Source organism: Echiichthys vipera, assembly GCF_963691815.1.
Source record: "Echiichthys vipera genome assembly, chromosome: 23".
In the NCBI taxonomy this organism is placed as follows: Eukaryota; Metazoa; Chordata; class Actinopteri; order Perciformes; family Trachinidae; genus Echiichthys; species Echiichthys vipera.
The window spans coordinates 11,080,019-11,151,695 of NC_139848.1; the positions used below are offsets into that span (position 1 = coordinate 11,080,019).

The following is a 71,677-nucleotide window of genomic DNA, read 5'->3' on the forward strand; positions in this document are numbered from 1 at the left end:
TTAAATTTAATCCATTGCAGACACCGGTAGCTGTGTCCGCCACGGTAGAAGCAACAGTGCAGAGGGACCAGACCAGGGACTGATCTGATCCTGGGGAAAAACAACATGTGACGCTGCTGCCGCTGCTGCTGCTCTAAAAACAGAATAAAACACAGAGTCATAGGGGGGCGGGGCGTCCTGCAGGGGCCGTGCCTGTCAATCACCCGTCCCTGACGCCGCCCATTGGCTGACTAAATAATTCAAGGCAGCAAACCCCGCCCCTGCTCCTTCCCACAGCTCTCTCACGTAGAAAGAGAAACGATCGGAAGCCCTTTGAATAACACCAGTTCCTGTAAAGCCTACTGTAAAATGGAAGTGTATGCAAAACACACACACACACACACAATACTCCTTTGTGTACCTTATGTGTCTGTTTTACTGCAGCACCTCCATTCATATATGTAATTCTTATTATTTGACAGTGGGATTGACACTGTGGCTTCATGAGGATTTGAATTGTGTAACATAATGCTGGAGTGTAACCATCCATTTATGAGGGATTCACAGTGTAAACACTCACACTTGTTATATAAGGAGTGTTGTGGCTTATGTTTAAAACTGTCCTCTCCTGGCACCTCATGTTTTATATCCCAATACCATTCATTCTCCCATCTACAATAACACTTTTGCAGTTTGTACATTTGGTACTAATATACGCTCATTATATGTTGCTTTTTCTCGCTTTTGCTGTGTAAAAACAGCTGAATGCAGGGAAACTTGTTCTTTCCTCCCCCCGGTGATTTGATACCCTTTCATGCTTGTGCATCACTTTGCTGCATATTTACAAAATGTTCACGCTGAATGAAAAACAGCCATCTCACAGAGAAGGGATGACTAAAGCAAATGCGTCAGAGGCTGACGCAGGAGATGCTGCCATCGTCTGGCGGCTCAGAGCCACGTCTCTGCACACAACGCATGATTTAATGAAAAGAATCAACTTTTCTCCTCAGTGCAGATCCAAATCAGAGAGAAACAGTATAGGCACCAGAGGTAGTGCTGAATAACAAACGCTTGGAGGGGACTGCGTTAGGCTGTGAAGGGAGGAAGCTCACAGACATCTGTTCATCAGATCATCTCGGTAATTATGTTAGTAATTCTCCCTGTGATCTTCATGATCATTAGACATGTCCGTGAGGGGCAGACCCCCCTGCCCAAACACACACACTCGGATTGCTTTTTGTAATCTCCCAACAAGCAGATTACACCTCTGTCAGCGAGGTGTCAGTGTGAGTTAGATGCTGTATCTGATGGGAGGGTATCCTGCCTTCTTAATGAGCATATCTGCCCCCTAAAACAAACACATACCACCGATTAAGGGTAATCCCTGCCTTCTCTAATCACTATTGTTCTCATTAATGTTATTGTTGATGTGAGTGATCCCGGTGACATAAGGCCGTTGCCTATTTTTCTGTTTTTAACGCACAAGTGTTAAATTATCAGGGTTAAGCCGGGCCACCGTGTGTTTTCAGCATTAGCCGTCACCTATAATCTGAGATATGAGCAAAAACATAAACACCTCCACCAGGATTTAGTAACACATAGCAGATATACACAGCCTATGGCAAAAACAAAGGAACAAAGAGATTATTGTTGACACTTAACTGGAAAAGACGTATGTGAACTTGGCATCAAATCTGAGGGAATATTGCTGAATGCTGAATATTGTTGTTTTGCTACTCTATGTTTTGCAGGCAGTTCATGGGAGGGGGTGTATTGATACTTTCAACACTAATCTGGGTGTTTTCTGTCCTCTCCTAACCTGGACCCATGAATCTTTTATCTGTGCTAATGTCCAGGTGTGCAACAACCTTCTTCTGAAAAAAAAAAAAAAAAAGCATGTGGCATGATTAGGATTTTGTTGTCCTATTTGCCCTACACACACACGTCTTGACTCTTGCCATTTTTGTTTTCTTAAATGTGTTTAAAGGTTCCATATTGTAAAAAGTGAGATGTCTTTTTTTGATTATAACACAGTTTGATGCGCTAAAAATAGGCTTCTGTGAAAGTATCAAAACGCTCAATCCACAGAGGAAAATCACACAGCCCGTATTAAGAAACGGTGCCTTGAAACGAGCCGTCAGGACTTCTGTACGGTTGTGATGTCACAACTATACTGTATATAGGTATAAAAGTGCTGCCACAGGAGCGTTACAGGCAGAGGGTGAAGACAGCTATATTCAGACAGGTAGTATGAGAAAATGAATGCGGTTTTTGAACATTAAAGCAGGTTAACATGCTCTAGTAGAAATACTTGTTCATATTTTAACTCCATGAGACTGTCATGTTACTAACCCAATGTTTTTTTTATCCCTGTAGTACTTAAAACCAGCAAAAAAACTAACAAGAAGTAGAAATAGCTGTAGTTGCTCCATTATTACAAGTGACACAAGCCGACAGTGGAAGTAGTAAAAGTGGTAGTGGGAGTAGGAGTAATAGTATAAGTAGCATATAGTAACAGCTACAGTATATTAGCAATATCAGTATGGTAGCAGGCTAGTAGATATAGCACTAGTACAGGGATGGGCGATTCCAGTCCTGGAGAGCCACTGTCCTGCATGTTTTAGGTTTCTCTCTGCTCCAACACAACTGATTCTAATGATGTGCTCGTTATAAAGCAGCTCGTCACAGTTTGATCATTGTTAGACTCAGGTGTGTTAGTGTAGGGAGGAACCTAAAAGATGAAGGACAGTGGCTCTCTAGGACCGGCATTGCCCACCCCTGAACTAGTAGAACAATGCAGTTAAGTATTTGGCAGCTGTACGTGAAGTGAGTGTTAGGTGGCTACTGTGTTGTGTCTTTGCGCCGAGACAGTCAAAGTGAAACCAAACTTAAACTAAAAAATCTTGTCATAATAATGTATTAAGCTCTTTAACTGTTTAGAATGATATTGCAGGACAAAATATCTGGTCTACGTTCTCCTACTACATTACCTTGGATGGCCAGATGGCTTTTACATTGGGCGTTAAAACAACGTTAATGTCATGTAAAGCTGTGCTAAATGCTATACGATACTATACCAACATGCTCACAATGCCAACATGCTAAGCAGGTATGCTCATCATTATGCATTTATGGCACAGGGTAACCTCTCATTAAGCATCTGGACAGAGAAAATTAAAGTGTTGATGCGGTGACATTAGCGAAGAGGAAAATGCACCAAAACCCCTTGGGGAAGCCATGTTCCCTAAGGGTTTATTCAGTCTTTTTGTTTGGAGAACCCATTAAGGCATGGGAAAATACATGTTTACTATGTAATCACAGTGTAGTTAAATACTTGTGATGAAAAACAAGTAGACTGAGCTGCTTTTAACCGTGTAAACACACACAGATCAGCATACCAGAGGGTCATGCGAGAAGAAGCAAGGGGTTTTCACAGTAATCCTTTCAAACATCAAAGCCTCCACACATGCAGCTTTAACTTTTCACACCTGCACGATTGTCGCTCACTTAAAACAAATGTGCAAACCAAATATGGATTAAAGGTCTCAATGGTTAACACCCGCATGCCTGCATATACTTAAACACACACAGACTAAACCCCAGACTCACACGTTCATAGACCAGTCACTTGAGGATTGCAGCTTTAATGGACTATGTGCATAATATCAACTGACATTAGAGCTGCAAGTGCTGGTTATTTTAACTGTCTGTGAATCTGTCGATATTTCCCCTGATCTGATTGTTGGGAACACTCTGATTGTTGGGTCTATTAAAGCTAAGGCTCCAGTAACAGCTTGTACTCATAGTTGCACAGGCTAGTAGCAGTAGCTCAGTCCATAGGTGACTTGGCTGGAGAGGTGCCAGTTCATGTCCTGGACGCTGCCGAGGTGCTGTTGAGCAAAGCACCGAACCCCCAACTGCTCGGGGCGCCGGTCACTGGCAGCCCCCTCGCTCTAACATCTCTCCATTAATTGCTTATATAGGTCCTGCCTGTGGATGTGTGTGTATTTTGGGCCTGTGTGTGTGTAACATGATTAATAATAATAATAGAGTGAAAATCGAGTTTCCCCGTAGCGGGCCAAATAAAGGAATTCTTCTTCTTCTTCTTCTTCTTCTTCTTCTTCTTCTAATTATTGTCAGTGACAGATACTAACAGCTGCACAGTAATCAGTCTCATTGCAAATACTTTGTCTGAAAACAGAAGAGGATACTTGTTTGCAGACGATGCAACACTGTTCTCTAGTGGTAGGAAACAAAAACTACAAGCCTCAGAGTCAAACTGATAAGATTCAAAGAAAAAAAAGAATGGTAATAATTTGACTTACCATCTCAGAATGTAGACTCAAGAGGTAAATAGCTCTATTAAGCCAATGGTCATGGACACTTTGAGCTTGTAATAAAGGCTAACTGAAAAATATATATATATATTTAATCTTCAACAATTTCCCTTGGGATAAATAAAGCCTTTTGAATCTTGAATCTTTTATCTCATAACGTTGAGAATTGAAAGAAAATTGAAGAAAATAATTTCTAGTGTAGGATACTTCGCCATACTTGTTCTTTTTTTCTTTTTTTAAAACTTTATTTGCATGTTTTCACAAATACCATACAAACATTTGTAGAACAAATTGGCATCGTACTTGGCAAAGACAAAAAGTATATATAAGGCAGTCATTTCTGCTTTTAATGAACATTACATCCTTAATAATTATAATGACATAACATAAGAAAACTTAGGAAGAGAGAGGGCTTTGATGCACAGTCAAATAAAAGGGCAGAAATTAAAATAATAAAACAATCATAAATACATACATACAAAGAAATTAAATTTAAAAACTGGGCGATATTATCACAATTCCTTTAAAAAATTGGAATATATCAACGGAGTAAGTACATTTATAAATAATTATAATTTGGAAAGACTCAAAGGGAACGAAGGGATTCAAATGTGGCAGAGATTTGGAGAATTTAATTTTATGGATATGAAATTTTCCCCGTTCAATTAGTAAGTTGATGATCAGCTGTGTTGTTTTGTTATTGTTTTCATAGCAGTTAGTGGCGTCTTTTGCTTCCAGTTTAATTAAGTGATTGTACTTACAAAATTTACATTTTTTGTCCACATCTGCAAACCTTGAAACAGATGTATTAGTGGGGTAAATATTGTGCAAGACTTTATAATGTAATTCTTTAAATTTATTGAGGATATCAAATGTATACAGTAGGAGCTATGATTTTTACAACTGAATACTAGAAAAATAAGACTTCCAGACAAATGTTCCCCTTGGATTTTTTTGCTGTAGAAGTAATTCCTTATATTTTTATTGTTACATTTATGACTTTTAAAATGTATTCCATTAATAAAAAGGGCATCTTTTTTTATTTAAATATTCAATTCATACAGAAAGTGTCAAACACTAACATACAACACAACACATGAGAGCTTTTTCACTTAAAAAAAAAAACAATGAATAGAAAAAATAAATACAGCAAGGAACTCATATAAAATTAAAACAAATCAATTCCTTTTTTTAAAGACTTTATTTCACAATTGTAAAGTACAGAGCATCAGTGTTCAAACAATCAGACTGTTCGTGGAAACAGAAACAAACGGATAGTATATATAAATTAAATAGAGTAAAAATAATAATTAAAATTATAATTGTTGTAAATTATAAATAATTACTAATTATAATTAATTATTAAAATCATTAAAAATATTAAATTAACAAATATATACATATATCAAAATAAATATATAGATAAGGCACTTATTATTCTTTGGTAATAAATCAATAAATAAATAAGTACGCACACGGATTGGACGTTACGTCACATCCGTTTCCTTTTTCTGCACCAAGTCAGCTACAATACGCAGCCTGTTAATTTCAAAATAAAATGCGTACTAGCCTTTTTTCAGAAATAAAAAGGGCAAATGTGGGAGATAATTAAGTATATACTTTAAAAGTAATGACATAGATACACCACCTTTTTTTGAACGCTAATGTGCCCTCAGACTTGTACGTTATATATAAATATATATACGCGCTACATTTTATGCTTTAACTTCCGCTTCCGGCTGAGCTAACCGTCGTTGACTTGATGCACTTCAGGCACCAGAAACCGACAGCTACGTTAGCTACCAGCGGCACATCCCTCCGGACCGGCGGTACAGACGGAACCATGGTTACCCCTGCGCTGCTCTTACTTTTAACGGCCTGTTCCGTCTGCGGAGAAGCCGCTGCAGCGGAGAGGAAACTAGTTTACGTGACGGTGGTGAGTAATATTAATGTTTACCACAGTGCTACGGAAGCCGTTTTGAACTGGCTCGATGTTTACGGAACTACGTTCAAAATAGAGGAGGTTTTGTGTTTCCTTTGCTTTTCTGTAAACGCATATATTTGTATGCACACTTTTTAAGTCTTAGCGATATATTTGGGGTCTTTTACTGAATTCGGCTTATTAAAAACCCACCTAGCAGCAACACAGAAACCGTGTTTGGGTCACACCACTCGTTAGTGAAGCTTACAGGCAAAAGTGAGCATTTTATGTATTGAGATCAAAGATATTCAGCAGTAATTAGTATATTTGAATTGGAAAAAGCACAAAGGGTATGAGTTTGTTATATTTATTTTACGGTCAGACTCTCATCCTGTCATGTGACTAGCCAGCTGTAACTTAATTACAATACAAACAACCACACCACACGTGTAACATCAAAATAAAGATGTGTTTTGGGTCTTATCTGACTCTGAAACAGTGCTGCTCGGATTGGTAACGATCTGGGTCACATAAGAACCTCAGTTGCACCTGATTGGATGTTTCTCTGATTCTGAGCAAAGTGGCACATATTAAGAAAACACCTGTGAAAGAATTTGCAGATGACCTGCCCTGAACCTGTTTTTCATCTCACCAGGAAGACCGATTTGCCACAAGGAAGGAATGCTGCAGTGTAGTTAAGGACACCAGATGTATTGTTTTGACAGAGCAACAATGGGCTACACATTAACCCCAATGCAACATGATGGAGTCATTCAGAAAGGACACAAGTAAACACAATTAAAACTGTCATGAGAACAAAACTCCCCTCTACGGACTTAATCTCAGTTCTCTATTTATATGACGTCAATGTGCTGTCACAGCTTTTCTTTAACAACATAATTAATCATTTATCCTGATGGCGTTATTACAAATATTCTGTTTAGATAGTTATCTATGGTTCTACGGTTGGTCATTATCCATATACAGTAAACCCCCTGAAGAACACACAAGTGTATGTTTGCACGTCCTCCTTTTATTGCATTGATCTAACTGTTAAATGAGGACCAGTGGGGATTTATCTGTCTGCTAATTTCCCAGGCAAACTACGGAGACACATGCAATATGGTGTTATTGTAATAATGCACTCTCCAGAGAGCACTTAGTGCCACGTTGTGAACACAAACATTGTGACTGCTTCAGGGTATAACAGGTAAAACGTTTTTGTAATGACACAGCTGTAACACTACGCAGCCTGTACATTTTGAAGGCAAAGAATCTTAAAAAAATAATAAATTCTTATTTATCTAAATCTTATTTGACTTGAGGACGAGGAGGTTCCTTTTCCCACCCTCTCTTCTGTTTTTTCTTCTGTGGCGTTACAGAGATGGTATCTGTCACGGATGTGAGAATTGAAATAGCATTGGACACACTCGTGTTTCCCATGTTAAACGCCGTGACATCAAGCATCTTGCATGTCACCGTGTTAAAATATTACGCTGAAAGGGAAGGTCAGGTCAGAGAGAGATTATCTCATGTCACAGTTCTTCTTATTGCACTGGTTCTTAGCAACTGTTCCCTTATTCGCCTTAAAGATAGCTGTTAATGGGTCGTGTAGCGGATAAGATTAGGAGTTCTGAAGGGATAATCCACCCTTCAAATAGAGTTCACACACTTTTTTTCAGCTATTTTGGACTGATCTGTCATGCATGCTCTCTGCACACTAGAGAACAAGGAAACCACACTTTTTTGAAATGGGGGTATCCAGTAACACGACCTGCATCTTTGACTTTTTTGTATTTATTATCAAAGCTCCCAGGTCCGTGTACCCACTCATTTAACCACTTCTTATCGTCCCTGACTTCCTTCTTTTGTTTCTGTACATGCTCATTGAGGCCCATTTTGTCTGGATGAAGTATAAAATGGCATTACAGTCTCTGAAACACACTTTCACTTTAATTTTTTAACAGTGACATGGATAAAACCTGGCTGAAGCGTTTGTTTCCGAGGAGCTGGGTGGTGTTTACAAATGTAATAAGGCGGATTTAAAGGCCCTGCCAATTCACAAGTAGTATCAAATACAAATATCTACTCATGAATAGGAAAACTGGGCCTCCAAAGCCCTCTAGGCTTGTCAAACACAAGTCACATGATGACAGAGTGAAGGTTTTTTGTGCCTGTCAATAAATCTGCCGTCGTGGCCGCTTCAGCATGTTTCACGGCCACTTCGACTGCAAGTTATCTTCATTCTGACTCGCATGAAATAAACAGATAATACTCAAAGATACCCCATGTCACATTTTCTTTCGTCATAGTGGAATCTTTTAGTTTGCGGTTGCTCTGTAAAGGGGAACCGCTGTGTTGTTAGTTGGGTGTTGCCTCACATTTCTCTCCCCCGCAGTTGTTTCGGCATGGAGACAGGTCACCGGTCAAAGCCTACCCTACCGACCCGCACCAGGAGAGCGACTGGCCACAGGGCTTCGGACAGCTGTCGCAGGTATCATGAATGTTTTCTTTACAGAGCGAGTGCAGTGCTTCAGCGCTTATGTTGTCTGGAATAACTCTTGGTATCTTTCTTTTGTCTTTATATAGAGATAGGTGCAACATTTTATAAAGTATCCTGCATTTTTCATAACATTGTGTTTAAAAAGCTATCTAGCGTTTGGACAACATGACTTTTTATTATATATTTATACTTTTTTATATGGTTGCCATCAATGTCGTTTATATTTCAGGCATTATATGAGTAATTTTTGGTTTTATACTGCATAAAAGTGTATGGATGCCAATTAAATCCCATTGTATTAAGAACACAGCAATAGAAGGACCTGTACGGTTTATGAGTTATAAACTTTAATCAGTTAAAGGTTCAAAAAGTATACTAAAGTACAGTTGTGACATCACAGCCGCACAGAAGTCCCGACGGCTCGTTTAAAGACACAGTTCTGAAGAATTCTCTGAAGAATTACTTTATTAATCCCGCAACAGGAAATTTGATTTTTTCACTCTATTATTATTCATGTTACACACACACACAGGCCCGAAATACACACACACACATGCACAAACAGGACCTATATACATGCAATTAATGGAGAGATGTCAGAGCGAATACAGCTGTGTGCATTTCTCTGTGGGTTGACTGTTTTGATACTTTCACAGGGTTTATAAAGCACCTCCACCTGCTTTATAACCAAAAAATACTCACATCTCACTTTTTACAATACGGGACCTTTAAAGGCTAATACTGTAATGTCCCTTCACTCCCTTTGCGTGCGTAACTCAGCCGATACATTCAGGTCAATGAGTTTCACGTGATTATAAAGTCATCAGGCCGTTTAGTATCAGGGCCCGTCCACACGGAGACGCCTTTTCCTGTAACCGCACAACTTTAGTATTGTTTTTGCCGACCATCCACACGCAGCCGGCGTTATCAGAGCCTGAAAACGGGATCTTTTGTAACCGGGTCCCAGAGTGGGAAGATTTGAAAACGCGTTGTCATCGCCCCACCTCTGACCTCTAACCCCGCAGCGTCCCATAACAACAACAGTGCTGCTGTGTGAGAGGAGAGTGACGGACCCATAGAATGTTTACTGAACTGGACTCTGAGCCAAATGCATGGGAATGAATTAGGCCGATCACAGATATCTCCCTTTCCCCTGATGCTCTGAATAAGGAGCTAAATTGGACGCTATTTCCTGTTTGTAAGTTGCTAAGAAGGTGTGAAAAGTCTCTAAATGTAGTGAGAAATTGCCCGTCTGTGAGTGCTTTGGGACGGGAACGGGGCTCCCAGCAGCCCCCTCTGCTCGTTGAGGACACTAACTGCAGAGTGATCGGTGCATCAGAGTCCAAAACAGCACAAAAGTCTCCACTAACAGCAGAAACAGGGACACATTTGTCTCTAGGATGGAGGAGGATTTGGAGAGAAACTCTCCGGTGTTTGTATTCCCCACAGCGTCTCTCCCTGTGTGTAATCCCGTGGCAGTTACAGCGCCACACACAGGCCCAGCTTGTGTGCTACAGCGTTAAAAGCCTGTTTCACTGGTTCCGTGTGGATATTTCTTGGATGGAAAACATATTAAGAGCGAGGGAGAAAGAAAAGGTTGTTTTCTATGTTTGGACGAGCCCTCAGTGTGCACACTCTAACCTGCTCTTTTGATGTTTCTGTCCTGCTCAGATTTTCTCTTCTGCATGGAAAATAAAAATGTTAAAACAGCCTTTTTAACCAGGGACATCATCAGGCGTGTAATGCCAATTCCTCTCGATGTGTGTGTTTTTTTTTTTTTTTTTCAGGAAGGGATGAGGCAGCACTTTGATCTGGGCCAGTTTCTGAGGAAGCGATACGAAGGGTTCCTCAACGAATCCTACGAGAGACACGAGGTAACCCCTCCGCTTTCACATCACACGACGCGTCACCTGAACGCTTACAGACAAACGATGATTCATGAGAATATCTAGGACGGGGGGGGGGCGCCCCTTGCCGTGTTGATGTTAGAAATGGTTCCCACTGGTGCGAGAATTCCTGGAGCATGATGCGGGTGTTTTTCAAGAGGAGGCCTCTGTGTTTTTCTGTTTATCATGACACATGACTGTGATGCTCCAGCCACTAAATCATTTCCACCCCTCACCTCCAACTCCTTCGTCCCCCAGATCTCCGTCCGCAGCACGGACTACGATCGCACCCTGATGAGCGCCGAGGCCAACCTCGCAGGTGTGAACATCTTCCAACTCCTCCTCTTCTCTTCTAGTACCTTTCCTCCTCACGTTAACAGTCTCTCGCTGTCACCCAGGTCTCTACCCCCCCACCGGTCGGCAGGTCTTCACACCAGACTTGCGTTGGCAACCAATACCTGTGCACACGGTGCCACAAAGTGAAGAGAGGGTATGTACAGTATGTCATGTAAGTAGTTTTTTTGAGCGCTCAAGTCCCCGAACCTTGTCCAAACTTTGCGTCTCGGTCTCTTTTCCGCAGCTTCTCTCGTATCCTTTGAGTGACTGTCCTCGCTACAAACAGCTCATGAATGAAACCGAACACACGGAAGGCTTTATTAACGTCACCACTACGTACCAGGTACGGGAATTTGGAGGGTTATCGGGTATTTTCAAGGCTAAATATCTGAAGTGTTCGAAAACATTTTATTCTGATATTATATTCTTGATTTTTTTGTGGAGCTTATTGTGTTCTTCTCTTCAGGACATTATAGAGCTGGTGAGGAATAAAACAGGACTGAACAAGACTAATGTGGAATCAGTGTGGAGCGTGTACGACACACTGTTCTGTGAGGTGAGAACACGCGCACGCACACACACACACACACACACGCACACGCACACTCACACTCACACTCACACTCACACACACACACACACACACACACACAAAGAAGAAGAAGTTCAGAGCAGAATTTAAAACTAAGTTATTAATAAATATTTTAGAGAAATAAAACTTTCATTAAAACAATCCATCATGCAATTTGTCAGTTACCGTCTTGAATATCCACGTTTTCTTTTATTTATTTACTTATTTCTTTTCTATTAATATACATATATTTCTTTTTATTGTTAATATATTTATCTATTTATTTTATTTTGGCGGGGGAGGGGGGGATAAGAAAAAGGATGTATGTTGAATATCTGTGACCAATCCTCATTTTCACAAATAAAAACGTGTTAAAAAATTAATTCTTATTAAATTGGAGTAAGTAAATAAACATTGGTAAATTATTACTGTAATATTTCTGTCCATGAATCTACATCATGAGAGATTATGGCAGGGTTTCGTGTCATTGTTGGAACACTTTTCAGTTAAGATACTTTTCAGTATGAAGAACTCAAGTAGAAAAAAGTCGATTTGCCTTAATTTCAAAATAAGAGCATCCCGTTAATTAATACAAGATTCATAGGCTGTTTGAATTTCAGCAGACTCAAGTTGAACATCTGGTGTGTGAGACTGAAACTAGTTCACAAGGATCACTGTTTGCATTTCAGCATGCTACCAATCAATATTATGAATCACTGTCAACACATATACTGACACAAGTATCAATATTTAGAATTTTCTGATGTGATGTCCACATTGTCATGAGTCAGACGCACGCAAAATATCGTGAGACCGCTGACAAAGTGTTTTCAAGAGCAAAACCCAGCTTTTTTAGGTGGTTTTTCATAATTCCCACTGTGTTTCTGCGTGAATTCAGTCCCGTCACAACATGTCCGCTCCCGACTGGGTGACTCCGGAGGTTATGGCGAAGCTCCGAGTGCTCAAAGACTTTGGATTTCAGGTAAAATCAGCAGCAATATCTATGGTTTCCTGTGTCGCGTGATGGTCGAAACGCTACCCTTTGAGTTAAAAGCGTTTGAATGTAACTCGACTGTTTTGACCTCCAATTTTCCCCAGGTCATATTCGGGTTCCATAAACAACAGGAAAAGAGCCGGCTGCAGGGAGGTAAGTGTGTTTGTAGTTCAGTGACGTTTGACTGCAGGACATTACGGTGTTGTCTTTTTATGGGGTTTATTAAAAACAGGAAAGCTATAGAAGTTCTTTTTATTAAAGGACTAAATAGGGTTTGTTATTTTAGGTATCTTATTGGGCGAGATAGTGAAGAATCTTTCCAAGATGGCCGTCCCAGACCCGAAACAAACACTGAAAATGATGATGCTGTCAGCGGTAAGTGGTAGCTTTTGGGCACATTTTCTTCAAAAATATCGAACTAGTCCTTTAATGCGTTTCTGTTTCCGCAGCACGACACCACCGTAGCCGCTCTTCAGGCCAGTTTAGATGTGTTCAACGGAAGACAGCCCCCGTATGCCTCCTGTCAAATATTTGAGCTGTACAGGGACGATACCGGGTAAAACACACACACCCACACACACACACACACACACACACACACACACACACACACACACACACACACACACACACACACACACACACCGTAGACTCGCAAACACAATAGTGATACACACACGCTCCATGCCGTACTGAGGAGCTGATACCAAAAAATGATGTTACAAAAAGTGGAATAAATACTCTTATTTTGAAATTTGACAGCCAAATTAAACTTGTATTGTGTAGAAACTCCGAACTATGCCTTTAAACATCTTAACATGTGACATTAGACAATCATACTGTAAAACTATCTCTCTTTCTCTCCGTCTGTCCATCCAGCAATGCCTCTGTGTCCATGTTTTACCGGAATGACAGCAAAGTGGAGCCGTACCCTCTGCAGCTACCAGGCTGCTCCCTCAGCTGCCCCCTAGACGAGTTTGTGAGAATTACGAAGCTCTCTATTTCAGACGACCGGGACAAAGAGTGTCAGCTGCCTTCAGAGGGGAGAGATAAAGGTGAACACACACACTAAAAACTCAAGACCGCCAAAATAAAGCGATGTACCGCGCCGCCATTGACTCTCTTCTGTTCTTTCTCGGCCTTCAGAAGTGATCATCAGCCTGGCGGTGTCCGGCTGCCTGCTCTTCCTCCTCATCGTCATCCTCCTCGGCGTTATTTGTTGGCAGAAGGAGCCCATGAGCAGCCGGGGATACGAACACGTGATCAACCAGGACGTCGGGGACGAGTCCTGACAGAAGCACAAACTCCTCCCTCGGAGATGTGCGAGCCCGGCGTCTTGGGACAGCAGCGACGACGACGAACTTTGAACTCTTAAACTCCCAGTGACCTTCTTTTTTTTTTTTTTTTTCACGGTTTTGTCGTCGCCTTCGATCCGGGACCCACGATAATTAGATATTACGAGTTTTTCGTAACACGTGGCCATGAGATTAGAATTTCAGGAACCTTTTGATGTTAAGATTTTAAAAACCGTCTCCTCATCACTCTAGACTAAGGGAGTGACGAATGAAGAATTGTTGAAAGGGACCAGGACTGATTTCTAGATCAGAAAACACAGCGGGAAACACTTTTTGACTGATGTGTTCCCCACATGGTCTGATCTCTAATCTGCCAAATCATTTTGATCTCGAATGGCTGCAGAAAAGTTTAGTTTTGTCAGTGCCGAAAATGATACAGATGCCATTTCAAATCATGTGATAATGCTCTGGAAATGGTAAATTCTTGAAATCCTCTAAAACACAAGAGCGTAAGACTTTACCCAGGTACAAACGACCTTCGATTTTGGTTCAATTCAAACTAAATTGGCCAAAAAATGTTTCAACACTTAATCCCAGTGCAGGATCTTTAAAAAAAAAGAATTTCAAGTTTCCCGAGTTGTTAAAAAAGATCCCCTTTTACCTTTATTTTGTCTGTATATTTGTGTAAGTGTTGCGTATGTCCACGTGTCAGTGTGAGCGTGCAGCCAGGTGTATTCATGATTCACTTGTACGTGTGTAGGGCGCGTTCGTCCATGTGTGTGTGCGTGTGTGCGTGTGTTGATTCTGAGGCCTGATGACCAAGATGCCTTAAATATTTTAAATATGGGAACTTTAATTTTGGTCCAATTTCAAGTTTTTCGATTCTTCAGTGAAGCGTGTGATGTCTCAACGAAACAGCAGGGTGATGTGGAACTTTGGGAAAGAGCGAGAGCACCCACCCCCAAGTGTCCTTTAATAATGACACTCAAACAGCAGCAGAATGGACGACTTTCGCGTCTCAACAAGAAGCAGATCAGTTTTGCGATCAAGTAAACCAGCTTATATTATGATTCTGATTTTTTTTTAAATTGTAAATATTTGGGAACTTTGGAAACACTGTAAACTTTTCCATTTGAATCTGGCTGCTGTTTTAGAAAGTCAGCTTTGAATTATTTAAAAAAAATAAAAAACCTGTTTCGTCTTTGACCAAATCCTTTAAGATCCCGAATGCTTTTCCCTGAGCGATAAACTCAGGCAGTTTTAGAAAAGAAAAGGGCAACGACAATACTTATGTACTACAAATGAGTATAAATCTAACTCGATCATCCACAAGCCAGCATGTTGAACTTTGAATAATTTGCACAAAATCAGTATTTCCAGAAAACATGGAGATATTAGTTTGCCAGAAGAAATCACACATTATAATTTATCTCATCTCATCTTCATCCGCTTATCCGGGGTCGGGTCGCGGGGGCAGCAGCATTAGCAGGGGACCCCAAACTTCCCTTTCCCGGGCCACATTCACCAGCTCTAACTGGGGGATCCTGAGGCGTTCCCAGGCCAGTGTGGAGATCTAATCTCTCCACCTGGTCCTGGGTCTTCCCCGAGGCCTCCTCCCAGCTGGACGTGCCTGGAACACCTCCCTAGGGAGGCGCCCAGGGGGCATCCTTACTAGATGCCTGAACCACCTCAACTGGCTCCTTTCAACGCTAAGGAGCAGCGGCTCTACTCCGAGTTCCTCACGGATGGCTGAACTTCTCCCCCTCTCTCTAAGGGAGACTCCAGCCACCCTCCTGAGAAAACACATTTAGGTCATGACACATAATTTATAACCACAAAATTCCAAACACAGTAAAGGTTATTTGTCTGTATTGTGTTGCCCCACTCTAAACCCTCACTTCAATTCTTCCATGCTGTATGAAATTATTCAATGCTTTTTTTTTTATATATAAATGTTGTCAACATAGAAAAAAAGAGGGAACTCCTTTGCCTAAAGTGTTTACGTCTCTGAGAACAGCTACACAACCTGGCCATGTTTGGCAGTGAACTGGACAGCTGCTGTCTCGACTTAATTCGGATGTTCCCGTATAAACTTGTTAGCTGGTAAACTCGGCCACATGATCAGCTGCAGGAGTTCGGTGCACATTTGGTGGTGCTTTGACTTTTTAATGTGGTGGTGACACTTCAGTAAAGCCTGTGAATATCCTCGTTTGTCCAGGTCGTCGTTATCCTCAAAGCAATTTCAGTCAAACGCAAGTGGACAAATAACCATGTCCAGTTGCTTTTAACTGAAATTGCTTTGAGGACAAGTCCGTAAACTACTCTCATGGATGAATAAGCATCGGTTTAACCAAATTAAGAAACTTTGGATGATCCATTGACATGTCCTGGTTCACTTTTGTCTTAAAAACAGTGCAGTAGGCCTTTATTTAAAGATGGTAGTGCTTTTCTTGCATACATCGTTAGTCATCGGTCGCACAATAGGTTACATTCAGTACGGCCACGGGTAAAACAATCCATAACATGAAACAATTCATTAGACATCATCACTGCTATCTTATAGCAACATTTTTACATAAACGATATCACCATGGAAAGGAAAATATGACACTGAGTTCTTGCACTCTGATGCAGAAGCATGCACTGCAGATGTTACTTTTTTCTGAAACAGGTGAACAGCTGGACCCGACGTCTTCGTTCCATCATTGTATTTCAACGTCCTGGGAACATTGGTGACACAAGTTGCTCTTTTTTTTTTGTTTCTTTTGTCGGAAGTCGAAGTTTGCATGGTCATTTACAGATAGCCGGCAGCTGAAGTCTGTTTAAGTGCCGCACGCGGTGTTGGGTAGCGTTCCTTCAGTAAGTCCTGACGAAGCACAGTCACACACACTGATTGGGTTCGAGAACGTGGTCGTACAAGGCTGCAGTCTCATGAGATTCAGAACATTTCTGAGATTAGGAAAAGCAATAGGACAACAGCAAATAAACTATCAAATCTGTTAAATCAATGTCAAAAATGTATAAAAGCAAAAACTAAAACGTATGATCACACACACACACAGACTCACAAACACATGGATTAGAAATCAACTAACTCGACACACAATCAAAGACATCCGACCGTTTCTTGTGCAAAAATATTTTCCTTAAGGAATGAAACTAGATATGACAAAATTTGATGGCACATTGATATTTCCTTTATCAAAGGATAAATAGTAAAATATAGAATACAGACCATGATTGAAGGTAATACATAAAACAAGTAGGAGATTAAATCCTACGTTCAGCCCCAAAGCCTTTTCTCTCTGAAGGTGAACTTCTTCCAAGTGCAAATTATCGCCTCACAGCTCACAGAGGATCGGATTACATGACAGGTTTTTGGTCAGAAATATTTTTCAGAAACATTAACAATCCCCACACCGATTCCTACCCCAGTGCTGAATGAAGGTTACATTTTGATACTTTTATCAAGTATTGTCCAGATGATACTGATAATGCTGCCGCCCAGTAAAACCCAGGACATGTTTTTTTTCATAATCCCAAACATTAAGCAACTCGACGTTGTATGGCACTCCCTGTTTTAAGTTTTTACATGGTTTCCGTTGTATAATTAAGGTTGGGGGGGGGGGGATTAAACCTGGATTTGTTGTTTAATCCAAAAGCAGTGGCGTGCTCTCGTAGAGCAGATTTTGTTAAAGCCTGAGTTGGACATTAAAGTCATCTCTTGAAACTGTTCCTCTACTACTAATTGTGTTAATAAGTGAATTTGTTGTTACATTTCCCACACACTTATTATTATATTGGCCAAGCTTGTGCTACGGAGACACGCATGTGGCAGCTACATATTCATTTCACACGTATTTTGCGGCTGTAAGCAGTTTACACGGATGATACTTAACACTGAAATAAACCGACCAGTATTTTGATTTGATTTTGTCAGTTAGGAAAACTGTAATAAGCTTATTTTACATGTCAAACTAAACACAATCCAGTACTGATTAGGTAGGGTTAGTTCGCAAAAGGTGTTTGTACAACTTTGTACAATGAGAGTTGGTTAAACAGCTTAGGAGTTTAAGCTGTTAAAGCTAGAGACTTTAAGCTAACTGCTGGCTTTAAGCTAGCTCTCAATGCTACAACAGCCAATGGCAAATTAGCAACGGCTAATTTCTGTCATACACGAGCAGACACGAGAGAGAGAAACACCATGAAATGCCATTTGTAGATGCATTTGGTTTTCATTGGAAGAAAAGCCTTTTTGAGGATCGAGGATCAAACAGGCCAGCTAGCATCCTCCACAGTTTGCTTCATATCCAAATTACCCTTTTTAATGTTTGTTTTTAAGTGCCTAGTGAAACACACAACCCATTTTTGACGACCTAAATAACAGTTTGAAGAGTCAGTAACGTCTTTGTGCCCAGAACTGTTAACTGACAGACGGGCCGCTTCAGCATTAGCCACATTAGCAAGCGCAAACACGGTTCCTGTCTGAGCAGAATGCTCCATAGAAGCACAACTGCATGAAATTTACAAAGAAATGATAATGAGAGCGATGACTATCTGGTCCCTGAGGACTCCAGTCTTTAAAAAGGCTAACTGACCAAGACAAAGTTTGAGCTTTGCCATTTTAGGTGTATTAGCCACATTAGTGCTAAACCTCTGGTCCTTGGTCCATACTTGCTATTTAAAGACAGTGGTGTCCTAAAAGAGAAGTTTATCATGACTTCCCAGTTACTGATACCACCACATGTCTCAGGAATAATTTGATGAACCAATTTTTAGGCCCAACCTGGTCCGGAGCAATGCCTCAGAACATCCCTCAAAACTTCCTGCTTTGATGTATCAGGGGAAGCAAAATGGCGACAAATACGCAGGAAATTGTTAGTTATTAGTCAGTCTTTTTCAATCTTTAGGATGGACACTACTTAATTCTGCGGGGTACAGAAATACGTTTGCGACCCACAATAATAGTTCTGCGATGTGGAAAAGTAGCTACTGTGATGATGGTGGTGGTAGTTGTTGTTGTTGTTCTGCGGGGTGGAGTAGTAGTTGTGATGGTGGGGATTGTGACTCTGGATGTTGCCGTAAGCAAAGAGGAGGGGGGCCGTGGAAGACGGCGGTTGCTGGGCAGACGCAACACCCGCACTCAGAGTCCCATTGCGTTGGATGGAGCCGTACCAACTGGACGTACCCAGCTGGGGAGCGGTGGAGAGGAGACTAAGAGAAGGATTGGGAAGACGTGTTCAAAAGGAGATAAGAGCGAGAGGATGAGTAAAAGAGAAATCAATGGGCACTAATTTTATCATTCAGGGTAATGGTTTTTCAAAACAAAGCGTGATAAACTGTATTTGTGCTTGGGGTGTACTCACCTGGCCCGATCAGTCCTATTATTAATGCTTCTGGACAGGTCGTCGTCACTATCGTACCGTCGGGGATTGTCAAAGAAATAAGCTCTGGAGCTGAAACTGTGGCTGTTGATCATCCCTCCTGGAGCCTGAGAGTTACAGAGATGTTCAAGCTTCATTGTACTTCACCGCTCTGAAGGTTAACAGTTCTGTCAGGCAGATTATTACAAGCATTTTGCACTCTTTAACGCGTTACCAGGTTTTGGTTGGGTCTCTGGACTCTGAAGAAAACCACCACTAAACTTGTAGGCAGCAGCTCCCAGAAGAACAGGATGATCCCAAACACGACGTAGGCTTCACCGCTGATCTCCTGCACATCGGCCTGTAAAGAAACAACCATCACATGATGCAAAAGTGTAAAAAGTGTAAACTAAGTTGCCGTATGCAACATAAATACCAGTGAAACACAAGATACAGACAGAAACAAAATATAGTTGAGATGTTGGACTGACAGCTGGTATGCAGACAGATTAAAAAAAATAATTCTATCAGATTAGGCCCATGCATACACACAGTAGGTGTCTGCTGGTGTGTATCATGTCCAACACGCACACACACACACACACACACACCCTTTAAAAACGTGCTGTCCGTCTCAAGGCCTGAGCCATGATATAGGTCAGGACACACACAGACACACACACACACGTGGTTATTTATAGCCAAACAAAGCCCTTTACCCCACTAAGCATTGCTTTCCCAAATCTCCTACACACACACACACACACACACACTCTCACTCACAGGGCACTGGGTTTCTGCCTAAATTAAAGCTCGTTTTCCTAACTGAACACACTCGGTGCCGTACCTGATCAGAAACGCTGTACCAGCCGTAGTTGAAGGGACTGGGACTGTCCTGCGGGGACAGGGCCACCACCACCAGGTTGTAACAGGCTCTGGATGTGTAGAGCAGGATCACCACGGCTCCTATGGCTGTAGCTTGACACACGGATGTACCCTGGTGGAAGAGTTACCGTGACCATTACAAGTCATGCGTCAGTCAGCCTTTGGCCTGTAATTGAATGTCAGATCTGGGCCACAGATGTGATCCACCAAATGACTGAGGCCTCTTTGTGGCCTAAATGACAGACTAAAGGCCAGGAATTGAGTTTTGAGGGACTTAAATGTAAGCATCTGTACATGTCTACAGTGTGGTAAGAATCACGAGTCACCGCATTGCTGCCAGTGGTGCTTTAAATGATTTGTCTGAGGAGTATTTTTTGCACATTAAATTGGACAAATTGCAAAAGTAACACGCATGAAAAGTAGTGCCCAATATCCCAAAATGGAAATCTTCCTGTTCAGACTGTAGAATTAGCTGTTAGCAGCTAATGATCTGGTCAGAGCTCTGGGTTTTAATAAGGTCATAGATAGTTTTGCATATAAACTTGAGAGTGAGTGAGTGAGTGAGTGAGTAGCTCACACTGTTACTTAGCGTACTAGCCATAGCTTTACCTGTATACTGCAGTCAGCTAATGTAATTTCACAATAACACTCTGGGATTCAGCTAGTGTCTGGAAAAGTTATCTTTATATTAAACCACAGGAAGTTCATGCTAATGTTACAAGTTACAGAAAGTTAATTTTAATTTTTTTTTTGCACTAATGCCATTTGTGTGAGGGGCTCCTTTGTTGTTAACCTGTGCTGTCTGTTTATGGTCATTCAAAGTTCATTTCTCACTGCCCGCAAGAGCTAACGTTGTGTAGTCTGAGTTAGCTTGTAGCTGCCAGTAGCTAGCTGCCATTTCCCACTAGAATTCTGTACGCGAGAAATCACCGGATATATACTAGACTACCAAGATTTTCTGAGTATGTGACATGAGCTTATACTGGACATTGCGGCCAGAAGCCGAGAGCGTAGAAATGTGGATAACACAGGAGTTTGCATATTAAAGTGACCAGATTTCTAAGACAAAATCCGGGGACATCTTCGGTTCAGAGGCGTAAAAACCTCCAATACCCGTAGTTTTTTTTTTTTCTTTGAAAAACTTCTCCTAAATGGCAAGGGAATTGATTAACAATGTGTTTCTTCTCCTCTGATCAAAGTAGCTGAGATCAAGTAGAGCCCTAAAATCAGCTGTAATAAACAGGTATCATCCAAACTAAGGCCTCCTCCTTACACCACATGATTTTCACAAGATTTGGGGACGAGTTTTAAATGGTAAATGCCACAGTTCATGTTGAACGACATCCTGGGTTATATGGTTTAAGAAAAGATCTGGTTTTAAGGTCATGGTCATCTGATTTCAAGTTTACCCGTCTTCACCAGAGCCTAGCTTAACTGGACATAACATGTAGCCTAGCCATTTTGAACAGAAGACTTTTTAAACTTTTGGTACATCCTGCTACGTTATTCTAAGGATTGTTTAGCTTTAAGCATTTTAAACATGCTAACGCTACTGGAGAGCATGAATTTTTTCCTTTATACCATTTTGGATCTTTCAGTCACAGTGAAAACCGGGGACATTTCCGGGGACAGCTGTAGCCAGGGACAGGTCACTGAAACCAGGGACGTCTGGTCACCCTATTGCATATATAACACGCTTTGTGGCGCGCTGAATAATGCCCTTTAGCTATGATATAATCCCAATACACCACTGCCTGGTGTGAGCTATTAATAATATAGTACAGCTATTCTATATTGGTGTTCATTTTGCCTCAACACAAAGCAAAGCAGCAGTACAACAACTCTGCCTGATTAAAAATACATTCATGTTTTAAAAAGAGTGTATTCTACCTTGGACTCAAGGTAAACGTTGGCAGAGGACATCTTGGTGATCTTGAATATGCAGACGGCCAGAGAGACAGCGCAGAGGACAAACAGACTGTCGTTGATCAAGACCCGGGCCAGGACTGCATGTCTGATTCCCCCATCACTGGAGGCGTAAATGTTATTTAGTCATTCGAGTAAAAACTGCTGCACGGGAGCTACGTGTAACATTATTAGACCTTGTTTACCTTGGCGATTCAGAGCGCTCCAGAGCGCCCTGCACCAACAGTGCACACGTTAAATTCACCACCAGGAAAAATATACTGAGACACAGGAAGAGCAGACGCAGAGGAACCCTGGAGGGGAAAGGAGAGGGTAAAAAACAGACAGACAGTAAGAGGATGGGCAAAAACAATGTGACTTTACTCATAAACAACAACTAATTCAAATGCATGGCGTTGAAGCTGCAAACCAGCTGCATGTGCGAGAGAAGAAAGGAAGAGAAAGAGTCTGCTGGTGGAGAGGAAGGAGGACAACTGTTAAAATCCTGTAACCATATTCTGAATTTGTGTCTTTAATGATTAAGGTCAAGGAGATTATTGCATGTTAGTGGATTTAGATTCTTTTTTTGATAAATAGGAAAAAAACGGACGGACTTACTTGTATTTGGTGAGCTCTGGGGAATACTTGGCTTTAGCTTTAAACATCACCTAAATAAAGATAAAAACATCATCACACACATGACACAACCATGAGATATTTTCATTTTTGTGATAGTGTAACAAGGCGTATTACCAGCTTCTTCTTGAGATTAATTAGATTAGTTAAAATCACAAAATATATGATGAGTGAAGGATGTGACGATGAGATACGAATGAAAGAGAGAGCGCAGGAGGGTCGGCCTTTTTTAGGGAGAAGGGTGTGAACTTAACAGAGCCTGAGGAGATTCCTGAGTGTCACTGACGTAGCACACACACGCGCACACACAGGACAAGTAAAACAAAAGGGCCGAGCCAGAATCCACATTATAATAGTGTGTAATTTTTTACAAATGATTTTATAGTTGAGAGGAAGAAAAAAAAGAGGTGTTCACAAACTATCCTTTAACTTCCAGCCTTGACTGACAGTTGAACCGGCACCAGGGGTGGGGACAAAGTAATCACATTTATGGTAATTTAGGTTCATTTACTGCCTAAACATAAAGAAGTGAACTGACAATGACAACCAGCAATTTGCAAGCGCTGGTGTTTAAGACAAAGGACCCCCCCTCTCAACATGTAAGCTGACCGATCTTGACATTTGCAGGTAGGTCTTTAAAATGTTCAGTACTTCAGCTAATTAGGGCTAATAAATGATACTTTCCTCTGAATTGGTAGCTCATTTAGCAAGCAAAGGTACAAGACAATACAGTGTGCAATGAACAGGTGCTAAAACAGAGTGTTTCAGACAGAGGGAATGAGAGAAATCATGTGTTTTTGATCATTGAAGCCTGTAAACGTGTTCTAGTAGAAACCTAAAACACAAGTGTGACCCTAAAAATGAGCACATGGTAGCATATGTTATAAGGTAGCTCAATAAATATGCACATTTTTGCTTTTTGTAACATGAAAACCTCACATTACGCACATATCGATAAGTAATTACAGGCGAGCAGAAAATAAATAAATAAATAATAATGATATGAAGACGCTAGTATGGAAAATGTCTGCAGAGCAATCACACTAATCACGATATAGTACATTTTGGGGCATAGCATTAAAATACAAATGTCTGGTTTGGGCTAATCCAGTGAATTTAATACCTGTCCTACTTCATGTAATTGATGCCCAAAAAAGCCTGTAAATCCAATAATATCAAAAAGCAGTTCTGCTCAGTTTGCATATATAATGCACTGTGCGTTGTGCTGAACAATGCCCATTCGCTGTGATTTAATCCCAATATACCACTGCCTGGCGGGAGTTATTCCTTAAATATAGTACATGTACATATAGTGCTATTCTACAGTACATTGGTGTTCATTTTGCCTCATCACACAGCAAAAGCAGCAGTACCATAACCTTTCCTGAAAATGTCTGGTTTTGGCTGATCCAGTGTCTTTCAGTGATTATTTAAATAGCCCAAAATGGCCTAATACACTTGTATCAAGGCAGAGCCAGGCACTAAAGTTCAGGTCTCTACACTGTTTAAGTGTCATTTGCCTTCCTTGAGGAGGCACTAACGAGCGTAGAAGGTATTTCATTCCATATGCACTGCTGTTCAAAATCAATGAATGTTGAATGTTGAACGTTAAAATCAATATTGAAGGCAGGACAAACAAAAACGAGGCTGCATATGCTCTTCTCGCTGCTTGGCTGCCATCCTGTTATCAGTAAATAACATCCAACGGGACACAAGTCCAATGTAAGTGTGCAACAGCTGCCCGGGACACTGGCCTCCGCTGATCTAGTTCATAAATGTTTCCCAAAATGTTGTTTAATCAGTTATTAAGAAACATTTAGACATGTACAATACCATCTCTGTTTGAAGCGTCCCACCTGTCGGACCCATTAATGAGGATAATGATTTCTATTTTTGGGAGATTATATAAGAGATGCTGTGGCCGCAGAGGTCTTGTAAATTGCTCAACATGGTCAACATTGAGTTTAAGCACACACACACACACACACACACACATAAACACTCAGCCTTTTGTGTGAGAATGTAGGCCACAAGGAGGTAATTTGTAACCTAGAAATGAAGCAATCAGCAGCAACAGAACACCATCGAATTACTTAACGTGCAATACATGTGTGAGAAATACGGCTAAATATTATTTTTCTTTCAGTAGAGGATGAGATTTGATAGTTTTTGTGACCGAGCATTGGCGTCATTATTGTCTGTAGTAAGAAGCAGCTAAAACGTAATAAAGGGGAAGTAAATGACAGGTCAGGAGTCGTGCCTGACTCATCAGAAAACACTCCACATGAGTATTTCCACACAAACGCGCACGCGTGTGTCAGTGTCAGGTGGCAGGACGTGTGAGCGGGGCATGATGTTTTATCAGCATTCTGCTCCCGTCATTTATTACCTACTTTCAGTGAGTTCGGCATTAAACGGCACCGTTCAGCAGGACTGCAGGAACTGCGTCGTGGCGTTGGCCGGGCAAATTATTAAATCATACTGAGCCGTAACGTTGCTAAAAGACAGGTTTTCTTCTGAGCTTGCGTTCAGAAAATCCTTCAGACACATAGTGAGGTGGTGAAGCAACCCAAACCTGATCAAAACCCTGAAAATTCTCTGGTTCCAGCTTCACAAATGTGTTTCCATGCTTCATTTGGTCATATATGGTAGTAAACTGAATATCTTTGTGGTTTGGTGTTCTGGTTGGATAGAAGCAGCTATTTGAAGGGAAATATCTGTGTGTTGAGCTGCTAAATGCCTCACCAGTTAGTCTAACTGTGTCTGTCAGCTGTTTGCTGTGAGCAGGTAGAACGCTCTGCAGGTCTGAGTCATACGTGTAGTCATTTGATCCCATGTTAATATCAGATTCATTGATTATAGCTGCTTTAACGCTTTGTTTAATGCTTTAACAGGGAGCATCCTTTTTCGATTGGTAACTTTAATATACTAACTGAGACCGTAAAAGCGATTTGTTACTCATAATTGAGAAAGTAGACAGAAGACATGTGATGTATTACTCAGGTCTGTCTGACCCGGCTAGACGTGAAACCACAAGAGGGAAAAAGTTTGTTCACTGAGCTCGACGGTCACATGCTTCCCCCAACGTACTGTAGATAGAGATTCATAAACCTATGGGAAGAACACCATTTGGTTGGTAATGACCAATGACCAAATGTGTGCTAAAGTGCCCTCTAGGAACCTAAATGAGTGCTAAGTGCCCTCTAGGAACCAAAATGTGTGCTAAAGTGTCCTCTAGTAGCCAAAATGTGTGATAAAATACCCTCTAGGAGCCAGAACGTGTGCTAAAGTGCCCTCTAGGAGCCAAAATGTGTGCTTATGTGTCCTCTAGGAACCACAACATGTGCTAAAGTGTCCTCTAGGAGCCAAAATGTGTGCTAAAGTGTCCTCTAGGAGCCAAAATGTGTGCTAAAATGCCCTCTAGGAGACAAAATGTGTGCTTAAGTGTCATCTAGGAACCAAAACGTGTGTCAAAGTGTCTTCTAGTAGCCAAAACATGTGCTAAAATGCCCTCCAGGAGCCAGAACATGTTCTAAAGTGCCCTCTAGGAACCAAAACGTTCGCTAAAGTGTCCTCTAGGAGCCAAAATGTGTGCTAAAATGCCCTCTAGGAAACAAAATGTGTGCTTAAGTGTCCTCTAGGTGCCAAAACGTGTGCTAAAATGCCCTCTAGGAACCGAAATGTGTGCTAAAGGGCGGAAGGGAATGTGAGTCAGTTTTGCTGCTTTAATGCAAAGTAGCACAACAACCAGAGAAAGGGATGTTTTAAACCACAGGGAGCCCGGCTGATCGGCCACCGTGTTGATTCAGCAGTCATATGACACCCTTGGCTTCATTACTGAGTCTGCGCTCGGCCAGTTGAACGAGCTTCCTTCTCTACTCACACCCAAAACCCTTGACGTGATTGGAAATGCATTCTGGGTTTTTCTTTAAAGCAGTGATTGAACTGTGGTGGCGATACCAACTGAAAGTCCCAAAGTCCGTAGGTGTTTTTTCGGAGAGGGGAACAAACAGGCCTTTGACATTTGGAGTGGGCAGGTGTCAAACAACTGTGGTCGACCAACTGTGTCTCACACACACACACACACACACACACACACACACACACACACACACACACACACACACACACACACACACACACACACACACACACACACACACACACACACACACACACACACACACACACACACACACACACACACACACACACACACACACACACACACACACACACACACAGATTGTTAGGGCAGGCCGCTGACAGCGACAATTGTTTGAGTCTTTGGTCCACTCATCGAATGCAACACAGGCTTTTACCAAGAGATCTCAACATCCCTCACTTCGGGACATGAACTGAGTCAATTTGTAAAGCTTTAGAAAGCAACAACTGCTTTGAGTCATTATGGAACATGGAGGATAATAGTGAAGAAGACATATCATGTATTTAGCAAAAAATACTGCATTTTGATGAGCTTATTTGCTATACAGAGAGTAGGAAGAGAAGAGTGATACCCCTATCATGCCTGTCCATAAGAAGATAGAGCCAGGAGGTGGTTAGCTTAGCTTAGCTTAGCATACAGACTGCAAACAGGACAAACAGCTAGCCCGGCTCTGTCTCAAAGTAAACAAATCATCTGAACTTCACTCACTCGTCTCATTTCTTTTGTACGGGGGTTACGGTTGTTTTTTTTTAAGGCAGGTGCAACTTCCTGAGGTCCCTGCTGGTTGCCTGGATACCACATTACACTGAATATTGACACAATGTCCAGCCATTGCTTTAAGGTTAAGTGTTATTTCTGGATGACCACACTGCTTTGACACAGAGGCCTCACACCCATTCTAAAATACAAAAAAACAACATGTAAAAATCGATAATTTAGGGGTGTTATTAATGATTACTTTCATTAATGACTGAGCTGCTCTGCTATTATGTTCTCAATCTAACAATTATTCATTAGGGCAATAAAAGTATAGAAAATATGACCAGCCTGTGCCAAAACAAGCACTCAGGCCTCATGGGAGATGCAGTTTTTGAACAGCTGGTCTTTTATCTTTGCTGCAAAAAAAAGACAACTGGTGTGTATGTTATTTACTGCAAATGCATTGTGACAAATTTGGATAAATTGCTGTTAATTTGGGTTCACTCTTGGGTGATCATCGTTGGAGAGCTTTGCCATGTAACCGAGGACCTTGGGTTAACAGGAATCCACCAAAGGAGTCAATAAAACACCATAGAATAAAGGATAATGGGAGTTAAAGTGTGCTTTGAATGTGAAATCAGATTGATACGTGCACAAAAAAAACTGCAATGTCAGCTGTTTTATGACACACACACACACACACACACACACACACACACACACACACACACACACACACACACACACACACACACACACACACACACACACACACACACACACACACACACACACACACACACACACACACACACACACACACACACACACACACACACACACACACACAGTGCCAGTCCTACCTGTGTGAAGTAGAGGTTGAGCAGGCAGAGTGTGAAGAACTGCAGGCACACCGGGCAGCAGTAGAGCAGCCAGTAGGCCAGAGGCTGCAGCTGGTTGGCCTGCACCACATTTTGAAAGTAGAAGGAGAAGAGCGTCGTCCTCAGCGCGGCCCACAGCAAACACAGAAACAAAAACACACTCTGGTAGCTGAAGCGCTTGTGTCCGTAGTGCAAAATGAGCCAGAGCTGCAGGTACACGAAAACAAACAGGAAGGAGTAGAGGACGGTGTACACAGCAGTTAGTCCGAGCTCCAGTGTTGGAGAGACTGCAGCCCCGGGGGACTCCTTCAGTGAGGTAAACAAATGGGAATGAACCTCCTCTCCTGCTGAAAACATCTCCACTGGCGGCTCACATGGGATGCTGTGAAGGCGAAAGCACTAAAACTGGGTCAGACCCGGGCTACACTCACCGTGCATGACAGAAAGACAACGGTATTCGGGTGAAAAAAATGCGATAAAAGCAGTTTATTCTGAAAAGAAGTGGCATAATGAAGCCGCGTCGGGGTTTAAATCCTACACTGGGCTGAAGAAAAAAATGGGGTTTAGTTTTTAAAAGGCGCTATGTTAAAAAAACAAAAATAAGAAACAGAGAAACAAAACAAGAGAGGTCCCCCTGTGATTCTCTGCAAAGCTCTTCTCTGCAAAAAAACAACTTAAAGGGGGAAAAACCTCCAGATCAGCTGTGATGCCGTTTTAGACCCGCCCCCTCGCTCTCAACTAAAGCGGAAACTAGCGCTTCGTACGCCGCCATCTTGGCTCAACGCTAGACTCGGTTTGCTTGTGAAACAGCTGACTGCGGAGCCACGGTTTCGAGCCAGTTTCCGAGCTAAATCTCCCAGTGGAAGACGTCCTCACACCCACTTCCGCAGTGCGCCGTTTCATTGGCTAACCCCACCGCCCAACCTCCACAGCTCTCCGACGCCATTGGTTTACGATGATGTCAGCTGTGACAGTCCCCGCCCTGCCTGCGCCTGTGATTGGTCCATTTGTTCAAGCCAAGACTGTTTCCTGATCCCATTGGCTCAACGAAAGATGTGGGCCTCTCTCTAAAAAAAACAGGCTTCAAAACAATTTTCAGACATTTACGTCAAGTTACTACAGAGACATAACCAACAATGGCGGTACTTTTGTTGCCTTCAAAATAAAAGCTTAAAAAGCTGCTGCACGGGACAGCAACCGTGAGGAATACCATTTACAGTGGCGTGCCCACCCCTGTGCACACAAAACGCGCATTAAAGTATCCTCTAGGTGCCAAAATGTGTGCTAAAGTGCTCTCTAGGAACTAAAATGTGTGCTAAAATGCCCTCTAGAAGCCAAAATGTGTGCTAAAATGCTCTTTAGGAACCAAAACTTGTGCTAAAATGCCCTCTAGGAACCAAAACATGTGCTAAAATGCCCTCTAGGAACCAAAACATGTGCTGAAGTGCCCTCTAGGAACCAAACATGTGCTCAAGTTCCCCCTTGAAAGCCAGAATGTGTGCTCAAGTGCCCTCTATGAGCCAAAACGTGTGCTAAAGTGCCCTCTAGGAACCAAAACATGTGCTAAAATGCCCTCTAGGAAGCAAAACGTGTGCTAAAGTGCCCTCTAGGAAGCAAAACGTGTGCTAAAATGCCCTCTAGGAGCCAGAACGTGTGCTCAAGTGCCCTCTAAGAAGCAAAACATGTGCTAAAATGCCCTCTAGGAAGCAAAACGTGTGCTAAAATGCCCTCTAGGAGCCAGAATGTGTGCTCAAGTGCCCTCTCGGAACCAAAACATGTGCTAAAATGCCCCCTTGGAAGCCAGAAAGTGTGCTCAAGTGCAAAACCTAGGAGCCAAAATGTGTGCTAAAGTGCTCTCTAGGAGCCAAACGTGTGCTAATATGCCCTCTAGGAACCAAAACGTGTGCTAAAGTGCCCTCTAGAAACCAAAACATGTGCTCAAGTGCCCCCTTGGAAGCCAGAACGTGTGCTCAAGTGCAAAACCTAGGAGCCAAAATGTGTGCTAAAGTGCTCTCTAGGAGCCAAACGTGTGCTAATATGCCCTCTAGGAACCAAAACGTGTGCTAAAGTGCCCTCTAGAAACCAAAACATGTGCTCAAGTGCCCCCTTGGAAGCCAGAACGTGTGCTCAAGTGCCTTCTATTAGCCAGAACGTGTGCCCCTAGGAGCCAAAATGTGTGCTAAAGTGCCCTCTAGGAGCCAAAATGTGTGCTAAAGTGCCCTCTAGGAGCCAAACGTGTGCTAAAGTGCCCTCTTCAGTGGCGAGGCTGTGCTTTATGTGCCCTTTTTTTCCTTTTTGCCCCTGCCCTTCAAAAAGTCTGTGCACGCCACTGAACATTTACAACAACTATTAAACAGTTTTATTCTCCTCAGCTACTTAGACTTACATGGTAATGTTCGTGTTTATCATACAAGTGCTATGGACTACTTTAAAACGTCGCAACGCATTTGTTAATTGATTATTTTATTTTGAAAAAGCTAACAGGAAGTGTTTTTAGTAGCTTGACACTGTTTTTGAGAAGTCTGGAGCGTCATTTTCTCCACATACATTTGTTAAATTTGCCTGAAAAAGACAACTCTGTAAACGCGCTTTCTTTAACGTCACACCCCCGCGGACACATGTTTATTTAAAATTCACACGTTTATGTCACAGACAACCATAAAAAGACACGGACGAGCGTCCATCAGTGGGCAGCTAACAAGCCAAGCTAACGCACCACTTAGCATCACTTACATTCCTAAACTAAAGCAAAAAAGCGGCATTTTTGGACTTTCTTTGGGCTTTTACACCCGTAAAATAAGCTCAGTCATAAGTCACAATGTCCTTTTCGTCTTTCACCACGGGTTCAACTGTGGTTTGTAGCGTTTGTGCCACTCGGAGAGACAAAGTTGAATTATAACGTCTACTATCTCAGGTAACACTCAGCCAGTTAGCATCTGTGTTATATGTCACAATTCAGGTCCATTTAGCGGACCAACCAACATGAGCCAAGTATATAGTTTATGTCATATTAAATAATAATAAATGTTCATATTTAACATGTTCCTTTGCTTGTTTGCCATGCCTTTCTACCAGACAGTTCTGCCCATTGTTCTTTTTCTGTGTATTCATCTATGCTGATAACACTTATGCATCTCCTAGTACCATAACAATGTTTGTTTTCCTCCCACAGAGCACCACAGAGCCTGTCCTCCATGATGTGGCTGTGCATGGCCGTTTTCCTGCTGTGGGTGAGGCCAGGAGGCTGCACAGAGAAGGCCAACACATCAGACCTACTGGAGTACACAGCTGCAGACTTCTATGAGAAACTGCATTCTGGGAAGATCATGTTTATCTATTTCCAGCATCAAGGTAGGTGGTTAATGCATCTGTTTTTGCTGTCACGTCAGCAAATCTCCAGACTTGTCAACGTGCAACACCTCAGAGGGCTGTTGCACGAAACCTAGATAAGGGACTAAGCCGGGATATTCCGGTTATCCTGGATTGCTTTATCCATGGTTGCACGAAAGCACACGCACATAAGTTACCATGGAGATTTTGTCTGTGCTAAAAGCCAGGCTTGATTAATCCTGCTGCTTTATCAGCTCAGTCAGCTGTCAAATCAAACATGTTTCATTATTATTCCATGATATTTTAGCCTGATTCAATGTTTATAAGCCATGGAAGTACCAGGGATACATTACTGCATAGGTACACAAGTACATTTACTCAAGTACTGTACTTAAGGACAATTTTGAGGTATTTGAGTAATTACATGTTATGATACTTTATACTTCTACTCCACTACATTTCAGAGGAAATATTGTACTTTTTACTTCATTACACTATATACTTATGGTAACTTTAGTTATTTTCCAGATTCAGATCATTAATACAAAATATTATCAACAAATGAAATACCATATATTGTTAAAGATTAAGCTACACAGCAGTATATAAAGTAAATGCAATTAGCCCACCTTTACCAGCTGCAAAATAAAGGGATATTTACATAGATCTATTCATAATTATAATATTCTGAATGGGCCACATGACTACTTTTAGTTTTTGTACTTCAAATCAATTTTAATACTGATACTTTTGTAATTTTACTCGGTTGCATGTTGAATGTAGGACTTTTAGTTTTGTATTTCCACACTGTGGTATCACTACTTAAGTAAAAGCTCTTGAGTACTTCTTCCACCACCGCATATATTAAAAGAGAGAGATAGATCTTGTGCATTCATTGTGGATACAAGTGTTTGCACTTAGCGTGTCTTTCCAGAGTAACATCCAATTTACCTATTAATTCATGAAAATGACGTGACACAAATGACAGGTGTATATTTTTGGACCCCTTGTGCTTTAAGTTAGTCCGATATTGCCCGTCACACCTTTTCCCCATCAATAATAGCGGGCGAATTTTCTCTTTCACTAATGACATGCTTCACTTCCGCATAAGCTTCCATTAGTTCTTGCGGTTTGGACGCGGAGAAGAACTCTGCACGCCTCGTTTCCGTGTCTTCGTGCAACAGCCCCCAGATCACGGTTCAATTCACAGGTTTAATATTTACACTATTTCCCTGTCTCCAGTCTCTCCAACCGTCTCGCTCTTCTTGGTGGAGCTGGAGAAGTCTGCGGACGCTCTGCAGGATTACGGAGTCCTGGTTGGCAAGGTAACCATAGTCCTCTCAGTGCCGTGTCCTCCACCTGTCACACAAGTTGAAATGAAAGCTCGAAGATGTGTTGACGGCTCTGTATCTTTTTTGTCCTTTCTGTTTTTTAGGTCGACTGCAATAAAGAGCGGGTTCACACGTACTGCACAGAAGAAAGGGCGTTGCACACAGCTTTTCTGTTCAGGTGGGTGGTGCGGAGTGCAGCAGCAGAGGGAGCCGTTGATTGTATTTGTCACAGGAGACACAGAAGACATTCAAACATCTTCTTTGACCTCTCTCTGACTCTCTGCCTGTGTTTTTTTCTGACAGGGGCGGTAAGGAGTTCTTGGGTTTTAATTTGGACACCGTGTTTGACGTCAACTCCATAGTCTCCGAAGTCCTGTTGTGAGTAAGCAGCACTCAATCAGTTATAATGCAACACAGTTGTTTGAAGCTTTATCAGTCAGTCCTTGTTTGTTTTTGTGGTTTAACAATATTTTTGTATTTTCTTCCAAAGATAGATATACACTAGTGGATTAAATGTTTTGGCAATTTATTGGTTGGTTGATATATTCGACTATTTGTTCATGTGAGTTGTTATATAAAGTCTTTTTTATTTGATATTACCCATGTTAGAGTTTTATAAATCACATGCAGACTCCAGAAGGTGAATGTGAATTAGCTTATATGCGCTACAATTCAGAACCATGTGAAGCTTTCACCATAATGTCCAATAAGGAAATTACTAGTCCTGCAACTAATTCTCATTATACATAATTAATTAACAGATTTAAAGGTCCCATATTGTAAAAAGTAAGATTTTAATGTGTTTTTCTATTAGAAAGCAGTTTGAGGTGCTTTAGAAATACTGTGAAAGTATCAAAATGCTCAATCTGCAACAGCCCATATTCAGACACACATATTCAGACACTCGTTTCTTTAAACGAGTTGTCAGGACTTCATGAGGTTGGGCTTTCACAACTATACTTTACATAGGTACAAAGTGCCGCTACAGTGCCGTTACAGTCATTCCCCTGCTGCAATGGCGCTGAGATTTCAGAAAGTATTAAAAGATGGACAAACACATTGTCTGTTTAATCTTTTCATGTTAAGAATACAGAATGATGTCAGATTCATCCTATAAGATGTACTTGGTGAAAACAGCTCTTGTCTCTCTGTCTTTCTCTCCCAGCGCCATTCTGCGTGAAGAGGTCAAATACGTCCACACAGACACCGACCTGCTGGCCATGGAGAAGGCCGCCAAGGGAAAGAAGGATATCGTGCTGGGTTACGTACGCAGTCTGGGAACACAAGGTATGGGGGGGGTAAAAAGAGAGGATGGATGTACAGAGGCAAAATGTCAGCGATGGAGATGATCTGGCTGATTTAATTAACTCATGCATCGTACTCTGAAAGGTGCCTTTAATGACTAACCTAATGAATTGTATTGTTTCTGCTGATTGTGTTACCGCAGAGCACAGATCGATGATGGAGACGGCGTATGTGTACGGGTCCAAATACCAGTTCATCCTCATAACTGGCGGCCCGGTTTTGAAGCAATTAGGGTAGGTTTTTTTTTCATATGACATGGCCTTTATAGTCTTGGGGGAGGGGAAGGATCCATGGTTACTTAGGTCAGGCTTATTTAAGCTTAATTATTAAACATGATTCCCTAAAATGAGGCCTGATGTACGGAAGTAAGCCTCATCTAACTGGTCTGTTAATTCTTTTGGGACAAACATCCGTCTCGTCTCATCCTCACTGAACTTCTCTCCGTCTGTCTCTCAGTGTGAATGAGTTGTCTCACCCGTCTCGAGTGTGGTTCCTCCACTGTAGAGCAAACAGTGGATCCGTGGGCCCTGCGACCTGCCCTTTAACCCGTATGAGGAAACCCCTGTCCACACTCAGCCTCCACTCCTTCCTGCAGCTCATGGAGGCTCCACTAGTGGTAAGTAGGGTGGAAATATAGAACCGCTGTGCACTGTACTCTTAAGCTATTTTTTAAAGTTTAGTTTGTAATCCACCTTTTTGTCATCATAAGCAATGTCATAATGTTAAAATCAAGCACCTCATCACTGATTGCATACATCTGCAGGTTATGACCAGTTGTTTGGATAATTTTTTACATGTCTTTGAATGAAAAAAACCTGCAAAAGTGTGGCACAAATATGTTTTTTTTCTTCTGTTTTTTTCTATCCTCGTGGTCGTTCGACTTTTACTAACAAAATACGTTTGTGTTTATTAATTTGCACATATGTGTCTCTCCACTGCCAGTCTGAAGTTTATGATGACCCCTCCTCGGTCCAGCCCTCTCAGTTCCCCTACCAGCAGATCCCCCAGGTCTTCCTGTTCTCCCGTCCCGCAACCAAGCACCAGGACCTGGACGCGGCCACCACTCTGGCCTGGAGGCTCCGTGGCCTAGCCCTGCTGGTGCTCGTACACAGGTAAGACTAACAGGTACATATATAAGCATGGATCTGAATATGAATTGTCTGTGGGGTTCTTTCTTTTTTTTTTGATTGTTTTTTAATAAACTGATTATGTTGCGAGGTAACTCCTCACACATGCTGTGTTTTTCCTGTGATTAAACACTTACACATTCTTCGTTATTCGTTATGTGTGTGTGTGTGTGTGTGTGTTTTTTCAGGCAGAGCCCTGCAGTAAAAACCCCAGATGAATATAATGCTGCTTACAGGCTGCCAGAGAAGGTATGACGGTCACATAGACACATACAAAATGAGATTACTTGTATTTCTTTCCTCTGTGTGTTTTACCTTTTTTTTGTGTTTGTCTATGTGTGCACTTTGAGAGTTTAGAGGTGAAGTATTTGACCTTACACAACCTAAACGAGGTGTTGGAGCTCTTCACAAATAAAGAGGACGAGGACGATGAAGAGGAGGACCAGGGGCTGGAGGAGGACGAGGAGGAGGATTCATATTTAGGTACGTGTCTGATGGTAAAAGGGAGAGAATAGGAGAGAGAATTGAAGGAGGGGGAAAGGAGAGCGTATCTGCGTGTTTATGTGTTTCTGTGTTTCTGTGTCTGGCTCCAGGCAAGTTGGACGATGAAATCGCGGCGTCTGTCTATGAAAACCGAGGCAACTCGCCAGACATGGACTCAATTACCCAACTAACCTCTGACGACTTCCACACCGCAGTCGCTCAAAGCAGCCTGACAGTGGTGCTCTTCTACGTCAAATGTAAGCCGCACTCTTGAGTCCAAATGAATGTGAATGGAAAGATGAAATACATGTGGATGGAAATAACGGTAGTTTGTGCTTTCACCACCAGGGGATGCTGTTTCAATGGCTTTTCTCAGCTCTTTCATAGAAGTTGCAGAGAGGCTTGCAGGTAAACAGGAGGACACAGCATGAACAGTCCTTATGGCAGGGGTTTTCTAGTCCAACACTGAGACAAAACCGACCCAACTGCCATTACACCACTATTTTTTGCTGCTGTATAAATGTTCTGAATGTCGAGTACGGCCCCCTTTTTAATAAATGCCTTCAGATTCCGAGGTCCTGACCGGCGCGGTCGATTGCGGAGAGTGGGGCGACCTCTGCGCTGCCCAGCCAGGCAGCTACCCCCCGATCCCGTTCCAACCAATCACGGCCTTCCCCACCGTCTTGCTGCTCCGCCCCCAGGAGTCGGCCCAGCGCTACAGAGGCATGCTGGGTAGCGAGGCGCTGCATCGCTTCATCGTACTGTGAGTTTTCGAAGAACAAATTTGTCTCTGAAAGGATTTAGAGATTAAAAATCATATGAAATTATAGTATAAATACATTCTCTTGAGTGCTCTTCAAATCCAAATTATTTGCGAGCAACATTAAAATAAGCGACATCAAACTGAATAGCGGCATCTGTGGTAAAGGAGGGAGAAAAAATCACCCTGATGATGTCATAGTGATGTCATCAGCTTGGCCCTGGACACCACAAACAAAAAAGTTCTAAACTAGGATGCAGATGTTGAAAGATATGGGCATCTACTAGACTGACTATCAGGTTGCATCATGGGAAATGTAGGAGCCAGTGGCTTTGACCCATTCTAGGAAAGTCAGCATATCTCAGCCTCTGCTACTTTTATTTTGACCGGGTTTTTTTTGTAATCTGTCTTTTCAGTCCCCCAGTTTTATTCAAATACAGGTCTGATGACCTATTTTTACATTTTAGGGATTAAAGTCACTATGAATTAACCAATTAAAAAGTGTGCCACAGTAAAGTACTTGATCATCAAACAACAACCAAAGTCGTGATACTGGTGCTTCAGTTAAGATGAAGGAGACAAAAGAAAGACAAACTAAATGAATGTGTTTGTCTCAGAGTCATTCCACCTGCACCAAAGATATCAACTGGTGCCTGAGCAGTGTTTTATAAAGAAAAGATTCAACGACAACAACAAAAAAACAGGATTGTATCAGAATGATGCAAAGAAAATAACAGGAAACACACTTGGATAGAAGCTTGGCCACGTCTAAACAGCAGGAGAATATAAATCCATGCTGGGGAGCTTTTACAAATGTATTTTCAGTTCTTAGGAATCATTGCTTATATTGATGGCCAGTCATGTTTTCACCCAGAGACTTTGATCCATGTTATTATTTCATCATGTCTGAACCGAGCGGTGTGTCCTTTAGCAGAATGAGATCAATCAGACCCAAAATGTAGCACCCATTCTCTTGGAATAGATATACTTCTGAGCCTTTAACACAGGCACAACAAGAACATACATGGTTGTTTGTCTCTTCTTCAACAAGGAGCCTCCCTGCTTCTGCTGTGCTGCTGTCCACCCAAGAGGAAGTGACATCATTCCTTCAGGAAGCACCTCACCCTGAGCTAGCGGACTACAAGCCCGACAGAGTACTGGGACTGTTTAAGACACAAGCACACTCAGGTAGGAGGCTGCGATCGTGCGTGTTGGTGTAACACGTGAATCGGTGACATTCTCTGAAAGATGGTGACGCCTCGATAGCTGAAATCAAAATTAGGACTTTATCATCATTTTAAGTTTACAGCTCAGATCAAAATAGGGTTTTCTTGTGGATGAAAGTAAGTTTTAAGAAGACACTTAAAAGAAGACACTGACGTTGAGGGCCTGATTGCGAAAGACCCTTGCCCGAGGATGGGAAATTACGCAAAACTTCTTACGGGATTAAAAGGTCTGAAATATAATCCAGGTCAGGAAGAGCCAAAAGAGAGAGTAATCAACAGGATCTTAAAATCATTCCTAAAACAAACAGAGCCAGTGTAAAGAGGCGAAGGGGTGATGTGAACCTCTTCTTTCTTGTTATAAGCCTCGCAGCTGAGTTCTGTTCAGTGAAATTAAGACAAGAGAAGAGGCTGCTGCAGTAATCAAAGCACAAAGACATAGAAGCCTGTACAAAAGTTTCTGCATCACTAAAAGCTTGTGTTTGAAATATTTCTAAAGTGAGTAAAAACTTGATTGGACCTGTTTGTGATTATTTGCTCATTAAATATATAAATCAAACAGGACACCAAAGGTCCTCCAGGAGCCTCCCGTCTCCTCGCTTCCTTGAGGGTGAGTTATTTCCCGGTCATGGAGGAGAGAGGACACGAGGAGGAAGCGTGAATTTAATGGAAAAATGTACCCCAAGATTTCTCACAACAGGCTTGTTGTGTTGTGATAGATGACCTGTAGAGGGCAGTATTTGTTTTGTTATGTTGCCTCGGGTACCAGTGAGACATTAAAGACAATCCAGAAAGTCCAGTTTGTATTACAGGTCTGTGAAGTCGAAGGCCTGTCAGGCACCGAAACACTGCACAGGGTTTCACGACAGCGGAAATCCAACTTTCGTGTCGAAGTAATACATCGAGAGTGCGTTCTTGCACGTATTTGACCGGCAACCAGGGGTGCCTTGCTGGAGATCCGTGAGTTGTGGTCGGACAAAATGAGCCAGATTAAATTTTTTCCCTTCTGTGTTGGATCCCTCACTATTCTGGCAGTAGGTTGCTGTTTGGGGGGTAACAGTAAAGTAAAACAAACCCTTTGTTTATGGTTGTGAAGGAACATGTCACAGTGCGACAGTGTGTCTCAGTGACGTGTGTTTGGAAATCAGTGGAGCTCACAGCGGAAGAAGATATATCAGACATTGGATAAGCACACAATACTTTGTTTACAGAAGGCCTTAACTTTTTTATAATAAGTCCCCTTATCCATGGGACTTGGGAGATGATTGAATGAAAGTATTTGAAGGATGTTAATGAACTAGACAGGCCAGGTCACTCAGTGAAAAAAAATAAATATTGCAGAAATATCTCTGCTTGTCTTTGAATGTCCCTTCAAACCACTGACCTGTCCACTGTGAGTAACATCATATGATGACGTAATGGTGATATTTCTCTTCTCGCTAGGTGTGCCACTGTTTAATGAAGCTGCAAAGGCACTGAGAGGAGCTGTGCTGAGTGGACTGCTGACAGATGTGCTGGCAGAGAAATGGTAACAGCAATGAACCCTTTAAATGTTTCATTTCATTTTATTTATTTGTGCAAAATAAACAAGATTAAAATAACCCATAAATGACACATGTACATACATAAGTTCACAGGTCGGACAAAAGAAACCCCATCAACAAAAACACGCTGTAGAAGAAAGATACAATGAGAATAAAGTGTTCTAAAGAATCTAAAAGAAGGAAGAAGAAAGTATTTTACTAATAGAAGACAATTTACAATCAGTCAGTACGTTAAAGCACTGTTGTATGCTTTTGACAGAAGTGATACAAGGTTAGTCATGACCGAAAGAACGAGGTCGTGGGTACAAGCGGCCGAAATGGGTTTTCTCAGGAGGGTGGCTGGAGTCTCCCTTAGAGAGAGGGTGAGAAGTTCAGCCATCCGTGAGGAACTCAGAGTAGAGCCGCTGCTCCTTTGCGTTGAAAGGAGCCAGTTGAGGTGGTTCAGGATCATCTAGTAAGGATGCCCCCTGGGCGCCTCCCTAGGGAGGTGTTCCAGGCACGTGCAGTTGGGACGCAAAACTGAAATCACTGTCTGTGGCCCCCAGCTACTCCTCTACAAAAGCATCATCCAACCTTTCCTCATGCACTGTTCCCCCTGCTTCTTCCCCCTGCTCACTGTCACCAGCAGAAACAAACTCACACACAGCAGCCAAGATATTCATCTATAAGGTTTTTTCTTGATAAGATGGGTCGATAAGTAATTTGCAATTTATTGGTCACGTATTATATGTGCTTTTTCCAATTTAGCTTTAAGAATTTCACATAGGAAACATGCTCAAGTGCATTCTTAGCCATGCTTTTAGGCTGGATATGATTTGTTAGAGATACGTTTTTCGGCTTGAAAATCATATAAGCGCTCTTTTTTACATTAAGAGTTAACTTATTGCATTTGAACCGGTTATCTAACCCATCTAGAACACTGTTCGTGCGAGCTATTAACTTCTGTTCATCTTTATCAGTAATGAAAATGTAATCCGCCTATAAAATAAGAAGAGCTTCCTTTAAAATGCAAATCATTTATGTGTATATAAGGAATAAAAGAGGTCCTAGTATGGAACCTTGTGGAACGCCACACTGTAAATGGCTATAAGTTGAGTTAGCACCATTCCAAACTACATATTGTTTCCTGTTAAAACCTATCAAGTACCAGGCACTCCATGAGCCTGAGGCTTAGTTACAATTAATGACTTGACTAATATATTAGTCAAAATTGTAATTTACTTGAGTAGAATTCACTCAGGAAGCCTAAGCAACTGATCAATGATGGTTAAAATCCACTCAGGTATCAAAAAGAAAAGAAAATCAGTTAATGTTTGAACACATCTTGTAGAGTAAGATAATCCTGCATCATTAAATAGTTTATAAAATGATCTACATGTATGACCTACAATGTCTGAAATGGTTATTTAAGTTGTATGTTTGCTGTGCAGGGCGGCGGAGTACACCGCGGACCTTCCTGTAGTGTTGGCGTTTCCATCATGGAGGACACACACTCATCCCGCCATACTGCCTGTATCCACCTCTGCCGAAGAGCTGCTCTCCCACATAAACACTGCACTGCTGCATCCACTGGTAAATCAAACTATATGCTCATTCGTCTTCCTGTGTTCTAAAGACATGCTCTCATTGGGAAATACTAAACAAATGTCTGATTAACAGTTGAGACGGGACCACAAGTTTAATGTCAACATGAAATGAAATAGCCGTCAATAAAGACTTCCAAGAACGTAACTTCTTGGAAGTCTTTAGAAAACCAAGATGGAATCGTTCATAGTATGTCACAGATAACAAGCTCCATATGTGGAGTTTGGACGCGCTTTCCTCACATGCTTTCCTCATATGCTTTCCCCAATACATCCAAGGATACAGTCATGTGTTTACATTTATTTAAACAATGTGGAAAGGGCGACCTTTGATGCAGATGTTGCTAAAGAAAAGGAATTCTTCTCTCCTGTCTGGGGCTTGCACTGATGAATTTAGCTCCAGATCAGTTTCTGGTGCTGTGAACGTAAAATGCTGATATATAATCTCCAGGGTTGGAGGTTTAAATCCTACTCCTTTCATTTTATTATAAGGCATTTTGGATGAAAAGTCCAAAGAAGAATCAAATATTCCGTTAGGTGGTGCTGTTGTTGTAGTTTTTACCAAGACTGAAACACAGTTTTGCTAAAACACACTAAGTCCATCCAGGTCAGAAACTCTCAAGCCTCACAAGCAGGTTGCAGTAAACAGCTAAAAGTAATTTTGCTGATTTTGAATGTGCCATAGCTAAACCTTTATTTCATGTCATAATCGTTATAATCCAAAGCATTTATTTCCATCTGTCTTGCAGAGAGAACAAACAGTAAATTTGACCCTTTTTTTTAATCTCCAGCCTGAGCTGACGGTGGAGAACCTGCCGTCCTTCCTCTCACTAGGTAAAGCCCTCCTCCTCCTCTTCGTGGGCGAGGAAGAGGACGAGATCGGGCGGAGGCAGAACCAGGCGCTGGTGGAGGAGATGAAAGGAGTGGTAGAGTTGGGAGGGGGAAGGATGGAGCGATACCTGGCCTGCTGGATCCACCTGTACGTACATCAATCAGTGTTATCGATCAGTCCTTCAGTCGTTCATCAAAATCAAAAAACACCCCTTTTTTATGTCATATTTCTTTTATATTAATAGATGTTTTTGTTGGTGTGTGTTCCAGTGGCCGCACTCCAGCTGGTATGTCTGTCCTGGGGTCATACCTGGGCTCTTTGCCCCCCCTCCCTGCTCTGATCCTCACCCATTTGCCCTCTGGGGATGAAATCTATCAGTACCCCCCCAACACACCCATAGTGGCCTCGTCTGTCCTGCAGTGGCTGCAGAGAACCGAGGAAGGGACGGAGTCAGCAGCAGGTAGGAGTTAAGTTAAAGATTAAAAGGTAAAGGGAAATAAATAGGAAAGATTAAACTGGCTTTCAAAACCAACTTTACAGGAATAAAACGATCGCCTCTGAGTCCAAAGTTAACACTGAAATCAACCCTAACCAATGGAGATTTACTTACCGGACTAACCAGGCACTCAAAAGCCCAAAGCCGTACGCAACAAAAGGACCTGAACTCTCTTGTAATGACCGCACATGTTCAAACAAAGATGTCATAAATCAAGCAAAATACTTAAAGTGCAAGTACACAGAATGTTGCAAATTCAAATCCAGCAAGACAGGAAAAAAACATGTTGAATGATCATCACCTCAGCCCTTTTTCCTTTTCACTCTAATAGCTCTCTATAATTGCTATAACTTGGCTTGTTCCCTTTAAGCGCCTACTGTCGAAAAGCAGTCTGCATCTGGATGCGTTTTAATGAATAATCCAATCACGCTCTCACATTTGCATCTGGTATTTTATGCGCTCTGGCTGTATGTATTCTGTCTGCTCACTGTGAACAAATTAGAACTGCGCCGCACAAAGTTACAACGCCAGCTAATGAGTGAGCAGGCAGCAATAGAAGCAGACGTGTGCAGTTTGGATTTACAGTAGGTCTGTTTTGCAGCAAATAGGTCGTCATTTCTCCAGCGGCAATGATGCTCCTCTCTACTTTCCAGAGATGGTTCCACACTGCGCGGTCACATTTCCCCACCAAGATCACAATATCTGCTGTGTACATGAGATATACAGGTATCATTGCAATACTTATCAAATGTATACTTCCATGTCTATCGTCTTATATCTCCTCTGTTGAGGCACACATATGATGCCACATGCTCCAAAGGGCAGGATGGAGCTTGTGGCTTTTGTGTCTGAGGAATGTTAAAGGTATGCGCAAGAGGCTTTGAGCTGAGCAGCTACACGTGTAATGAACGCTAAAGGGACTTTAAAGTAAAACAGCGATGATTGTTAAGGCGTTAAACTGTCTGAAGCCATTAACCTTTTGACCTTTAAACTCTGTAGTCTGGGGGCCAAGATAAGACGGGGGGTGTCGCTGCGACTCGTCTTCGTCAATCTTAACGGCACATTCCATCCATTCTCCGCGCAGAAGGCACAGACCTGCAACCTTTTTAGAGCGTGGCTCCAAGCCTTCGTTTCTACCTCCTTGGGCGATGTGTCTATGCAAGGCAGTTTCCAAAACTCCAAAACAAAAACTTGTACACCATGTGTGAGTTGTCTTTCCAAAACGAATTAGCCTAATCTGGGTTCTTAAAGTGACAGTTCACCCCCAAATTAAAAACTCACATTTGTTTCTCTTACCTGTAGTGCCATTTATCCATCCAGATTGATGGCAGCCGCAACCTCCACCAGCAGTTTCTCATCCCAGGGCCCATTTTCGTAAAGCATGCTAAGTCCAAAACCTGACTCGAACGAGCAGAACAAATCATACGGGGCTGAATCCATTAAGGTCAATTCAAGCTCAAGCAATCAGAAAGATTCGAGACGTGTTCAAGTAGTCAAGACGATTGCTTGTGCACGCTGCTCTTGCAGTTATGTTCACAGCCACAGAGCAGCGCTTATGAGCCGTTTCCATTCGAAAACACATTTATAATACATACATCTTATATGGCTGACTGGACGGCTACATCTTATTTTATTTAATTACATCAGTCCACAGTTGGTGATTTTTTAGAGGACAGAGGCACAGGCGTAAGGATTTATGTACTAGATTTTTGTTGATTTATTTAGCTCTTTACGTAGCTATTATCATTCTTTTGGGGTGATTTAGACATTTGATATCGCCTACTATAACATATGGTATATAGGAAATGTCTTATGATTATGATTTATCATTGTAGCATTTATTTATTCGGTCAATAAAATCAAATAATGTGGCAGCACGGCGGAAAGTCAATTGTAAAATTTGTGTTTTCCTGACCCAGCTCGGTTTTAGAGGAACTCTGGTTAAGCAATAGCAAAAGTTAGTGACAGTAAGCCTGCCCTGCCTGGTCTTGGTTAGTTTGCCAGCATAAGTTACCATAGTAACTGAGCTTGAACTATGTTGAAATGGAAGAGGATCAACTGAAAATGAGTCAACGGAAATAACTTATTTGTAGCTCGCTTCATGGAACAGGCCTCTGGAAGTTTCACTCCACGTTGAACATTATCAACACAAAATGAGTGCGGTCCAAAGAGCGTTTGTGTTGCTTTAGATTAGAGGCCAGTATCAGATTTCACATTGTAATTATAGATCTCTGTCTTGGTTTCGTCTCTGTAGGGACGTTGGGAGGGGATAGCTGGCCTCCTGCGGTTGAGTTCTATGACTTCCTGAAAGTGATGGACACGCAGGAATCTGACGGCGCCATGCAGCCAACTTCCGAAGAGGAAGAGGAAGAGGAGATGGACGAAGAAGGGGAAGAGATGCCGAACATGGAAGATGACGTGGTGTTAGAAGAAGAGACGGATTCCTCGTCCAGCTCTACGGCTCCTGACAGTAACCCTCACTCTGAACTGTAACAGATCAAACTGGGAGGAAAATGACATTTATGTTTATTTATTCTTCACTTTTTTCCCTTTTTTACCAATATTTGTACGCCTTATTTATCATAGGATTATTGTATACGTAACTGGGATCAATTCGTTTTATTGCAAGAAAATATTTAGCAAGAAGACACATAATGGGACATATTATTAGGGGTGAGAGCGACCAAGAGACACTGTGGACTTTGGAGTTGGAGTCAGTTTTAATATGACATCACACATATTCTATAGGTGTTCCCTCAGGGGTGTTTGCAGAAATGTTGTTTAATCTCCAGGCTTCTTACTGCGACGGTTTACTGGTGAACTCCTTTTTCATGGATGTGCCCCCCCGTGGGTCACTCCTGTAAAACGCCTTTATTTTCCCCTCGGCTCAGCTCAACTGGGAAAGCAAACCACAGCAAACCCGAGGGAGGTGGTTTAGCGCCGATCCGGTTGCTGTTTCTCAAAATAAACTCTTTGAAAAAGTTCCACGCAAATATTCTGCACTGCTTTTTGAATTAACAAAGGTACATTTTCAGTGCCATTAAGCCTTGCCAGCATCCTAATCAGTGCTACGATCACAACAGCTCTCGCTCCGTTACCTTTTCTGCAGATATGCCACGGTTTAACTGTTACCACATCTGCCTTCCCTCTTATGAAATAACACCATGCGTGGAAATTGCAGTGACTTTAGGTGAAGGATATTCAAGTCCTGGAAGTGACTTCTGACGTTAGTGTTCCCATCATTCCACCTCCTGCCCCGTAATGACAGTGGCATCATTGGACGGCTGCGTAATTAAGTAAGTGAAAATTACTGACAGAAAGCAGCAGACGTCAAATAATATTCCTGTCTTGGAGTGGATTTCTCCCTCATGAAGTCAGTGTTTAGTTTGCTTTGCGTTGTTCAAGTCGATCAGTGTCTAAGCTGCAGTGAGCAGGGCAGAAAAACACGATTAAAAGCCAAGGTAAAGCAACAGATGGCTGCATTTTACCGTACAGTATCTGTTTAGGTTTTTCCAGCGGAGCCGGTGATTAGAACGGGATTAAATCCTGAGATGCAGCCTCAGTTATCCTGTCTGGAAAAAACATTTGTCAGATTTCTGGGCTCAGAGACCTTATCTAATCTCAACTCACGTGTCGGCTGTAATGTGTTTGAGGGAAAGTGAAATAACTGCTGTCACTGACTTTTAACGGTTAGCTTTCCAGCTGTCGGCAGCTGAGGGGAAAAGAGCAACTGTGTGGCACGAATCTATGGAGCTGCATTTCCAGACATTTACATCAATCTAGCAAATAGCATTCAATTGGTGTGCGTGCTTTTTATTGCAATAATACTATAATCAATAATGCTATGTAAAGTGAAGAATTATCAAACCACAAGCTTTGCATCGATGGACTCCTGACTCATCTCATCTCATCTTCAGCCTCTTATCCGGGGTCAGGTCGCGGGGGCAGCAGCTTTAGCAGGGGACCCCAAACTTCCCTTTCCCGGGCCACATTAACCAGCTCTAACTGGGGGATCCCGAGGCGTTCCCAGGCCAGTGTGGAGATCTAATCTCTCCACCTGGTCCTGGGTCTTCCCCGAGGCCTCCTCCTAGCTGGATGTGCCTGGAACACCTCCCTAGGGAGGCGCCCAGGGTTCATCCTTACTAGATGATCCTGAACCACCTCAACTGGCTCCTTTCAACGCAAAGGAGCAGCGGCTCTACTCCGAGTTCCTCACGGATGGCTGAACTTCTCACCCTTGGACTCCTGACTTTCATAGATAATTCTGCCGTACAGTACTCTTCTCTTTGATTGATGTTGACTTGTAGCGTCTTTTTAGAGAATATTAACTGGACATTACTTATAACATTATTATTTTTTAACCAAAAAAATCCCCTCGTCCTGCAGCCTTCTGAAGTCATAGTCCCAAGTCATTTTTCTTTGTCAGGTCAAATTGAGTCCCTAGTTTAGGCAAGTCAAGTGAATTCACTGATGTGCAGTACACGGCCTTTATAAAGAGAAAGCCTTCCAAAAAGCATTTTCACCACAGAAGAAGAGCCGTCGGTAAACACCGCGAACTGGAAACAAGGTTGATTATGAATCTTTCTGCTATGAATTTTTACCCATGGAGTTTTTATAAATGGTTAACTTTCCTCAAGCCTTCAAAAGGGATTTAAAAATCTGTGACGTAATAGATGAATACCAATACCCACTGAATATGCGCAGTACTAGTGAATAGCCGTCCTCCTGGGATCTGGTATCCAGGTCATTCATTGGTGTCTGGAACTATTATTTTCTGGTCCCAGTCATTATCTGTCCTGGGTTACACAAATGATGTTTGCGGAATTAAATGACCACGTTAAGAGTTTGACGGTTTATTGTAAGATTGTTTTGTAAACGGCTCTGGGAAAAGCCTAATGAGAATGGATGCATTTCATGTCGCCTATGTGACGTCACGTATTCACCCTTTCCCTCCACTTCTCAACTCGTGCACAAGAGTTGAACAAATGTAAAAGATGTTGACACTGAATATATATATTTTTTATAGATTCATTCTTGCTCATAAAGGCTTAAATGCGTCGCACCGTTTCTGGGTCACGCTCTAAACGTGCTGGGGGAGAATATACAGTATGTACCTGAGTCTATGCCTTTTGATTCGAGGATCTCACACACACACGCACACACACACACATAGTACAAACAGACGGACACATAAAATAATTGCATTTGCTACATCCCGGAAAAACCTGACTCAGCATAATCCATCAGTAGGGAAATGATCCTGCGTAGATCAAGTGTGTAACTAGATTGCAGAGCAACCAGCACACCCCGGTTACACGTGAGTTATGACATTAGCGTAAGCAGACCATATATTATTCAATTTCTGAGGGACTGATGCATCAAACGGTGTGTTGACTGTTAACCCTTGCAGACGGTTACTTTCATGTCATCAGCTGTTTGTTTGTTCTGCAGGAGTAACTGGAGAGAAGGGATCCGCTGATAAGTGGAACTGGAAAGGTAATACAATCCTTTGGTTCACTGCTGTTAGCTTGCTCGGCCAATGCTTACATTACCATTACGCTGAGTGAAAGCAGATTATTGTTGTGTAAAAAAGGCCAATTTCACGAAAACAAAACTATTCCTTTGAAAAAGTTCCAGCTCTTGCACAACGCCGACCGCAAAGACTAGTCTCAACTGTCTGTGCTGCAGCCGCACAGAAGTCTGAATCAAAATCAAGAACAAGTCAGCGCACATGCAGGCACGTGGAGATGGAATCCGCCTTGATTATAAGGTCGTGTAGCGATCACGGATAATTGATGGTATAATAGCACGCAGATGCATGAGCGTAAGAATGGAAAAGCGAGGACGTGTTGACGGGGAGGCAGAGACACGGCAGGAGCCATATTTGTTGGAAGTTTCTCACTGGTTTTATAGCGTCTGAAAATAAAGTTTTCTTATGTGTTTCTGACAGTAGCGCATTGAAAAACAATGACGTTTAACTTATGGGACCACGCAGCTGGAAACTTTCAGCAAGAAGCAGTCGCGGAGAGGAAGGAGCAGTCCGAAGCGTGGCGTTCAAACACCATTAGCGCCGCGCAGGCTGGCTTAGCAGAAAGGTACAAACATTCTCTCATTTCATCTGCACTGTTTTTCAGAATCGGAGATAATGAAACAGTCTGGTTGATGCTGAGAACCTGTGTTGCCCTAACTTTTTTCCCACAAGAAATTTGATCAGGAAACGGTAAGGGAATCGATCAATTCCTGCCTCTATGTGTGTGTGTGTGATCCCCAGCCATCCAGGAGCAAGGTTACAGAGATATGGAGCTGTGTTGGGAATACGAATGTGGCTGCGTGTGTGTTTGTGACCTTGATGCGGGGGTGTGTGTGGGAATATATGCTCCAAGACTGATCAAAATCTCAACTATGATTACACTAAATCTCCTACGGGATGTCCCTTGATCTGTGTTCTCACAGACGCACGCACGTACACAGCGAGAGGCTCTCACTGCTAGAGCCGGGCTGCGTTTCTGCCACGACCGCACAAAACTTGGATCAGGATGCGGGAAATCCGAATTGAACCGGAAGCTATGAACGTATTTAAATCAACATGCAAAATATTTACACTAACACGCAATATAAGTCGTGTAACTATCAACCAGGGAGGTGTTCCAGGCACGTCAGGCTGGGGGGAGGCCTCGGGGAAGACCCAGGACCAGGTGGAGAGATTAGATCTCCACGCTGGCCTGGGAACGCCTTGGGATCCCCCAGTTAGAGCTGGTTAATGTGGCCCAGGAAAGGGAAGTTTGGGGTCCCCTGCTAAAGCTGCTGCCCCCGCGACCCGACCCCGGATAAGAGGCTGAAGATGAGATGAGATGAGATGAACTATCAACCAAACTGCATCAGGGGATCACGCCGGACCGGGTCTACTGTCGGACCCTGGTACATGAACGAATCCTACGAGCCCTGAAGTGGTTTCTTTGGGTTATGTGCTCCAGGTCAGCCAGTTTATAAGGGCGTGTACATTTTCTATCAGAGTAGAACTTGTCTCTGTGGCACCGTTCTTCTCCTCTGCTGGGTTTCAGATGTTTGCAATAGAAGAACAACATGATGCCTGGATGCCAGATTCAGAATCCTCGGGGGGCCATGGAGCACAAGGGCAATAAAGTCCTGATCTTAAAAGTCTCGAGCTCACAATCTGTGCCAGTCTCTCCCTGGTACTGTACCATAAAAATAGGAATGCAGTCTGTAACAATAAAAAGCATGTGCTATCTCTGCATGAGGAGAAGACGGCATCAACTCAACGGCTGATGACTAAATTCCTTAAAGACTGCGGGTATTTTAGATCCAACTTTCCCCGTCAGTAAATTCAGCGTAGGGGAAAACAATATGCTTCTTGTGGAACAATCAGCATTGTCACTGTGGTCGACAGGAAGTCAATGAGTAGTCACGAGGAACGAATGAGTGTGCGAATGTGAGAACGCGGGCTGCATTTTCTTTATCCGTATGTTTAATTTATTAGACCCAGAGGTCACTGATAATATTTGCCCAGCTTCCATTGGCAGTGTGTTGCCATGGGAACCGCTCTGCAGCAGTTTCTCTCTCTGCCATAGAGGAAGAAGAGAAATAGGAGATAAGAAGCAAAGGGCGCAAGGACACGAATGAGTCCAAATGAGACTAGTCAGGTTTAGTTTGAATGTGTTTTATTTTGAAAATGTCGTCAGGTACCATGCTGCATACTCGCCACGTCTGCTGAAGAGCCACAGATTGTAGAACTACAGTAACTCTGTTTAGTCAGGCATCATTTTGAGCTGGAAGACTTGGTTTTGAGAAATCACTCCCCTTTTCACTAATTCACTACTACCTGTACAATAGACGGTCAATAGCTCACTTTATAGTGAGTCTTAAATTAAGGTTTCAGAGACTTTTTATTATTCATTATTTTGCACCATCACTCACAACTCTAGAGCCATTTCCCCATCTGTAAAACACAGAACTGTACTGAGGGATTGTTTGCAGGAAGTGGTGAAAAGGCCATTGACACCGCTGCCCTTGTCCCATCTCAGGATTTTCTGATTGCACCATATAGTGCACATATTTCACACTCTTAGACTCTCAAACAAAATGGCGGACCGCAAATATAGTGCACTACATGATAAATAAGGAGTGATTTTAGACGCAACCTTTAACAGTTCCTCTATTTCCTTTGTGCATTGCATTGTGGGAGAGTAGTACCCATTAACAGCGCACGGAAAAATCACATACTTATTAGCAGGTACATTAACCCTTTTGAGTACACGTTATTCTGTTACTTTTCTACTGTAAACACATAACATGCTCGAAACTTGCTTAGAATTAGTGGGTGGTATGATCGGGCTAAAGTAATCAGGGCCAACCCAACATGAACCCAAGTAGTTTCTGTCCAGAACTACGGCAGCTGTTTTTCCCCTAACTGCTTTATGAATGCAAGCTGAATGGATATCCTGGAAACTTCAGCAAACCCGACATAATTCAAGCCCCGGTGAATTTTGAGGAATAATAGCGCAACCCGAACCCAGTCGGTTGGGCAAAATCAAGTTCGGGCAGAGAATCACAAATCTAGGTAGTATGGATTTGAGACAAAGATAAGGTTTCTCACATTGTTTGATAGTGGAGGTGCCTAACCAAGCCCCAACCACAGCGATTTCCTGGTTTATGTAATAAGGAAGTGCTAAAAACTACAGTTCTCTGAGTGTCCACTAGGGGCAGTTTCATAACAGAGCAGTTTCTCATTGACCCCCATGTTAAATCATTAAACCTATTTAAGGCCTGGTACAAAAAAAAACATTCTAGTCTGTATGTTTAGGTCATATCTCTATGACAACACTGAAGGGGGTGAATTTTTTTGCACCTGGCTAATTTTTAGCCAGGAGGAAACGAGGTCAAATGAGTCAAAATCTGCCAAGATGGCGACTCCCGTAGGCGAGTACGATTGGATCAAGTTGAGAGAACGGACCTCGACGTAGAGGCTACGTCCATTTTGACAGTCTATGTGCCTAACACAAAGTTAAAAGCACCTCAGCTAACAACACTGTGAAAGTGACCTCATACTTTCTTGACCACATGTTGAAAACAAGCATCTGTCTTACACCACACAGCAGAGGCCACATATTTAATGGGTGAGGGGATTGTAATTACAGCGAGAGTAATTAATCAGAGCAGCAAATGAGAAATAAATGACTTTCTGAGTTGTTGTTCTTTTAATCGGGGAAGTCTACACCAGTGGTCTCCAACTGACTCTAAAGTTCTGTTTATTATCAAGAGCTTGGCAAGCTTTACCTGCTCGATACGACTAGTCTGAACAACCCGATCAGTCACAATCAGAGCTAATGTGTGAGGGGGAAAACACTGCAGGTCCTACACCAGGCAGAGGTTAATGCATAATCAGTTTCACAGCAGAAACCTGAAATGGCCTCGTGTTACAGTTGGACTCCATAAGAATTGAGATTCCTTGTTTCTAGCGGCCTCTGTGGCGGTAAGATGTAACTGCAGACGGGCCGTTTCTTTCAGAGCCTCCATCCTGTCACCTTTTCGGTAGCCATGTGTGTTGACTTTTTAATGCTGTTTTGTAAACTTTATTGAAACACATTCACCTCTCTCCTTCCGGTCCGTCCCCTATATGTTCCCCTCTTTAATACACACACACACACACACACACACACACACATGTTCCTATTACCCTTCTGCCCTTACTACAAGCCTGATTCAGAAGTTGGAAGCTCCTGATTTCCGATTCCGAGTGAACGATCTGGGCCCGGCAGACCAACCGCTGTCAGCAGCGTCACTGACATGGCGGCTTATTTACATCTAGCGAGGCAATGTCACCACAGACGCTCAGATTGGAATACTCTGCAAGACGGCTGCTTTCACAGTGGGTCATATGATCAGTCACCATCGTTTTACCTCACTCTTTGGTAGAGAGGAACTTAAAAGACCATTCAATAGATGAAAATCCTACGGAGTAAGAAGTCACAGTGAAATACTGCAGATGAAGCGAAACCAAAATTAGAAGATGGTTTCATTTTGAGACATTTAGATTTATGATTTCATTGAAAGAAAGACGGCATTATCTACCAAAGGCACATTGTTGCCAATCCTCTCACCAGATAGACTACCGCAGATAGACCACGGATTAAGGTTAAGGTAACAAAACTCACACAGGTACCTTATCTAAGCTATCAATCATCTCCCTCACCTCTTCAGCAGTTTATTTGCACAATATTGGACACATTATATCTTATTAGTTCATGAAGTTTTCACTCAAAGATCAAGCTGAGCACAAGTCTAACTGATTAAGGATAAGTGGTAACACCTGCGTGGATGCGCATGGCTGCAAATAAGGATGACAGCTATCTATTTTCACAAAGGTCCAGCTGAGAGCATCTACTGCAGGGGTGTCCAACCCTGCTCCTGGAGAGCTACTGCCCTGCATGTTTTAGGTTTCTCCCTGCTCTGACAGACCTGGGTCTAATGATGTGCTCCTTATCAAGCAGCTGAAGCTTGTCACAGGTTTGAAAAACATTCGAGTCAGGTGTGTTGGAGCAGGGAGAAACCTAAAACATGCAGGGCAGTAGCTCTCAAGGAGCAGGATTGGGCACCCCTGATCTACTGCATACAGTCAGCCAATAGGGGGAGCCAACAACATTATTAAGCCAGTCCACGGTGTAGTGCACCCATGACAACAGTAACAAATATACAGTAGGGACTTCTGTATCTGGCTGTGTTCATTATGTAGAGAAGATGTAGAAATGTGGAACGAAACGTAGAAACATTTGTATCATATCTTGCATTATATAGCTTGTACTTTGAGCTAGAAACACTTTTGAACTCAAAATAACTGCTCTCAGGTAGCCTAATGAAATACTGTCATTCTGAACGTATGAATTCACCACCGTCGACCTTCACAAGTGTACGAGAACTTTTTACAGAGTGGCTTCAATCCTGTTTCAGGTACTAATGCAACATTATGTCACTGCCTCATACTGAGACCCATAGTGTGTGCATCTGTTGTGTAGATGTAAATGGGAATTATACTGTGCGTGTGTGTGTGTGTGTGTGTGTGTGTGTGTGTGTGTGTGTGTGTGTGTGTGTGAGGAGAGGGATAGAGAGAGAGAGAGAACCGTCTAGGAGAAAGATCTAAAAGGCTTTTATCGGGTTTGTTACACAATTCTGGGAAGAGAAACACAATAGCTCGCCATGGAGGAGTAGATGTCAGGAAATTTGATGTTTTTGAACGGGCGTGTGGTAAGACACGGAGAATATGGCAGATTGTAACGAAAACTCTGGACAAATCCTCTCTCAATTTTCCGGGATTTGATGCTTTTTTTTTGTTGTTCTTCTCATGATACTTCAAATAAAACTACTGCCAGTTTTTTTTTTGCACTGTTTAGGAGCCAGTGCCAACTGGGACCAGCGAGTAAGAGACACACTGTCTTTCTACATTAAGAGTTTCACGACTTCAAAGCCAACTTTTGACATTTTATAGACCAAACAGTGAATCGATTAATCCGTGAAATAGTCTGCAGATTAAAGCTGACGTCAGTCACTTCCTTTGAAAAATTAGAACGTTTGTTTCGAGACAAACTTCCTGATTTTACAGCTTAACAGTACACTAAAATATATTTCTTCATGCGAGAAATAGGCAATACAGTTACAGAATCTTGATTCATATTTAAACAGTGCTGACTCGGCCTCAGAGGCTGCCCTGCTCTGATTGGTTGAGAGTTGGTCACTGACTTCAGCTGTAACTGATAATGACAGTTATCATCAGTTACAGCCAAAGACGGTGTATTTAAATGATACACATTCCACATTTAAATAAAACACATACTTTGTTTTTCCTGTTTAAATCTGAGACAGGTCTATGATGTATGTGATTGGACAGAATGCTGATCCATCCAAACCCAAACAAAGGTTTAAATGATACGATACAAGGAAATTTCCTCCTACCTTCAGCTCCTGGCAGCCCTACAATACAAGACCTTTCAACACCTATTGGAGGGGCAAACAAAAGCTGTGTGTGTGTGTGTGCGCGTGTGTGTGTGTGTGTGTGTGTGTGTGTGTGTGTGTGTGTGTGTGTGTTTGTGTGTGTGTGTGTGTGTGTGTGTTAGTACAGACGGACAAAAGCAGTGATTGTCAGTGACACAGAGAGGAAGACAGCTACTGCTATTAATTTACAGAAATTTTGCAGCCAAATACAGAATCACAGAATCCGCGATGTTTTGTTTTCCTTCTCCCGGCAGTTTAAGGGAAAAAATCTGGATCCATGTTCAGTATTTTCTTTTAGCGTCTCATCAATCCAGTCAAGGCGCTAAATCAACCAGGCACGTCCAAAAGTAGTATTGAGGGCTCAAAAGTGTAACTTCAGAGGAACGTGGGAGCTGTTTGATTGGATTTGATTAGGTTTTCCCCGCTTATTGATTTTTTTCCTAATGATTATGATATTAAAATAAAAGGGAACATTCTTAGAGATATGTGGGTGGCAGGGTGGTATGGTGGTTAGCACTGTTGCCTCACAGCAAGAGGGTTCCTGGTTTGAATCCCGGCTGGGGCTCTTCTGTGTGGAGTTTGCATGTTCTCCTGTGTCCGCGTTTTCCTCCCACAGTCCAAAAGCACTCTAAATCACCCGTAGGTGTGAATGGTTGTCTGTCTCTGTTTGTCTCTATGTGTCCTGTGATAGACTGGCGTCCTGTCCAGGGTGTACCCCACCTCACGCCCGATGTCAGCTGGGATCGGATCCAGCCCCCCCGCGACCCCGACAGGGACAAGTGGTTGAAGATGAATGGAACGTTCTTGGAAAACATCATAATCCTCATTTCTTTGATGAATTAAGATCCAGATTTTCAGGAGTTGAGAGGCGATTGATATATTTTTGGTAAGCTGATATTGATAATGTTGATAATATTAAGACCAAGACCCACTGTAGAATTCTTACGTTACCTTTTCATCAAATTTAAATCAAAAAGAATTGCATAAAGTGTTGCTGCACAGATATTTTTAGTGTGCACATAGGAATACATGAACTAGTATCTCATGACTGACCTCTCTTTAGTTTGAGTGAACCCTTTCCCACATTGGCTACCAACCCACAAGCCTGCGTGCGCGTGTGTGTGTGCGCGCGTGTGTGGTTGCATTTCACATTTCACCTGGGACTGTCTGTCTTTGGCTATTTTTGGAGTTCTTTATTCCCCCTTTAAAACCACCAAATTTCCAGCATTACAGACGCAGAGAGAAACAGGAAGTTGTCATCACATCAGATTGCCATGACAACGCCCTGAAGGGGAGGTCAATGCAGGACGTGCAGCACAGACGCGCTCATGTCGCGTGTTTATCTATGTAGGCGTGTGGGAAACATTGGCAGTGAGCGTTTCATTGTGTGCCTCTGCAGATACATTCATTAAAAATGCTTCCTAAATATATTGATAAAATGTCAAAGTGGGTGCTTTTCTCTCTAACTCTATTTGCTTTTTGCTAATTAGCATTAGTACAGAGACGGACTTGTATTTACTCAACTCATTTAGAGTATCTACTCTTTGCTGACACTGCAGTATGAGAAGCTTTCACGGCAGACCTTAAATAATGGGTGATTTACTTTTATTGGAGTTACTTTGGGTTCCTCCTTTCATCTCATGTCTCCTTTTATTTATCTTTTGTAAAGGACTCCTCCGTTAAAGTTCTTTTATAGTCTATGCATCAAGTTTGAAGAATCGGGAAAAGGTAAGCTGAGCTTGGCTGTTGTAAACATGCGCGATAAAGTTTCAAAAGTGGAGAGGTGGACCTTTTAAATTCTCCAAACATGGATCTTTGGAACATTTGAGACGTCTGAGTTCATGTGGCTGTCAGACTCCGCGGAGCTCTTCAGGGTTGTACTGAGGTAACAACCTGCAGCCTCTGTGATGAGTCCAGAGGACCATCCTGTTCAATTCAATTCAATGTTATTTATAGTGCCAAATCATAACAAAAGTTATCTCGGGACACTTTACAGAGACTTATGACTTATTTATGATTTACATAGACCCAACAATTCCCCCGTAGAGTACGGTGGCAACGTAAACCTTCCCTGTAACAGGCAGGAACGTCAGACAGACCCAGCTCTGTGGAGGACGCACATCTGTCGGTACCTGAGGGAGGAAGAAAAGGAGAGAGAAAGAGAGAAAAGACGGACAGATGGACAGAGAGAGACAAAGACAGACACAAAGACAGAGACAGACACACTTCCAGTACCTATGATAATATCTATGTTGTGCCCTTGACCTTCTTGTGGAGAAAGATGAGATAGAAGTGGAATTGAAGATTAACTCAGGCAGTATCCCAAACAAATAAAGATAAAAGTGATGCACTCTGATAATTTTGGGTGTCTTTGTCCTCCCTGAGGTGTCCCACATGTCTCTTTGCGTGACTGATGCTGCTCCCTTAGCCGCAATATCGTTACATGAAGTATGATGGATTAAGATATGTCCTACTGGGAGCTTTCTAAATTCAGCAAGGATTAAAAAAAGGCAAATGTTTTTGCTTGAAGCTAATTACAAAGTAGGGAGGGAGAGACCCAGAAAGAGGAAGAACAGAGGTCAGCATTCCTCCTGCTCCTCTGGGTCTCAGAGACACACTGCAGACTGAGCAGGGGCATCACGAAGCAGCAAGAACAGGGCGTCCCAATCCAAACGGTCAACTCTGCCCCACCATGCAGCCGCTTCAGCCAAAACTCCAAACTTTCTCCATAGACTGGTATTGTATAAGTCAGTAAAAATGTAGACCGGACACCTCAAACTACACCAACTCTTTCTATTGTGAATTAGTTATTTTTCCTAGGGGCCGACACATTTAACAAGCTGTGATTTAATAACATCCCCTATGAGCCGCGTGGGAACTTGCGTGCAGGGGCCCGCGTGGTAAACACTACTGTGCATATTGTTATACTTACATTACTTCCTGTGACGTATGGTGAAAACAGACACCAAACACCAGAGCCACAAAACTATCTTTGAAGAACCAAGGATGACACATAGGTTGTATAAAAAAGGAGCTATAATAAGCTTCAACTTTTCAATCTGTAGAAAATCATGGTTTCCACTGTACTGTTTTGTCAAGATTGTGGCTCAGTGACAGAGTGGTTAGTCCTCCATTTGAGAGATTAGTGGTTCGATCCCCACCTCTCCGGTCCACATGTCGAAGTGTCTTTGGGCAAGACACTGAACCCCGAATTGCTCCCCGTGCTGTGCATGGGTGTGTGAATGTGTTGTGAATGGTTAGATTAGATGGTATGTAGATGTCCACTGCCATCAGTGTGAATGTCTGTGTGAATGGGTGAAAGTGACAAACACTGTGAAAGCACCTTGAGTACTCAGAAGACTAGAAAGAGGAGAAGAAGAAGTTCTTTATTAGTCCCGTGAATGGGGAAATTCAAGTTTCACTTATTTTTTCATGTTACACACACACACAGGCCCGAAATACACACACATGCTCAGACAGGACCTATATACATGCAACCAATGGACCAGTGACCGGCGCCCCGAGCAGCACACAGGGATCGAACTAGCAACCCTCCCGTTCCCAGCCCAGTCACCTATGGACTGGGCTACTACCGCCCTGAAAGACGCTATATAGTACAAGTGCAGTCCCAAGTCCAAGATTAAATGTCAATCTCTCTCTTTTTCTTTTAATCCCATGTTGTAATTATTTACAGACAGAAATATGTTTCGACTCAAGGGGTGAGGGTTAAGAGCATCTGGACCAAATTCATTGTTGCTCCTCTGACAGCTCATGCTCTCGTCTTCTCACACAGTAAATAAATAGTGAACTGAAACAGCCTCCGTCTAAAGCGGAACAGAAGGTTTCAGTTCACTGCTGTTTTTTTTGGAGGATGCGTGTCAGTGAAAAATGTAAACTTCTCTTTTCATAGAATACAAAAACAACAGTATTTCTCTTTATTACAGCGCCCAAATGCAACTTTGTCGTTTCGTTGTTTCTGTTGGTTATTATGTAATGCCAACATAATGTCACAGCCAGCGCGCAGAGAAACCCTTCCTATGTGGCCGATCTCCATTTTGGATCTCAGAAGTTCGAGTTTGATGCTTTTCAGCTGTTCATAAATCGAGACAGCAATATGAAACCCAGCTTTATGAGTGATTCATTGATTTATTAATGAGGGCTTGTTTCCAAATATCCTCTTCTGTAATTACAGTGCAGCTTTACTGTAATGCACCTAATATACACACCTCTGTAGTCAGCATTTAATAGCTGCCATTAAGAGGTTTTTGCTGGATCAATACGGAGATGCGTACTCTGTCCAAAACAGCACTTTGGTGTTGTAATAGTTATTCCAGGCACAGAATGGGGAAATACAGAGTGTTCCCTGTGTGTGTCGAGGTCACACTCAGAATTTCCTTACAGTATATGGACCTATAGTAGAGAAAACATCCTCCTCTTTGTGCCTCTCTCTGTCTCCACATGTACGGCCCGGTAAACATCCTCCTCTGTCTCTGTTCCTCAGGAATGTCCTACAGCGCTTATGTTCTTGATGAGAGAGAGAAAACGTGTGTGTGTGTGTGTGTGTGTGTGTGTGTGTGTGTGCGTGTGTGCGTGTGTGTGTGTGTGTGTGCGCGTGCGTGTGTGCGTGTGTCTGTGTGCGTGTGCGTGCCTGCCACCCATGATAAGCCTAGGCAGCTCTCTCCTGTCAGAACCGTGTGTGGGTGTGGGTGTGTGTGTGTGTGTGTGTGTGTGCGGGCGTGCGTGTGTGTGTGTGTGTGTGTGTGTGTGTGTGTGTGTGCGCGTGTGTGAGCTTGTGTGCGCGCGCGCGTGTGTGTGTGTGTGTGTGTGTGTGTGTGCGTGCCTGCCACCCATGATAAGCCTGGACAGCTCTCTCCTGTCAGAACCGTGTGTGTGTGTGTGTGTGTGTGTGTGTGTGTGTGTGTGTATGTGTGCGTGTGCGTGCCTGCCACCCATGATAAGCCTGGACAGCTCTCTCCTGTCAGAACCGTGTGTGTGTGGGTGTGGGTGTGTGTGTGTGTGTGGGGGGTGCGCTTAATGAGGTCAGAGCTCCCACCTGTCTTTTGTGTCTACATTCCTGTTTCAACATGGACAGAATCCTGAATTTCCAGCTCAAATGCTTGTATAGAAGTCCTCCATCAGTGTGTTAAATCAATACCCAGCTCCTACTCAGAAATACGCGGCGGGACCGGGGACAAGATGCTTCCAAATCCCAACAAGCCTTTCTGACTGACTGAGGGTCCGGACAAGAATGCGTTCATGATTGCTGGCAAACACTTTTACTCTCAACTGCTTTTTTTTCCCTCCCCGATTGCCACTGCAAAGGTGATCAAACTTGTTTATCTGCTATGGCGGCTGAGCATCCCATCCTGTGTGTGTGGGTACGTAAAATTGTTAAACAAGTCAAATGCCTCAGGGTGACATTACATCATAACACTGTCAGAATGGAGAATCTGGCCATACGATATATCATGATGTCATTACGGCGATCGTATAAAGATACACCACCATATGCATGTACGTTGTTTGACATTGGAGTGGAAGACCGAGGAGACATCGCAACACTAGCGGTCGTTGGTTTAAACAACAGAAAATGCACCACTGTCCGACACGAACGTTTGCACGTAAACTATCATCCCGCATATCAAAAAACATAATATCGCGTAATACCTGTAGCAATATTTTCTTACACCCTAGTTTAGAGGGCTATTCCCCTTTGTCGACACTTCTGTGTATGATCCAGGGGCCCTGTAGCCCGTGTGTGCGCTGTTATTCAAACACTTTATTGAACGTCTTAGAGGATTTCGAATAAAATATCGACATCCTATAAAAAGGCTGTGTCCTCACTGACCCGTCCGCTGGGAAGGCCATTTCATCGACGTATAATTGTGTCACCCCGAACGGGTCATTCATCAGTGTGAGGATTAAGCTGTGAGCTGCACATACGAGGCAATGTTGTCATGTTCTGTGAGACCCACCGGGGCGCAGGCTGAAGGCGGTGGGGGCACTCGATCAATACATAAGTGTCGATCAATGCACATCTCTACAGAGGCTGTGACATCCCATCGCTCTATACGCTGTGTTATTGAAGCCTTGCATCCTGGTACTACCCGTACGCGACGTCTTCATCACTCATCCTATTTTTAACCCGATATACCAACAAACTCGCCTGATGGACAGAACTGACAACGAGTTACACTCCGGTCCCATCGTAAGTCTCTCGCATCTTCTCGAATTCCAGCGTGTCATCGGACCGAATCGATCCGTTAGTGAAACCAGTCATTCGAGGATGTTGCGACCAGGGTTGGAAAGGAAACCTTCCATGGGAATTAACCGGAATTTATGGGAATAAACGAGAATAACCCTGGAGTTTATAAAATGGAAGGTTGGCCCTTTTACTTGCTGAGCTGAGGAAAATATATTTTAGCATAACCTTGACTGAAAACAACCAGATTAATGGAAGTACACACATGATTTCTATTTATGGTAATTTTTTAACGGGTGGGGTCGGGGGAGGATCTATATTTTAGGTTCATGGATTTGTTGTCCAATGAAAATTGATTGTGCAATAAAATAAAAAATAATAAAAACTTGATGAGGTTCTTCTCACAAATAAATCTGTTGAGGTGGGATGTTTTTAAATTGTATTATTGTCCACGGATGTCTGCCTAAAACAAAATGGTTTTATTTATTTTTGGATGTGATACAGTTCGTTTTAATTGCCCCCAATTTTCAGTTAATTCCCATAAAGTCCCATAATCCCAATGGAATTTCTAATTAGGAATATGAACGAAATTCCCAGTCTTAACTTCCCACGTAAAGTTTCTGCAAAATTGCTGCAGCTCAAAATAATTTATCCAATGTCTAATCGCTGCCCAGAAACTGCAGTTTGACGCCACGATGCCGCGCAAACCCTTCATCTGTGTGGAGCGGGCCGATTCTAAGGCAACCTACAAACTGCATCTTCTTTACAGTCTGATTTATAAACGCAAATTCAACTTACAGCTTGGTTTCACTCACAAACCAGGCCATTTTTAATGCAGATACAGCAGCAAATCCCAGTCTCAGTAGGGCTTTTAATGACTCCCCTGTGGTGAGTCATCGGCCACCTCCATGCATTAAACATGTGATGTATTTATGAATGGGGAGTGATGAATGGACGTGTGAGGACACAAGGGAAGAGATCAGGGGATTTTTTCTTTCATTATGGTCAGGGATTCAAGGATGATGTGGGAATAGGGATCTGTAAGGTGCGTGTGTGTGTGTGTGTGTGTGTGTGTGTGTGTGTGTGTGTGTGTGTGTGTGTCTGTGTGTGTGTGTTACTGATAGAGGAGGAGGATAAAAGACTTCTACAAGCAGGTGTATCGTTCCATTTGGGCTTTTGCTTCCATGTGTCCTTGAGAAAGGTTGTACATGCACAAACACACACACACGCACACACACACACAGACACAGACACACACACACACACACACACAGACAAAGCAGAGTTGGTGTGATTGTAGCAAACCTAAGCAGATAAATCACTTGAACCTGTTTTGATGTGTTGATGCTTTACAGTGCGGTGTATATAACCTCTATGGCACACATGCACACACATGGCTGTATTGTGATGAATGGGAGTGCCACCGTTTGTGGTGTAAATGGATGAGATCATAAGGACAAAATCAGAGCGTCATTTGTATCAGAGTGGGTGAAGTGAAGGGTGAAGGTTGAGTTTGTGAAATTGTCTGTTTTTTCTTGGCTGATGTTGTGCGCCGGCCTGTGTTTCCCCTCCTCTACGGAGAAAGGAAGTAAAGAGGCTTTCTTTGGATTTTCTGAGCTTGGAACTAGAGTCAGTTTGATTTCTCCTGATCGCAAAAGGGTCACAATGTACAGAAAGAAAGCACACACGCTATGGCAGAAGTGATCTTTTCTCCAGCTGGTACATAGTGCAGTATTTAGTATTTATATTTGCCATGCTCGTAATCATCCGTCACATCTTTTAAGTCACAAAAATGAAAAATAAAACATCCTGAAGCCAGCAAGATTCAAGATTCAAGATTCAAGAAGCTGTATTTATCCCGAGGGAAATGATTGTGCAACAGTTTCAATACAAAGATGGGAAAGGATCAGAGTAACAATAAGCATAAAAACAAAAATCAAATCAAAATAAAGCTAACGTAAAATAAATCAAACAATTAACTAAGTGTGACAGAGTGCAACAGACATTGTGGTTAAGCGTAGGTATACAATATACAACAATACGCAGCGTGCCGTTTAGCAGCAGATTGAAATGAAATAAGTACAAACTAAATAAGTGATGAGGAGCGATAAGTGATAACAGTGTTAAAAATGTAGCCGCATTTCTTACTGAACTAAGTTACAGTAAAGTGTAGCAGCAGTAAGTTACAGTAACACTAAATAAGTGTTGTAGTTGTGATATAAAGTGACAGTGGAGTGTAGCAGCATTTCTTACTGAACTAAGTGACAGTATGGCACAGTGAAGTGTAGCAGCCTTTCTTACTGAACTAAGTGACAGTATGGCACAGTGAAGTGTAGCAGCCTTTCTTACTGAAGTAAGTTACAGTAAGTTACAGTAAAGTACAGTGTAGCAGCATTTTACTGAGATACGTTACAGTAAGCCACAGTGAAATGTAGCAGCACTTCCTACAGAACTAGGTTACAGTAAAGCACAGTAAAGTGTAGCAGCAGTAAGTTACAGTACCACTAAATAAAGTGATCTAGTGGTGATATAAAGTGACAATGTAAAGTGTTGTGATATAAAGTGACAGTGTAAAGTGTTGTGATATAAAGTGACAGTGTAAAGTGTAGAAATCATTATGGGAAACAGTAGCAGCTTGAGTGGGTGCACATTTTCTCATTTTCCACTGGTTGGGACCTGTTTGCATTATAACGTAACATCGTGGCTATGTTTCAGTTCTATACTACACACCAACTGAAGACAGTCCCTATTATATTAAGGGGTTCAACGTTTTTTTCCCGATTGGGCCAGTGGATCAGATACCAACTTGCCCAAAGTCTGTTTTTACTTGCCCCTGTACCAGGGGTGGGCTATTCCGGTCCTGGAGGACCACTGTCCTGCATGTTTTAGGTTTCTCTCTGCTCTAACACACCTGAGTCTAATGATTTGCTCATTATCAAGCAGCTGATGCTCGTCACAGTTTGATCATTGTTAGACTTAAAATCTTTATTTTTCTACATCATTATGAGTTAAAATCGTTCAAAGTGACCTTTAACGTCAATAAAATATTGTCCAAATGATGGGACGATCAACCATTAACCTTTTATCTTTAAATTCATGTGAAAAAACTTGAGAAATAAATCAGCCAATTACTGTTTGTCTTTGAGCTTGATGCAATGTGCAGATAATTAAAGTATAACATGAATCTGACATGGGAACCCTCTTAAAAACAGATTTTTATCTCTCTCTTTGCTTTTCTCTTTGTTGATTTGTAACTCATTGTAATGATTGTTGTTTTTAGCTTTCTGGTCTTTCTGTATTGTTGGAAACGATATAGTCTGAAAATCATTTATACAAATATTGATGTTGGAAAATGAGTAAAAAGGGCCAAAGTTTGCAAAAACAATCCTGTCCCTCATAAGAAGAATTTGAGGCTTATGCAACACGAGATTTTGCAAAGGGCTCCCACAAAGCTAGAAATGGCCCGTCCAGCTGCTGTGTCTAAAAGTTGGAGGGGCTGCCGGACGAGATGCACCTGTCACGGGGAGAGGCGCGAAGTTGCCAAAGACTGAGTGCAATGGGGAGATCTTATCGCAGCCTGGTGTCCCATCGGGGGTGAAGAGGAGTATCAGTATATTAGCGCCAGGATTTGAGCTGTTGCAGAGTTTTGGCTCCTCATACTGTAGTCAATGTTAACGTTAACGTCGGCTCACTCACTGTACATGCACAATGTCGAATGCTGACTCGTTAGCTAGTGTGCGTTACTGTTAAGGGCCTGGTAACGTTGATATGAATGTTTACTAGCAAGCTAACAGACGTTGGTTGAATTTCCTGTTGCGGCCGTGGGTGTCATGAGGTCAGAGGCTGGCAGGTCAGGGTCTGGCTCTGCTGTTTGCTCTCCTGCTGTTTGCTTCCTTGATGTAAAATAATTGCATCATCCCATCACGGCATGGTGACATCCCTCTCGGGGTTAGCTGTGTGTGTTTATGTTGTCGAGGAGGTTCGATAAGAACTGTGTTCGCTGCGACGGGATGTCCTACCTCGAGCCGCCGCCAACTAAACTCAACAGATAAAAGGCAATTGCTTTACCAAATATTTCTTTACATCTTTATCCCAACTGTGTGAGGCTCCTCCCGTTATTTTGTTCATTTCATTGCGGGAAACTCAACAGCAATTTCGAGGATGCTCACTATTTGCTCTCTTTTTAATCCTACCTTGTACAAAATCCACAACTCTGCCAGCACGTGCACACGTTTGTTCTCTGACCTTTTAGATCCGCAATGTGTTTGTAGAGGTTGCGGCCTCACTTCCTCCGCGGTGATCCGCTCTGATCTTAAGTGCTTCATTCGTATTCAAACAACAAAAACAGAATCTCAATTGAACCCTCTTATTGAACTCCAACAGCTGCATCTAACCAACAGCAGAGCGCTGAAGCCCATGGGTGTCTACTGCTGCTGTATCAATCAAACCAACCTAAACAGTCTTTTTAATGAAACAAACAGAGCAACATCCGTGTTTATATAGTTGATAAATAACATCCAGTTCCATTCAAATGAATACAGGGCAGGTGGTGGTGACGTCCTTGGGTTTATCAGACGGAGCCGTGGAGTCATTTGTGGGAACCGCGAGTCTAAAAGCCTTCTATTTATTCAGGTTACCAGAAAAGAAACTTCTCAAGAAAGCAGATGGAGGAAGAAAGGATTAATGACTCGTCACATGAAGTAAACACACCGAAGCTGTGACGAGTTTAGGTCCTTAACTACCTAGTTGACGTATGCCCGTGTTCGGTTCATTAATGACTCTAAAATCGCCCGTAGGTGTGAATGGTTGTTTGTCTATGTTCGTCTCTATGTGTCCTGTGATAGACTGGCGTCCTGTCCAGGGTGGACCCCGCCTCACGCCCAATGTCAGCTGTGATCGGCTCTAGCCCCCCCTCATACTGTAGTCAATGTTAACGTTAACGTCGGCTCACTCGCTGTACATGCACCCTGTCGACTGCTGACTCTAAGCTAGAGTAGGTTACAGTTAAGGGCCTTGTAACGTTAATATAAATTTTTACTAGCAAGCTAACAGACGTTGGTTGAATTTCCTGTTGCAGCCGTGGGTGTCATGAGGTCAGAGGCTGGCAGGTCAGGGTCTGGCTCTGCTGTTTGCTTTCCTGCTGTTTGCTTCCTAACGCCCGATGTCAGCTGGGATCGGCTCTAGCCCCCCCGCGACCCCGACAGGGACAAGCGGTTGAAGATGAGTGAATGAAAAACTTCCAAGAATCGTCTCTGTGAATGAAAACCTGGTGTCAGTGATACAGCAGAGCACTCTCACAGAATAAATGCAGTACTTTTCCTCACCGGTAAGTTGCGGTTGCAGACATTAGACTCGATATTAGACCTTTAAATAGTTTGAAGAACCAGCAAGCTGTACAGGGATTCAGCGCCAGAAGTTTCCAGATGCCTCGAGGGGAACGAGGGAGTACAGACATGGCAGAAAAGGAGCGATAAAGAGAGGTCTATCAATATTTATGGATGACAAGAGGTCAGAGGGAAAGGAAGTTAGGCATGGAAAGCGATCAGAGGAAGGTAGAGGTAGATTACATATGAGGGGGAGAGCGGAGGAAATAGAGGGACAGGAGTGGATAAACAGAGATAAATGGAGACATGTTATTATTTATGAATAGTTTAGAGGGTTAAAAATAATATTGTGACTCCGGCGTACATGCAGTTTTAGTTTGAGCTCCTCCATGTTGGAATCTTTTCTTTGTAGCAGCGGTTTTATCTTGCTTTCTGTCACTGCGGGACCACCTACTACAGTATGGTTGTATCATTTACACAGTCCCCTGCATGCAGACACGCTCAGAATGAACTTTGCTTTAGCTCGGAGCCAACTGAAACCTATCTATTTATTAACAGATGCCGACTTGTGCTGAAAAATAAACCTTTTTAAATCTGATAACATTCAGTTTCCTGTCCCTCTTTGACCCACCAGGGAATATAATGATATGCCGCATATTGCATCCAGCTGTTTTTTTAACATTTATTTACTTCAGCGAAAAACTAACAAAAGAAAAAAACCCAAAGAGACGCATAAAGTCATTGGTATTAGACTAATTCTCTTTGTCTCTTGCGTCTTTATACACTCGACAATTTTGTCTCTGTTACACCCTGATATTTTTTTATGTTTTTACATTTATTTAAGTTTGAATTAATCAGAACATCCTTATTTAACATCCGTCCACTTAAAGTAGCCTTAAAGGAGAAGTCCTCCGGCTCATCGTGGGAAATTCTGAGGCATTCCCAGGCCAGAGGGGTTAAACTCTATAATCCGTCCAGTTGTGTCTAAAGGACTGGACACAGTATTAGAAACAGCTTTTGTAGTCCAAAACGGTAAAATACCCTTAAACGAGCCACAAAACGGATCAATCCAAACAACGAAGATAAGCACAGTGTAGCAGAGATATGAGCCACATGACGGACATGACTTTCAGCAGAGTGACAACGAACACGACCTTACCCTTACATTAATCAGCCGCCTCAGTTTCTAAGATCACTCCACTGTTTTGTGTCTTTTCTATTAGATTCATTAGAACGGTAACAAGTGGAGCCTCCGTCTCCGCTTTTAGGGAGAAACGCGACGAAGTTGACGTTCCAATCGAGCTGGCCGAGGTCACGACAAGAAATATGATGAGTTTTACAGGTGAATTTCCCTTTAGACTGGAGCCTCGCAGGAGTCATCGACCTTCACTTTATTGATCCCATGGGAAGCCACCTCCAGAATGCTTTCTGTTCTACAGCATCGTCTCCTAACAACAGTACAACAGAGCGCTCTTCGGTGCGCGGCCGACGAGATCGACCGAACTGCAGAATCCAGGTTTCCTCCGAAATAAGATTTCAAAAGATTGCTGCTCAGATGAAGTGAATTCTAGCAGGAAAATGCACATTGTGGAAATATATCATTCAGATAACCACCTAACCATTGATAGTTCAAAGAAAACATTTTTTAATATTTGTTTTAATCTAAGCAACAGAAAAAAATGGATGAAAAATGATGATTCGTGGCTGCCCGAACAGAACATCTGACTTTATTCATGATGAGAAAAGTATGCAGATGCCACAGTACTGTGACTGACCGCCTGGTGATTTCTGGGAAATGCAGTGCAAAATATTAAAGCAATAACAAATATAAAAAAGTACAGATGGGGCCAAAGTGAATATGTGTGTGATATTTAAACCAGACACTTTATTACTCAGCTTGCTGACACATGATACCAGGAAATAGCTGCGTGCACACACACACACACACACAAACAAACAAACCATGAACACACACACACATCATAGAACATTTTAGCATGCAGTTACCTTGCTGCTCTGACTCAGCTGTAACCTCTGACAGCGTGGTCGCGTTTCCGGCCAGCATGGACGGAGCGTGGGAATACCGAGCCTCTCACATTTGTGGCCTGTAATAACGTTCCAGTATCAGGGAGATTATCTATGGAAAAAGTCCCAGTTCTCTGTGGTTCTTTTCAAATCAGTCAGGGATCTGATATAAAACCAGAAATCTTTTATTTTAAAGATGATAAAAAACATGATGTCTTAATAATAATAATAATAATGACGATGTGCTGCATGTGTGACACTCATGCCATGTGACAACTTAAAGCAAAATATGAAATTCATACAGCCAACCGCCTCGATGACAGCCATCCGTAGAATGATTTTTTTTCCTGAACCCCCACTGTGGTGCAGAATACCCTACTCCGGAGGACACCAACTTTCAAAGTACCTTTGAAAAACATGTGAGGACAGAGAACTTTTCATTTCATTTTTTAAACGTAGCTAAAACAATTTAAAATCCAGAGCCAAAACAAAGATGTGACATTGAAATCTTCTCCAGATCTCCGTCGCTTCACTCTTCTTTCTAATGTCGGTGGTTTGCTTTGTAAAGGAGACACCGTTTGCGATCAATAACATCCATCCAGCACTAGCTTGGCCACGAAAACATCCAGCAGGAAGACAACTGCAGCCTCTGCCATCAGACCGTGAAGAAGACGGATCCTTTCTGTCAGCAGTCGATAGATCCTGGTATTTATTTCAGAAAGCTGATGGGAGGACACAACTCTCAGCACTGAACTAACAGCTTTAGCTCGGCTGAAATGGTGCGCTTAGAGAGATTTACCTTCACGGGTTGTCCCCAAGGTGTCACCATATAACAATGTGTATACGTGCTCCTAGCTCTACCTGTTTGCATGATTATCACTACATTGGTTTCCTTCTTGCAGGTCCGGACAAGGCACAGTGTTGGCTCAAATACAAAACTAACTTACCTCCAGAAGCACACACCCATGTCTGCAAATATGTGCACCAGTGAGAAAGAAATCTTATTTGTATTGTTTTAGCTGCACCTTTGCCCTAGCAGAGGCCAAAGGTGCCACTCACACATGAGTGGTTGGTTTATGCATGAGCAGAAAGAGAAGGAAAACAGTTGGCTCAATGCTCGAAAGAGAAAAGTAAAAGGAAGAGAGTTTGCTCAATAGCAGCTCATAGGAAGAAGCTGGCTTTGCTCCAGGTATTAGCTCATTGCCATTCACACAGGGAGACACTCACCTGAGTTTACAGGCTGTTTCACAACAAAGCAATGACTCAGGAGCGCTTCCAGCAGATGATCTGATGCGTAACCTCAGGAGATCAGCCGTCATCGCCTTTTTTGAGCCGACCTTGTTCTCACAAGTGGTAAGAAAGTTACTCCGCTTCTGTGAGAACGCATTAGTGAGAATGTCACTCGAAATCCACAAAGTGTCCGTCAAAAAGTGAAGATATTACAGGATTCAGCAGTGGGGTTGGGTTTGTAGCGCAGGGCAAAGGTGTAATTCTGGTCATGTTATAGTGACATATACAGAGCCCTGGAATAGACAAAGTGCAGTCAAAGGTTATGAGACAATCAAAAATATAATGATATTAAGTAAACAATCAAAAATAGACACGGTTGGAGTCATAAGTGCGGCTCTCAGAGAGTCAGAGCAGAGCACGGGAGGGGAGGGGAGGACAGTTACGACAGTGTTGGAGTGAAACTGGATGTGTTCAGACCTGAGACAGAGGAAGAGGAGACACAACGAAGAAACAGTGATTCTCATGTAGCTCTCAAGAAGATCCCGTCTCTCCAAAACTCTGACTTACTGTGGCAATAGTCAAGTTCTCTAGTACACTTCCCATAAATCAGCTGTCAGTCAATAAACAATAGTAGTACTGTACTCCTGTTCTCTGCTTATAAAGACAGGGTTACAGGTGTTTGTACATTCAACACGACTCTCACTGCTCATACTAAATATCCAGTTTCCCCCTCAAATAAACCAGAAACACACAATTAATCATGTACGTAAGACTTCTGATATTTAGTGCAGAAGATGGTGGTTAGTGGTGATAACAGCAAGGGCACAAACAGTTGTTGAGCAGCTCTGTCATGCAACAGAAAAGCAGCAGGTGTATCTGTTTAATCAATGCTCCAAAGGAAAAATAAGGTAGCCTACCAGGCACAAACACGCCCGACGCACTTGGTTTTCTTCTCTGTTGTCGCATCTGTGCTGCCATGGGTTGGAAATCTGATTTTAGATCTGCTTCTCTTATAGCTTCCGTACGTCGAATACTAGCAAATGTGGATATCCTATCATTTTAAACGCGGCGCTGATAAAGCATCGATACTTTTGACAACCTTAACCTGTTTACACCGCAACCAAACAAGCTCATATGGTTTTAATGGAGAAGTCGGTCATCAGGCGTTTTCATTTAGCTGTGAACATGTGGGGTTAGCAGTGACTTACGGCTCTGATGCAGCGGTAGGGGGGTAAACGGGAAACAGTGAGACTGATATCAAATAGTAACCACGCACGTGTATACAACGTGGGGATTGCATGTACTGTAAATACACTGAATGCTACGCTATGAATAGTATCAACATACGTACATTTATGTCATGAAAATCTCCGGGAATAACTTTGAACTGAACTGAAAATACTCTTCGTAGTTTCGAGTCACGTTTTGTCTGATGATGATTTCATTTGATATTAAAACACAATGGGGTTAGAGCATCTCTTCTGTTAAACAGCTTCATAATCAACAGTCAAGTGAAGTAAAAGTTGCAGGAAAATTCTATCGGCTCATTTATATCTCCACTCTCAATTCAATTTTCTTTATAGTGCCAAATCATAACCAAAGTTATCTCAGGACACTTTACAGAGTAGGTAAAGACCACACTCTATGACTTATTCATCACAAACAAAGACCCAACAATTCCCCCGTAGAGTACGGTGGCAACGAAAACCTTCCCTATAACAGACAGGAACGTCAGACAGACCCAGCTCTGTGGAGGACGGACATCTGTCTGCACTGGAGGGAGGAAGAAAGGAGAGAGAAAGAGGGAGAAAGACAAAGACAGTCAAAAGACAGAGAGACAGACACACTTCCAGAGATGCAAGCAACCAAAGAGTAACAGTAACTCACCGTGGTTCAGTACGGACTGTGGCGACCTTAACACACTTAACCTCTCCCCTAGACAAGACATGTCTAGACCACTGACTTCTCACCCCATCAACTCTCTCTCTCTCTCTCACACACATACACACACACACACACACACACACACACACACACACACACACACACGCACACACACATTTTACCTAGTCAACTTTGGCCACTTGCTATTGTGTTTGCCAGTTGTGTTGTTTGTGCTCAGAAACTCTGTTTTTGTACTTTCCTCTTTGCACAGATGTATCCTGTGGGGGTACACAGACCCATCTCCTCCGATAAAAGTCCTCTAAGAATAGACGGCTGCAGACCACACTGCTGTCTCTCGATCTCTTACTATCAATGTATTCGTGACATATCTGTGGTTTCATATAATAGCATAAACACAGGCCAGGAACATGTCAAGCCAATCAGTGTTATACTAATATGAATAGAAAATTATACACAGCCAAGTTTCGTAAACAGAATCACTGGCTTCTGATTCGGAAATGCCTTGTATGTGATAAGCAGTATCTTGAAGTGTTAAAGCCCCTTTACAAAAGAGCGCAAGATCAGGGGGGGACCAGTGGGAGGGCCTGTTACGCCTGTACCAATAGGAACTTCACTGAATATGTGCAGCAGCCTGTCTTGGGGGGCCGTCGTCAGCGGGGACTGGCGGAGCAGCAAGCCAGAGCTCGGCTTCTAGTCAAAGGATGAGCCGCTGCTGTCGATTGGGAGATGTCCACCTCTCGCCGGAGCTCTGACTGCAGGTCAAAGGTGGCAGCGAAGTCGTCTGGCGTATAGCAATGGGCTTCCCTTTTTACGTAGTGACAGCAGGCTCTGATCTAG

At 42.5% G+C, this 71,677-nt stretch overlaps 4 protein-coding genes across 5 annotated transcripts in view; 2 read left to right on the forward strand and 2 right to left on the reverse strand.

The window, feature by feature from the left end:
- Positions 1-89, reverse strand: part of LOC310964648 (insulin receptor substrate 2-like) — a 13,536-nt gene extending 13,447 nt beyond the window's left edge. For both annotated transcript variants that reach the window (XM_083937856.1, XM_083937855.1), the window contains exon 1: positions 1-89. This exon is cut by the window's left edge and continues 2,743 nt beyond it. The gene's annotated coding sequence lies outside the window, so the exon portion shown is untranslated.
- A 6,023-nt stretch (positions 90-6,112) lies between these two features.
- On the forward strand, positions 6,113-15,196 carry acp2 (acid phosphatase 2, lysosomal). The gene is made up of 13 exons (XM_083938310.1): positions 6,113-6,252; positions 8,636-8,731; positions 10,528-10,614; positions 10,885-10,945; positions 11,025-11,116; positions 11,207-11,305; positions 11,429-11,518; positions 12,432-12,515; positions 12,632-12,680; positions 12,814-12,902; positions 12,977-13,083; positions 13,407-13,582; positions 13,674-15,196. Exons 1-13 carry the CDS (start codon positions 6,160-6,162, stop codon positions 13,817-13,819), a joined length of 1,269 nt encoding a protein of 422 aa, XP_083794436.1. The 5' UTR covers positions 6,113-6,159; the 3' UTR covers positions 13,820-15,196.
- A 1,022-nt stretch (positions 15,197-16,218) lies between these two features.
- On the reverse strand, positions 16,219-28,777 carry gpr137c (G protein-coupled receptor 137c). The gene is made up of 8 exons (XM_083937629.1): positions 28,120-28,777; positions 22,594-22,643; positions 22,182-22,289; positions 21,961-22,099; positions 20,033-20,182; positions 19,421-19,546; positions 19,189-19,313; positions 16,219-19,036 (listed from the first exon to the last, which is right to left on the reverse strand). The coding sequence occupies exons 1-8, from the start codon at positions 28,492-28,494 to the stop codon at positions 18,745-18,747; spliced, it is 1,365 nt and encodes a 454-aa protein (XP_083793755.1). The 5' UTR covers positions 28,495-28,777; the 3' UTR covers positions 16,219-18,744.
- Positions 28,778-30,690: 1,913 nt separating this feature from the next.
- On the forward strand, positions 30,691-45,124 carry txndc16 (thioredoxin domain containing 16). The gene is made up of 20 exons (XM_083938187.1): positions 30,691-31,051; positions 31,310-31,488; positions 32,710-32,792; positions 32,903-32,976; positions 33,102-33,176; positions 33,964-34,085; positions 34,246-34,336; positions 34,560-34,719; positions 35,046-35,215; positions 35,419-35,479; positions 35,581-35,713; positions 35,824-35,970; positions 36,062-36,121; positions 36,281-36,476; positions 37,525-37,661; positions 39,140-39,224; positions 40,671-40,812; positions 41,615-41,802; positions 41,925-42,115; positions 44,406-45,124. The coding sequence occupies exons 2-20, from the start codon at positions 31,332-31,334 to the stop codon at positions 44,642-44,644; spliced, it is 2,511 nt and encodes an 836-aa protein (XP_083794313.1). The 5' UTR covers positions 30,691-31,051; positions 31,310-31,331; the 3' UTR covers positions 44,645-45,124.
- Positions 45,125-71,677: the final 26,553 nt, after the last annotated feature.

Coding starts and splice junctions, on each gene's coding strand:
- acp2 (XM_083938310.1), top strand. CDS start 6,160: ATGGTTACCCCTGCGCTGCTCTTACTTTTAACGGCCTGTTCCGTCTGC. Junction 8,732..10,527: donor GCTTCGGACAGCTGTCGCAG/GTATCATGAATG, acceptor TTTTTTTTTCAG/GAAGGGATGAGGCAGCACTT. Junction 13,583..13,673: donor TTCAGAGGGGAGAGATAAAG/GTGAACACACAC, acceptor CTCGGCCTTCAG/AAGTGATCATCAGCCTGGCG.
- txndc16 (XM_083938187.1), top strand. CDS start 31,332: ATGATGTGGCTGTGCATGGCCGTTTTCCTGCTGTGGGTGAGGCCAGGA. Junction 35,714..35,823: donor GGAGGAGGATTCATATTTAG/GTACGTGTCTGA, acceptor GTCTGGCTCCAG/GCAAGTTGGACGATGAAATC. Junction 39,225..40,670: donor GATGTGCTGGCAGAGAAATG/GTAACAGCAATG, acceptor TTTGCTGTGCAG/GGCGGCGGAGTACACCGCGG.
- gpr137c (XM_083937629.1), bottom strand. CDS start 28,494: ATGTTTTCAGCAGGAGAGGAGGTTCATTCCCATTTGTTTACCTCACTG. Junction 22,290..22,593: donor CCAGAGCTCACCAAATACAA/GTAAGTCCGTCC, acceptor TTTCCCCTCCAG/GGTTCCTCTGCGTCTGCTCT. Junction 20,183..21,960: donor ACGTTTACCTTGAGTCCAAG/GTAGAATACACT, acceptor CTCTTCCACCAG/GGTACATCCGTGTGTCAAGC.